This window comes from Trichosurus vulpecula, chromosome 4 (assembly GCF_011100635.1).
Source record: "Trichosurus vulpecula isolate mTriVul1 chromosome 4, mTriVul1.pri, whole genome shotgun sequence".
Classification (NCBI taxonomy): domain Eukaryota; kingdom Metazoa; phylum Chordata; class Mammalia; order Diprotodontia; family Phalangeridae; genus Trichosurus; species Trichosurus vulpecula.
In genome coordinates, this window is record NC_050576.1 from 73,731,290 (window position 1) to 73,803,378 (window position 72,089).

A 72,089-nucleotide genomic window follows, 5' to 3' on the forward strand; every position below is an offset into this window, starting at 1 on the left:
GGAACCCAAAAACTTGTGGAATTGAGTGCTGTAAACTAAAAATTAAAAAAAAATTATTAAAAAAAGCAAACAAAACAAAACAAAGTACTGAGGCAATACATATCTTGGAAGTGAATTAGTTTTCACATGCAAATGAACAAATCCTTTACCTGATCCACTCATATCTCAAAGGTACTCACCCTCCACTAAATAAAAATGCAGCCTGGGTGGGATGTTGAATGATCCGCATATATTTGAAATGGGGCTTACACTCTACAGTGAAAATGCCATGGGAGAGAGATGCACCCTTACATCTCATTGTTTCTGTAATTTGCTCCCTTACGATCTGAAAATTTGCTGAAGGCTGAAAGGGGCATATACCTTTACATAACAGCAGTCACCTAAGGAACCTGGGATCTGCTCTAAAGCTCTTTGAGAGAGTAAATAGCTTGAGCTTTTATCTATATGATTGAAAGTAATGCGAAGACCTAGGAGAACTCCTCAGGTTCTTTCAAGGCCTGCGACAGCCCCCTGAATGAGGTCAGGTAGTTAGTCAATAAGCGCCTTCTATGTGCCAGTCACACAGTGAATTCACATCCTTTGTCCCTCTCATAGTTAGGGAGAGGGGAGAGTTTGTTTAAAATAGAGTAGAAACTTTTTTGTCTTTCATTTTTATGGTATTTCAAAATGGGAGACAAAGGGTCAATTAGCCAGCTGTTTGCATATAATACATATATGCTCTGGGTTCATTCAATCCATACTCCACATAGCAGGTTGGGTCCCCAGAGCAAAGTTCCTACTTCTTCCCCTCAGGGAATCTAGGGATAATCTCAAGGACTAGGGGATGTCTTTTTCAAATGTTATCACTTATAAGTCTCCAACTAGTGATTTCCTCAAAAACAGTTAATGTCTACCCAGGATCATTTTGATTAGTACCATCATCCCCAATCTCAACTGACAGTTGATTTCTCCTCCATATCTCCTCACTATTAACTAGTTAATATCACAGCAATTATTGTTCACCCTTTCTTCTCAATGAACCAAGGAAGATTAATTAGCTTTTACAAAGGGATTGAGAAGCTATGGTTGGTTGTTGTCCTCTGTTCTTGAAGAAGACCAAAATGACATCACTATGCTAGAGTCAAGTTTTAATATGTCCCACTGTGGCTGATCAGACCAATACGAGCTTGGAATGTTCTACTAGAGGTTGGCACAAATAGTCTATGTGAACATTTGGGGTGGATGCTCCAAATTTGTTCATCCTGCATTTCCTTTGAGCTGTCTCAATTCTGCAAGCACCTTCTCTGATGTGGGCATGCCATGCTCAGTGGTCCTGTGCCAGTGTCTCCCATGTCACACAATCAATTCCAAAGTTCTTAAAAGAGACCTTGAGAGTGTCCCTGTATCACTTCTGACCACCATGTGAATGCTCATCCTGTGTGAAAAAAAAAGACTAAAAAGAGAAGCTACACTAAGAACCAAAGTACAAAACCTCTGCAACTGAGAACATATTCTCAACTACTGTCTCAGTCCCTGAGGAGAATGGACTAAAATGTCAAGTGGTGGCCACAAACCTTTCTTCCATCAAGTTCACTACCATGAAGTAGACGTAGGTAATTCCACTACTGTGTGGCCTGGCAGATGGTAGAGTACCTGCCTTGCTTGGAGAAAATGCTGTTGGTTCCTGTTGCTGAAACTCTGACAATTCTTCCTACTCTTGAAAACTTGCAAGGTTGTGACCTCATCTCTGATAATCGTCTATTTAAAATCAGGAAGAAAAGGCATAAAGAGGGAAAGATAAAGAGACTCCAAATGTTCACAACCACTTGGTGGCCTGAGTGGAGACAGCCTCTACCCAGAAGGCCTCCGCAGTTCTTCCTCTTTCAAAATAGCTAACATTCATATAGCAAAGCCAAATACTACCAAGGAAGAGAGAGGTGTCTGTTTGTTCATTTTTTTGTGCACACACTTAATTCCTGCTCATAAGCCAATTTAAAGGCTTTTCATCACCACTCAGTAAGCCAAGAGGAAACAACCAGAGAATACCCATACAGAGAGATAAAAGCTTCCTTTAGTCTCCTGCTTCCTGAAGCAGGCTCACCTGAGTTTTGTTACCCCAAAGAACATAAATGCATATGCTCTAAGCACTGGACTCTCACTGACTAGTCTCCTGCCCACCCCTCCCCACTTACCCCTACCATTATATATACATTATATATATGTATATTATATATAACATATGATATACAAATATATTATTGTGATATGGCTCATTTTTATATTTTGAAGGATATATAATTTTATCTGTGTATGACTATTCCTTCCACCGAGGCAGATTAATACATACTTTCTCATTCTGTGTTGGGTTTTGTCCATGTTTTTCCATTAACAGTGGATCCACTCAATGCATTAGAAGCCTTCCTCCAGTTACCACTTTAATATCTCAGAGATACCAATACAATACTCGAGCCACCCATTTGTTGTGTCTCCTAAAAATCAGTATGTGCAAAATGTAACTCATTATCTTTTCCCCCAAACCCATTCTCCCTATTTCTGTTGAGGCCGCCAGTATCCTTCCAGTCAAAAAAGGTTTTTGATCTCACTGTTCTCCTTGACTCCATACTCATGCTCACTCTGTATATCCAATCAGTGAGCAAATCTTGTCATTTAATCTCTTCCATACACTCCCTTCTCTCTACTTACATGGCTACCATTCTCTTCAGGTCCTTATCATCTCTCAGATGAACTACTGGAATTGTCTTCTACTTGGTCTCCCTGCCTCAAGGCACTCTGCTTTCCAATGCATCCCCCACAGAGTGCCAATAAGTTTTTTAGAATCTAGTAAAGGTCTGACCAGATCACTCTCCTACTCAGTAAATTCTGCTGCCACACTATTGCTTCCAGGATCAAATACAGATTTCTCTGCCTAGTTTTTAAAGCTTATCCCAACCTGACCCAAATGTACCTCTCCAACTTTATTATACGGTACTCCCTTCCACACACTTAACAATCCAGTCAAACTGGTCTCTTTGCTGTTCCTTCACCTCTCATCTGCCTTTGCACTGGCTGTCTTCCATGCTCAGAATGCTCTCTCTTCTCACCTCTGACTTTTAGTTTCCTTCAGAACTCTGCTCATGCAACATCTCTTCCATAAAGCCTTTCCTAATTTCCACCCCAGGTACTTGTGTCATATCTCTTCCCATCCCAGCTCCCCATTTACCTTGTACTTAATTTACATGTACTTATATGTTTAGAGAATCCAGCCCAAATGTTCACACGGACTATTTGTGCCCGACCTGTTGTAGAGCAGTCTGAGCTTGTATGGGTCTGATCAGCCACAGTCAGACGCATTGTAGATTGACTCGAACATAGAGATGTCATTTTGGTCCTCTTTGAGAAGGAAGGTCAACAACCAACCAACCAACCAGTTTAAATATGCTTACAAACTATGCGTGTTTTCTCCCTGATTGAATATAGGTTCCTCGAGGGCAGGGATTGTTTCATTTTTGTCCCCATAACCCCAGTCAGTGCCCAGCACAGTGCCTGGGACACAGTAGGTGCCCAATGAATATCTGTGGATTGATTGATTCATGCTATGTGGATGACCCCACCTTCTTTTCTGTGCAGATATATCCTCTGCAAAGTTTTCTATGCTTCATTTCCAAGGCATTTCTTCAACCCTACAAAGCTACAGGCAATATGTCAGGTGCTGAGAGATATGGAGATAAGAAAATAGTCCCTTCCCTCAGGAAGCCTCCCTAGCTTCTTTACAAGTAGTCATTGTGAGCCTAAAGAGGCCTTTTTTTCATTCATAGCTGCACTGGAAATGTTGTATTGTGTTGTTGTGTTTGTCCTTCATTCTCGAAGAGGACCATGACATCAGGGAAATGATGACATGAATTGCAGTTGACTTTGATTTGAGTGAGGGAGGACTGTGCAAGGTCACCAAACCTCACTTTCTCCTCCAGAGCCATCTGGGTCCAGTGACTTGATATTCATCAGGAGGACTGGAGATGGCTCAGGATGCACTGGGAAACCCTGGCCTTTTTAGGCTAAGGTCTTTTCAGGTTCTCACTCTGAGTGAGGTAATACCCATTCAGTGAATAGGCCTCTTTAAGAAGTTAATCAAGGGATGGCCCCTTTAATAAAAACTCAAAAAAGGAAAAAAAAAGTCAGACTGGGAGGGGAAAGACCCTCAGTGTTCCTGGCCAAAAGAGAAATAGTTACTATTTACTATTTACATTCACTCTGTGCTAGGAGGGCAGGGACTAACTCTTTGCTCCTTGGGTTATTTGTTATCTTGATTATTCTAGGATTTTGAAAAAGTCAAAATAGTGCCTCACCTCCAGAGGGTTTATCTTCTACCTAAGGAGCTGTGGTTCAGACTAGTATTTTCATTCCTGTAGGGAATGGTGAGGAAACTTCACAAACACAGATCAGTAACTATTTCTCAATTCCCAATTTCCAAAACTGTTTCCCACTGAGAGGCTTTCCTAGGGTCATAGGGCCAGTTTGCATCAACTGATCAACCAAAAAAGTATTTATTAAACACCTGCCATGTGCTAGGCCCCATGCCTAGTACTGGGATTACAAAGAAAAATTGAAAACAGTCCCTGCCCTCATGGAGTTTACATTCTAATGGAGCAGACAACATGTACATTAATCAGTATATACGAGATAAAGAGATAGCAGATATAAAGTGACAACCTTAGAAGGAAAACACCTGCAAGTGGGTGGGGACCAGGAAAGGCGTGCTTTAAAAAGTGACATTTGAGCTGAGTCTTAAAGGAAGCCAGAAATTCTTCAAGTCTGATGTGAGGAGGGAGAAAGTTCTAGGTGTGGAGATCAGACAGCACAAAGTTAGGGTGCCTTAGTTGAGGCACTGGCTGGATTTCAGAGAGCATGGAGGTGAGTGGTGACTGATGTATAAGAAGAATGGAAAGATAGGAGGGGCCGGGTTGTGAAACTTTAAAAGGCAAACAGAAGACTTTATATTTGTTCCTAGAGGAAAGAGGTTTGTTTTTGTTGTTGTTCACATCCTTTCTTCTTGAATAGGACCAGTGACATCACAAGTCTCATCTTGTGATGTCCTGACTTCCATGTGAATTAGATTTAAGTGAGGCAGAGCTGTGCAGTCATCAGCCTCACTCTATCCTCCAGTCATCAAAGTCCAGTGGCAAGACATAAGGCAAGATGACAGGCAATGGCTGGGGATACAGTGAGTGACCTTAGCCTTTCTAAATTAAGGTCTTTCCCAGGCCTCAGTTTGTCAAAGGTAACACCCTTCCAATGACTCAGGGCTAGGTAAGAATTGAGACAAAAGATGGTCTAATGAGTAAGAGGGTGAGTAATTTGGTCAGACCTGGGTTTTAAGAAAAATCACTTTGGCAGCTGCCCTAGTAATATGGAGGATGGGAAGTAGGGAGAGTCTTGGGGGCAGGAGAACCAAATAGGAGGTTATTGCAACAGTCTAGGTGGGAGGTGATGAGAGCCTGCACTAGGTAGTGGCTGTATGAGTGGAGAGAAGGATAATCTATACTAGAAATGTTGTGAAGGTAGAAACAAGATTCAGCATGTACTGGATATGTAGGGTAAGGGAGAGGGAAGAGTTGAGGGTGACACTGAGATGGTGAACCTTCAAAATGGAAAGATCCAAGGCCCTCAACAACAATAGGAAAGAGGCAGGTTTTGAATTCAGGTCTTCCTGATTCCAAAGCCATCCTTCTATCTCTTCTGCCACACAGCCTTATACTGGAGGAGTTGGTTCACAGAAAGAGCTAAGTTAATACAAAGTTATTTGAGGAGAGAGCAGTCACAAGAAAGGTTTCAAGGGCCTGGAACTGCGCCTTTATTCTGAGACATGCAGTGAGGAGGTAATAATTCTAGGGATCCAAAGGGATAGCTTGTGCAAATATATGAGTGGAGCTGGGCGGTGAAATAGTGAATTCTAGTAATATCTGGAATGGCATCTGAACACAGAGCGCGAACATAGAGATGCAATCGGAGGCAAGGCTGGAAAGGCAAGTTGGAGCCAGATTTTTGAGTCTTGAGTGCTAGGCTGAGGCATTTGCATTTTATTCCACAGGCCATAGGAAGCCATTGAAGATTTGGGAGCAGGGGAGTGACTCAGTCAGACCTTTGATTTAGGAAGATTATTTGGGCATCTTTGTGGGAGATGGATTAGAGAATGGAGATACTAGAGGCAGCCAGGAAGTCTTGGTCTCCCCGCCTCCAGAGAGGCTATTCTGCCGGTTCAGGTAGAGATGACTGATTTACAGTCATGTAGCATGCTATGAGGTCATTTATGTTTCAGAGGTAGACTTTTGTGGCACTGAGATATTTAAGAACACTCCAGCACCTAGTAAGTGCTTAATAAATGCTTATTGATGGACAGCTAAAACAATCTACTGTCTCACATCACTATATAATTGGTGATCCCAAATGCCAGCCATTCTGACTTCTAACCTACAGAATTCTGACCTCACCTTATTATTTATTTTCTATATTTCTATATATTATTTACTTATTTTCTATAGTACCTGTCCAAAATCATAGGATCATAGATTCAGACCTGGAAGGGACTGAGAGGTCACCATTTCCAACCTCCTCCTTTTCTACATGAAGAAATCCAGGTCCAGGAAAGTCAAGTTACTTACCCATGGTCCCATAGATGGTAAGTGGCAGAACTGGGATTCAAATCCAAGCCTTCTGAATCTAAATCCAGCCCTTTTCCGACTGTACCACATTACTGTTTCTAAATACCTATATTCATACTGATGAATCAATTTCTTGAGCTCCCTTTCCAACTGCATATCATATTCTGTGCAATGTTCATTTTTCATCTACTTTGTTTTTCCAGTGTGGCTAGTCAGACTAAGCACTTTTGAATTGCTATAGATATCAGTAAGGGAACTTTGTAGAGTTCTTCTCAGTATCATTCATTTTATATCATCCATTGGAAAGAAGAAAACAAGCATTTATGAAGTGCCTAATCTGTACCAGACGCTGCTAAGATTTTTACAAGTATTATCTCCTTTGATCCTTACAACAGCTCTGTAAAGTGGGTGTTATTATTATCCCTGTTTTATAGTTGAGGAAACTGAAGCAGACAGAAGTTAAATGACTTGCTCAAGGCCTCACAGCCACTAAGTATCTGAGGCTGGATTTGAATTCAGGTCTTTTCATCTACAAAAACTTCATAACTATACATAGTAAAACTATTGCTCACGTCACTCATCTTTAGATAGATCTTTGGCATTTAATCATATACTGACCTGTTTTGTAATTACTGTTGAATGTGAGAAGTCTTAGGTTATGATTATATCATTTTCAGGAGCACTTGGATCAGTGAGATCACAGAGCTATTGAAATATTAAAATATGTTCATGTTCTGTTTCTTAACTGTATTTAAGTTTCTTAAAGACAAGGACCCGGTTTCATATAGAATTTTTTAAAAATACCCCTTTAGCACTCAGGTTAATGCTCAGGTAATGCAAGATTAGTGATGTATGGAAAGCCTTTTCTAAATGACAGTGATCACACTCTGTTCTGAAATCTTGGAATACTCTGTACCTTCCTGATCTCTTTACCATAGTCTCATTTACAGAACTGTAATTAGGAATTCTTATACTTGAGGCAAATTCTGGTGGAAGACTGGGGTGATGTGAGTGAAGAGTGGTAGGCAGAGGACAGTCTGACTATAAGTGTAGTTATGTCCTCTAGGGCTTGTGTGAGAGCAGTCCACCTACAAAAAAGGGTGCTACATCAGCATGACCATGGTAGTGGCAGTGTAGGAGCCATTGCTTAGCATGGCAACACAGACCACGGAAAGACTGAGAGGTGAAGTGCAAGATAGATGGCTGCCATGGAGGGAATCAGTTTCTCCCATGTCAACACAGTGGGGAAAAGCCTCATTTACTCCATGACATTTACCACTTTTTTTTTGGTAATAAATATGATTATCAGTGTATTTGGCTCCCAATAAGGGCTTGGTATAGACTGGATGTATATAGTCTGAGTTCCAGACTCCCTAAATCTAGAGGAGTTCTTTGACATATTGGCCACAGAGAGAGAATAAAGTATCAAGTTGGAAAGGGTGGTCAACAGAACTAAACCCTGAAGAGAAGTCTAGAAGTCTTTTCTGTCAAAAGGCCCTAGAACTACTGGCAACTTTGGAATTGTTTCAATTGAAAGATGAGGTTAGGAACCAGATTGCAAAGTCCCAAGAAATTTGTGGGAGGACAGGAAATGGAAAGCAAGAACCCTGGATAGCCTTTTCTAGGAATTCAACTGTGAAAAGGAAGAAGGATATTGGAAAAAATAGCTTGAGATGGATGGATTAATTCAAGGGTTTGTTTTGTTTTATTTTTTAAAAGATGAGGAGATCTAGGAATGCTTGCAGGTAGTGGGCAGGAGCCAATAGCTTGGGAAAGACTAAAAATGTGGGAAGGAGGGAGAGAAAGAGGGAGATGGGGGGAGAGAGAGAGGGAGGGAGAGGGGGGAAGAGAGAGAGAGAAGGGAAGAGAGATAGAAGAGAGAGAGAAAGAGAGATGGGAGAGAAAGGGAGAGAGAGAAAAAGAGAGAGGGAGGAATAGGGAGGGAGAGAAAAAGGAGAGAGAGAGAAAGTGAGCAAGCTCAAACTGTAGGTTTTTCCCTGGGGCAAATTCTCAGAAGAGGCAGAAGAGGATGGGATCAAGTACCCAAGTAGATGGGTTAGCCTTCCTTGGCAAGGAGAAGGGCCACCTGTTCATCACATACTGGAACAAAGGAGAGAATGTGGGATAAGGAAGAAAAGGAAGCTCAGTTAAGTAGATTGCCTCTCATAAATCCTACACAAGTGGTCCACCCAAGGTACTGGAGGCCTTCCTCTTACCCTCTAAACATTTGTTAGGTACCAACAGTACACCCTACATCACCCTGCCCACCTGTTTTTCTGGACCTACATTTATCTGGTAATATTTTTTTTGCTGCTTTTCCTGAAGGAGAGGCAGTTTAGCTAATGGAAAAACCAAGGCCCTTGGAGTCAGGAAGAACTGTGTTCAGATGCTGCTCCTAACACTTGACTGGTTGTCACTTAACTTTTCAGTGCCTCAGACATTTTTCTAAGACTATAAGTTACAGATGAGTCGCTGAACTGCTGAAAACTCACATGTTCCCTTTCTCCCCCTCCCCCCCACCCCTTGACAGTTTCATGCTCACCATATATTTCAATCAATCAATAAACATGTTAATTACCTACTATATAGTGGGTATATTGCTCTTTGAGTAACACACAGTTGTATAGATAGTAGTCTTCACTGACTCCCAATCAGCCTCTACCTTTCCTATATACCCTAGACCCAGGCCAGCCCAGGCTACAGAATGCATGGGAGAAGAAAGAGGCAGTCACACATAGTGGAAAGAGCTCACAAAGTCCTTTAAAAAGTCACAAAGTCATAGGTTGAAATCGCATCTCTAACAAGCTGTGTTACCAGAGGCAGGTTGTGGTACCTTCCTGAGTCTCAAAATGGGGATAACACCTACTATACCCAACCCACAGGGTTGGGAGGCTCAGATGATGGTAGGGCTTCAAAGAACATGAGATCTGCAGAGTGCCCCGTAAATGCTAAGTGTTACTGTGTTATATTACGTTACTGTGATAACGTCAATAATAGAATTTCTTTCTCGCTTTTCCTAAGGCTGCAAAGCTCATGAAATATGGAAAGTGCTCCATAAATGCCAAATGTTACTATTATAATATCAATAGAATTACTAATATAACAATATTATTTTTACAATCACTAAGGCTGCAAAGTGCCCGAAATCTGGAAAGTGCCCCATAAATACCAGGTGTTACTATGATAATGTCAATGATAGAATTACTAATATAACAATATTATTTTTACAATCACTAAGGCTGCAAAGCGCATAAATCTGGAAAGTGCCCCATAAATACCACATGTTACTATGATAATGTCGATAATGAATTATTATTATAATTATATTATTATTGCTACTAAGGTAGAAAGTGGAAGGGCGTGCTAAGGGGCCACTTGGGGATAACGGGAGACCCGAAGGCTGGACTTGGGTTGGGGTGGGGGTCGCAGGTGTTCAGCGCGTTGTCCAACCGGCGCAGGAAAACGTGGCCCTTGCCGCGGGAGAGACTCCCGCGGGGCACAGGTAGCGAAGTAGTGCCACGCAGGGGAAGGCAGGCCCACGAGGACCCCACGGGGGGAGACCGGGCCCGAGAAGGTTAAGCAAGGAGAGGCTCGGAAGGGAAAGGGGTTAATGGTTAATGAGCAGCGGAGGCGGGGCCAGGGAGGCGTGCGGGATCCTGCGGGCCCGCCCACTGGAGGCCTGGGTGGGGAGGGGAGGAGGAAGGAGAAGGGGCGACACAGGAGCTCTCTGATTGGTTCCGAGAGAGGCGTGACGCTAGGACGCTACCACCGCTGGGGCCCGCGGAGGGGGAGGGAGGGACGGTGTGGGGACGGCGGGCGCGGGGACTGGGGGCCGGGGATGGCCCGGCTGGGGCTGAGCGCTAGTGGCGGCCGCTGCCGCGGGCGCAGCGGGCGGTGAGCACGGGCGGCTGGCGAGCGCGGGCGGGCCCTCCCCGAGGAGGCGAGGCCGCGCCGCGCGGGCGGCCATGGAGCGCGACTAGGGCCGGCGGGGCAGGCAGGTGAGCCGGGGCGGGGTGGGAGGGGCCGGCGCGCTGTGCGACCCCTGCGGCCCTGCCCCGGGACGGGACCCAGGCTGGGGGGGGACCCCCCCCCCCGCCCCGAGGCTGCGCGGCAGCTGTCCCGCCTGGGCGCCATCCCGGACCCCCGGGACGCGCAGGGGCAGCCCCCGGCCTTGACCTAGCCGGTGAGTGGGTACCGGCGGTGCCCTGGCCCGAGCATGCCCCTCGCGTCCGTGTGGGGACCCGCGCCGGGGACAGACGCGTGCCGCTGCCTGAGCAGCAGCCACTCTGCTCTGTGAGCGGGAGGGCGTGCTCGGCCCAGCTTGGGGTGCGGGGGTGGGAGGATGTGCCGGGGCTGCCGGGGGTGGGCCGCACCTGAGGACGCTCCCGTGCGCCTGGCGAAGGACGAAGCCGCTCGGTTTATTTTAGGGGGTTCAGGTTTTTTACTCCCCATCGCCCCTAGGGGCTTTCTGCATCCCCCCAGACTCTTCCCCCCCCCCCCCTCCGTAGAGCATCTTACTGTTATTTTCGGTTGAGATTTTTTGGTCCTTGCTCATCCAGCCTGTCTCTGTGCCCCTTTGCTCCTTCTTGCTGTGGGGCATTAGCTGGAAGCACCTAAAGGCCAGTGGTAGGCATTGGTGGTGGGGATTATTTTGCAGTCGCACTCCTTTGGTTTGTTTTTTGTCATGCCAATAGTTTTCAGAGTTGGGCAGAACTTAAGAGAAGGAAGAATATAGAATATGCAAGGGTACATTGCATTTAGGGTGTCATTTCTGGGTGGGATGGGCCAGTCCCTTTTAGAATAAAAGCAAAAGGTTACTGCTGAAGATGAATGTGAGGATCAGTCAAGGCTGGGACTGTCTTTTGCCTTAGCACAGTGCCTGGTACGTAGCAGGTGTTTACTAAGTGCTTTTTTGATTGATCGGTTGACACAAATTGGCCCTGTGTCCCTAAGCCAAACCTCTCAGTGCCCCCCTCAGGGAACTCTTTAAATTATAAATTGGAAAACTGTAGGTTCTTAATAAATGTGTATTGCATTGAATAGTCTAGATATAGTTTGGCACATAAATAAGACTCAGGACAACATGCTTTCTGTTATCTGTGTATTTCAGGACTGGATGACAAAGGGCAGTGTAAAGTCATGAGATTATTTATAAGATAATACCTGCTGTGGGAACCAGCCACATCATTCATTGGATGGGTGAAGAATTTGTAATTTGTGGAGGTTTAAAAAGATTGTTACCATCCTTTTGTAATCCTTAGCTATTGCTCCATAAAGCAGCAGTGACTTCCCTAAGCCCGATGGACTGCAAGTTGGACTTTAAGGCTTGCAAAATACATTGTCTCATTTGATTTTCACTACAACTCTCTGGAGAAGGTGCTATAAGGTGACCTCTCATCTTTTTTGCAGAGAAGGAAAGAGAGTCTTGCCCATGGTCACACATCTAGTAAGTGTGGTAGCTGGAATTTGAATCCCAGTTTCATCTAACCCCAAAGCTAGCACTCAGGAATTTCCATCATAGGAGGCTGCTTCTAAGCAGCAGAATCTTGGAAAATTCATTTAAGCTCTCTTTAGCCTCAGTTCATTTGTCTGACAAGATGAACTAACTGTAAGGCTTTGTCTACCTAAAAAATAATCTTTGAATCTAACCATTTAAGGACAAGGGAGTAATTATCTTTTATTCTGGGGGAAGAATTCTATAGGTAAACATGGCTGGGGCAGTTAAACTGGGTAAGCACTAATCATATAATAAAATAATACCTTGTATTCAAATAGGAACTTGGTTCTAAGTGATTGACTCTAAGCAAATAGACCTGAAAAGCAGTAGTATAATTAACACTGTATAATAAACACTAGGTATAATCAGGACTACTAGGTTCAAGTCTTGAGACACTGTGGCCTCTCTGGCTCAAACCTCAATTTCCTCATTTGTAAAAATGGAAATCATAATGCTTGTGCTTCTTTCCTCACAGGCTTGTTGTAAGGAAAGCACTTGGTACACCTTATTTATTGTATTGAATAAATCTGTGCTTTGTTATTGCCACACTGGTTTATCCTCCCTTTAATCTTAACTTTTTCAGGTACATAAAGAGAAGTATTAGTCACATTTTTTTTTCAGAAATAAACTGAAGCACACAGAGGAGAAATTATCTGCTCAAGCTCCAGTAAGGCCAAGGCAGATTGGAAATAATAGCTCATTTCTGTCTCCTGATGCTTTGCCCACCAGATTAAAATAATGGAGAAAATGAAAACCTGTAGACCTAAGGAAGTTATAGTTAAATGGCAGGATGGCCCATTGGATCTCCTTAAAACGATCTATGAAAGAGTTTGTGGAGTTGGTTCCATCTTGTGTCCAGAGGCAAGAAGAAATACATTTTATGGGTTGCATGGGCATGTTGCCTCACAGTGCTATAGGCTAACACAAAGAAGAGAAGAGGAAAGAAAAGACCTACCAGGGTGGGGAACCTGTGGCCTCAGGGACAGAGATTCAGTCAAAGGGCCACACTTGAGGACCTAGAAGGCCATATGTGGCCTCAAGGCTGAAGGTTCCCCACCCCAGGTAGACCCTCAGAACTGTAGTCAGTCTGCAGTGAGTATATCACCCCCTAGAAAATGCACAATAGTTAAGGAACAGTACAGAGACCCAGGAGAGTGATCCAGACCTTCAGTTTCTGACTCTTAAGTAACACACTGCAACAGTCATCCATAGGAATAAAAAGGCAACCATGAAAAGCACAGCTTTCCCTCTGGCTGGTTAAAATGTGACATTGAATTGTTTGGTCTGATTCTCTAGAACTACTAGTGGAATGGTTTTATCTTGAGTAGGGAAATTAAATGCTGAAAAAAAAATGTCCCCCTTTGTTGGGGAGGTGGAGGGTTTAAGGTGCTTTGGATGGGAGAACAAAAAAAAAACAAAACACCGAAGTGTTACTGCTTTTTCCTTTGGGGCATCTAGTTATTTTATATTGAATTGATTATTCTTGGGCTTAGATTCCATGTGTTTTAACAATTGTAGCTCTCTCACATAGCCTTGAAGTCTGCTTTTTATCTCTGAATTTTGAATCCTTAACTGAAATTCCCTTTGTTTACTTTGCTATTAAAACATAGACTTCCTATACTTGGTGTGGATTTCTTTTCACTGGTATAACCCTGCAGCCAGTCTTCAGATCTTGGACTGAGCTTCCTCTTTTTCTTTCTCCTTAAATAGTTAATTACAATGATTGTCTTATTGATTATTGTCTCAGATTAGAAGCAGGAGAATGCCATTTGTAGCCTAAATAGAACTTTAGGCTACAAATGGCATTCTCCTGCTTCTAGTTGTTAATATCAAAGTGGATAGGTGCTATTGAAGTGGGATACACTGGAAGTCAGATCACCTAGTCTTAGAGCCAAGTAGTTTCAAAGATTGAGGAGAGCAAGGTGTCAAAATGTTGCAATCCTGGATTTTGATACTAGTAAACTTGTATCCTTTTGATAAATTACATAAACCACAGTTTTTTGCCCTGGGATACAGGAAGGCAGTTCCTTCTAGTGGATAAGAGGCTGGGTATGTCTGTCAAAATAAACAAATGGATATATTTTCTATACCTGCCACCAGAAGATTATGGCCAAAGTTTGTGTTTTTAAAGAGTTTTTGATGTGGCTGCTATATCATTGTTAACAAGCCTAGCCTAATAGAGATTTGGGAGCAATCTTGGTAGCACTCCTAAGGTGACTGAATACCTTCTGGTCCTGGGTAGAGTGGGTCCCATCGAACTCTTCCCTGTTTTCACAAAAGATCTCAGTTAAGGGACCCCAGAGGTCATCTAGTCCAATGCAGACAGAAAACTACAAAATATCTGACAATTGATCATTTGAAGACCTTTAATTAGAGTGAAACAGGCTACTTTCTAAGGCAGCGTATTCCACTTTTAGATAGCTCTGATTATTAGGACTTTTCTTTGCATATGAGGCAGTAATAGACTTTTCAGCTTGTACTCACGGCTTCTCCTTCTGCCTCCTGGGGCCTAGTAGGACAAATCTAATCTTGCTTCCACCTTACAGCTCTTAAGATATTTAAATCCAGCTTTCATGACATCTTCCCCACCCCACCCCCAGTCTTCTTTTTTTTCCAGGCTAAAAATCCTCAAATACTTAAACAAAGCCTCTAAGGACATGGGGCATCTTGGTCTCATGCTGGATAGAGCCCAGGCTCCAGAGGCCTGGAGTCAGGAAGACCTGAGGTCAGATTCAGCCTCAGACACTTACTAGTTGTGTGACCTTGGGCAAATTGGTTAACCTCAGTTTGCCTCAGTTTCCTCAACTGTGAAGTGAGGATAATAATAGCATCTACCTCACAGGGTTATTGTGAGGATCAAATGAGGTAATATTTATAAAACATTCAGCACAGTTCCTGGCACAGAGCAAGTAGTATAGAAATGCTAGCTATGATTAGCTGATATTATTGAGACCCTTTGCCCGCCTTTGGTTGTTCTCCAGCTCATGGTCTCCCTCAAGTGTGAGGCCCAGAACTGAACACAATACCTTCAGATGGGGCAAAAATATAGCAGGATCCTCATCTCCCTGGACTTTTAATGCAGCATAAAATTTTCTTTCATTTTCTTCGCCATCAAAATCGCAAAGTCAGCGCCTATCGATCATATTGCCCACTGAAACACCCAGATCTTTTTCAGACAAACTACAATCTAGCTGTGCCTTCCCCATTTTGTACTTGGGAAATTTTATTTTTTGAACCCACATAGGATTATTAATTCCTAATTATCCTTCTACATCATTTCTTCTAGAGAAGCAGTACGATATACTGGAAAAATCACTGGCTTTGGTGTTAGAGGAGGCCTGGGCTCAAATTTAGCCTCTTGACATGAGCACTGCAAGTCTTAAAGCTCTACATAAAAGCTAGCTAACTACTATACACTCCATTAATATTGCCTAAAATCTCATCCACAGTCATATCACACTATTGGTTCATAGGATTTGTTAATTAAAATACCCAGTAAATTATTTTTACACGTGTCTAGGTTTACCTTCCTCATATTATGTGTGTATAATTTATTTGTTTAACCTCAGTTCAGGACTTTAAGTTTATTCCCATTAAATTTCATTTTGTTAGATTTGGCTCATTCTAGCCTGTCAAGATGTTCTTTTTGGTGGGGGGAAGGGGGGCTGATTCTGTCAGCCAATAGATTCTTCTCAAGTTCTTGCACCCACAGACTCTGTTAAGTGTATCTATGTCTTCTTCAGAATCATTGATAAGAGTATAGGATAGAATAAGGCCAAGTTAGTCCTGGCCCTATTAGATCTGAAAGAAACCATAAAAACAGCTTTTCCAAATTCTAAGAGAGCAGCAAGCATCTATCCTTACTCTGGATCTGTTTCCATGATTAATTCTTGATCTACCAAACTAGACAAAGATATTATGAGAAGCTTTGTCAAGTGCCTTGCTGAACACCAAATACATCATGTCTATGTTCCCCTGCTCTACCAGACTTATAATCTTGTCAGAAAAAGAAATAAGGTTCAACTGTCTTGACTTGTTTTTAGAGCACTCAAGCTGGCTTCTAGTGACCATTTCTTTTTCAGAGTGTTCAGAAAATCAGCTATTTAAGAAACCATTGTAGAATTTTATACAGACTTAATGTCAAGTTCTTTGAATTGTAGTTTGCCAAATACCTTTTTCCCAGCCTTTAAAAACTAGTTTTTTTTCTTGTCCCCAGTCTTCTATCATCACTCCTGTTTCCCACAGTTCCTCGAAGATCACCAACAGATATCATCTCAGTTCAATCCAGCGAACATTTTAAAATACCTTCTATGTGTAAGACTCTCTGTTAGGCTCAGGTTCTTTCAACATCCTGGGGTGCAATTCAGCTAGGTCCATATAATTGAACTCATTTAGAGTTGCCATATGTTCTCCTACTTAGTATGGTTTCAACCTACCTTTCCTTCTCTTATATTGCTCTTCCTCATGCACTCTGCATTCCAAAAAACTGGGCTGATCACTCCTCTCTGAACTCGTCCTTCCAATTCCAGCTTCCTCACCTCTGTGTGCACTGTCCTCTTTGGTGTAGTATTTCCCTCTTCTCCCATACACATCTGTACCAAATGAAGTTCTTCTCTTCCTTCAATGCCCTTCTCTGATGCTACATGGTCCATGATTCTGACTATATGTTATCTCGCCCTTAAATCTTTTGTGCCAGACTTCTGTTTTAGTTACATGGTTTTGTCTTCTCCACTTCTCGGTTCTCCCTGGCTATGCTGAGCATTTCTCAAGGACAGGGCCTATACCTTATTTCATTTTGTATCCTCTGTGCCTAGCATTGTACCTTGGGTCTAGTAGGCATTTAAGAAGTTTTTGTTGAATTGATTTCTAGTGAATAGTTCCCTAGGGAAGGCATGTATGGGATGACTCATCCTCAGTGCTGTAAAACAGGTGTAGCCTATAGCTGGTCTAAGGGAGATATGTCAGTTCACCAGAGCCAGTGGCAGTTGTTTTAGTTCCACCAGTGGTTTAGGAGTCAGATGAATCATGGTACAGTGGGAATGATCTTGGATTTTGAGTCAGAGGACTTGGATTTGAATCCTGGCTCTCTGCCACTCACTACCTAAGTCACATTGGGCCTCAGTATCTTCATCTGTAACATGAGGGGGTTGGAATAGCCAGTGAGTCAAAAAACAGTTATTAAATGTCTATTATGTGCTAGCTCTCAAGGAGCTCATGCTAGCCAGCAAAACTTGAAGATAAGGGAGGTAGGTGCTGGGGCCTTAAAAACCTGAACCCTCAGTGAGGACTCATGTGATGGCTCTGCTTCCTTGAATGTTTTCTCTTTTACAGGGCCCAGAAATATTTAAAAACTGAGCCACCGAGTTCAAAAGAAATTCTTGTCCACCTCTCCTCCCTGACTTTGCTAACCCACAGCTGGAACCACACATGTTGAGCCATACACACCTGCCCCCAGGATAATCACTCTCGTGCCTCCCATTTTTGAAGATCACAGAATCACAGAATTGAAAGAGACCTCAGAAACCATCTAATCCAACCCTTCCCTCAAAAAAAAAATGCCTTCAGCAGCATTTACCGGCAGTCATTTAGCTTTTGCTTTAAGATTACTAGTAAGAGGGAGCCCATCCACTACCACTTCTTCCTAAAGTGGCCCATTCCTCTTTGCAATAACTCTAATTGTAAGGGAGGCCCCATCCCCCAGCCCCCAACACTTCCTAATTCCCTAACAGTCTAATTTTCCTTTGTAGCTTCTCACTACTCCTGGTAGGGTCAGATTAAGCTACATGAAGTATAAACATGATCTTTTTTTTTTTTAAACCTGAACTGTGATCTGATAAGGAACTCTCTTTATGAATGGAGATTAAAACCTACTCCAAAAAGGCAGGTTAAGCAGACAGCCAGTATATGTCAGAGAGAGAATTTGAACTCTGATCTTCCTGACTCTGAGGCAGCTAGATGGCTCAGTGGATGGAGCGCTGAGCCTAAAGTCAGAAAAACTTCAAATCTGGCCTAAGACACCAGCTGTGTGACCCTGGGCAAGTCACTTAACCTCTGTTAAGGAGGAGGAAATGGCAAACCACTTAAGTATCTTTGCCAAGAAAACACCATGGACCATATAGTATGGTCCACGGGGTCATGAAGAGTCAGATGTAACTAAACAGCTGAACGACAACAACAGTTTCCCACCTCCAGCCCAGCTCTACTGATTATGTCATCTGTCCCTCAAAGATGATAATATTTGGCTCCAACAGTTAGTAAATTTGGCATTTCCTGTAATTTTACAAATATGAAGTATTGCACTTGTTTATGCACAAAATACCACTTTCGTACCTGTGAGATCAGAAAAGGCTTTGTAATGCTGAGTGTTTTGTAAGTGAAAAGGTCTGTGTTTCCATACTATCCCAGAATGACTTTTAAGAAGAAATGGCTACAGTCTAACAGTAAATGCGTAAAACTTAGAAATCTTCACTGTCTAGCCCATTTAAAGGAGAATGCTTCTTCTGAAGCATGTCCTTCATGAAGCCTTTAAATGATGGAAACCTGTCCACAGTGGCTTTCTCCGAAGACCTGATAGCAATAACAAGTTTTATTCCCACCCCCATTCCCACCCCCAGCCCAGCCCCTGGAAGAAAGCCTTCTTCCTTGATTCCTATCTAGTCTAAAAGTGGATCTACCTGGTCAGGAGAATTGAGCACTTTTAAGAAGAGGATACTCAGAGATTCCTTTATTCTTTTCCTTCTACTTCTACCTGAGGAGCCAGAATATCTTCCATGAGGGCCTCAGTAACCAGTTCTGCTAAACTCTCATAACACTGTGATTATTACCATGTTTCATGGACAGTTCTCTGGAGTTTAATATCCAGGTTCCATTTCTTTCTTACTCCAGAGCTTACAGGCTCAATCTGAGTAAATGTTTAAATGAAGGGGAAGACAGTAAGGAAGGTTTAGCCCTGGGACCAATCTGGGTGGGTACCTGGGAGAATTTGACATTTTGTTCCAATAACTGCAGATGTGGTGTTGTTTCCAAGGCATTTTAAAAAGCTTTACATTAAAAAGCCTATTTACATTATAGTGGGAGAAGGGACATCCAAGCCTGTCATTTAGAATACAGATCAATTCTTTTGAAGACTGTTGAGAGGACTGAGATTTCCACCCATCCACAGAGTAAGCACATGCTTCCCAAGTGCTTCAGGCAATAATATAGGTAAACAGAACTGGACTGGATACAGGAAGGAGGAGCAGGCCAGGCGGGATGTGGCCACAAGACTGTACCTGCTTGGGAGGGGCCCATCCTAAGAATACGTCCTTGGGGTTGTTTGATACTGATTACAGTCTCATTTGCTTATTTATAATCTGTGTTCGGGAAGGGAAAGGAATAAACATTTCTAAAGTGCCTGCTAAGCACTTTACAGATGTTATCGCATTTGATCCTCACAACAGCTGTCTTGAGATAGCTGCTGTTGTTATCACCATTTTACAATTTAGAAAACTGAGGCAGACCGAGGTTGAGTGACCTGCCCAGAGTCACACTGCTAGTAAGTATCTGAGACTACTATGCAGCACAGCATGTCAATTTGTATCATATCAAAAAGGAATTGTTTTTGTTCACATTTCCAGGAAGATATTCTACATATGCATAAATTCAGCTCAGTTATTGATTTTCCCTAGTTAATACGCTGAAGTGCTCAGACTTGGATTGGAGGAATGGTCTAGTGGATTTGTGGGGGCAAGAAACAAAGAAGAACTGCAGGGGGCTTGGACTGGTTGTCTCACTCAGGTGGTAGTGGTTCCCCTCCCTTCTCCACCCCACTTTCCATTGAAGGTTCTAATCTCAAGCCTTTACTTCAGAAATGGTTCAGGGATGGCAAGGGAGTATGTTATAATGGGAGAAGGTAATATGTATATATTGGGGACTGATACAGGGATAAACATTAATGGTATTTGGTGTCATTAACTTGGAAACACAATGGAAACCCACTCTCATACAACTCATAATTCTGACATTTTTTGGTTTTTTGTTGCTGTGAGCATAGAAATTGGACTTTGTGAAATGTCTTTAGTAATGTTGGCGGTGTAATTGGAAGTCCCTTGATGAGACCTGTGGCCCAGGTTGATAATAAAAGTAGATCAAGATTAATGCTCAGCGCTGCTATTGATGATGCTTGGGAGGCATCTGTGGTTGGCAGCCCAGACTCTAGGTGACCAGTAGGACCTCAAGTTACTGCTCTCATGTTGCCTCTGTATATGGATGTCAGCATATCGCTCTTGTGCTCCCCATTCCTTCAAGATGAAGCCCAGCCTCCATATAGACCTATGCTAACTGTACCTGCCTAGCTCTGTCTTGCACTGCTCCATCTAGGGAAACTTCTTTTCTATAGCCCTCATTCACATCCAGCGCTTCTCTCACCTTTGTACTATTTCTCATGCCGAGTGCCCTCCCCTTGACCTGGAACACTCGCCTTGCCTTTTTCCCCTTCTCCTTACACATCTATGTATCCAAATGCTTCCTCCTCTGTGAAAGCTTCCCTTCAGAAACTGGAACCTTTGATCCTAGGATTATGTTTTAGAGCTTGAAGGGACCTCATCACCATTGAGGTTATTCTCTCCTCCTTCCTTCTTCATTTGAAGATGAGAAAACTAAGGCCCAGGAAGAGTTGTAACCAGACCAAGGCTCCCAGGCAGTGACAGGAAGAGGCAGGATTTGAACTTGTGGTCTCTGACTCCAGAGCCAATACTCTTTCCACTGCACTAAGCTGATTCCTGTAATGTTTGGTAACAGTCTATATTTCTTACATTTGTTCTTCTATTTTACTCTTTCAGTTCACTGACACAAGATATCATCTTTCCATCTCCTATTTAACCACATCCAGTTTACCTTGGTTCAGAGATCTTACATTCCAGGTTCCTATGCAATATTATCTTTACAGCAACAGACTTTCCTTTTGTCACCAGAAATGTCCACAGCTGAGCTTCCTTTGGGCTTCGACCCAGCTGATTTATTAGGACTGGAGCTCCTTGTCCTTGTCCTCCACTCTTCCCCAGTAGCACATTGGACACCTTTGGACACAGGGGCTCATCTTGCAATGTCATCTTTTTTTAAAAAATCATTTTAATACTGTCCATGGGGTCTTCTTGGCAAAGATACTAGAAGGGTTTGCCATTTCCTTCTTCAGTGATCGTTTGTCAGAACTCTCCACTATGACCTGTTTATCTTAGGTAACCCTGCACGGCATAGCTCATAGTCAATACTTAAAGAAATTAATCCAGACTATTCACTAGAAAAGGGGTGGGGAACCTGCAGCCTCAAGGCCACATGTGGTCTTCTAGGTGTCTGGATGCGGCCTTTTGACTGAATCCAAGTTTTACAGAACAAATCCTTTTATTAAGGGGATTTTTTTCTGTGAAGTTTGGATTCAGTCAAAGGGCCACACCTGAGGACCTTCTGTTTTAACAACCCAGCTAGCAGCTTCTGTGGGGGCGTAAGATCCCCCCCACAGCCAGCACCCAGGAGGCTGCTGGCACCCATGAGGCTGCCGGGACGCCGGGAAAGCACAGGTTCTTTTTATCTGCTTAAACAAGGAAAGCACGGTGAAGGGGTTGACCAGCTTACTTTAATCCAGCATTCAGTTAGCATACAGACAATATTCATTTAGTTCAGGGGAAAAAAACGCCAGCATTCAGTTAGTTCAGGGGAGCATACGGACAAGCATCAAGAGACATACCAAATACAGATTCATTCACTTACTTCAGGGGAAAAAGCTAGCACCCTGAGGTTCAGAACATTCGTTTAGTTTGGGGGAAATGAACTAGCATCCCAAACCTCAAAACCAAAATACAAACAAATTACAAATACCAACAGACAGACCCAATACATTTCAGTTACCAACATCTGGGCTCGGCCCAAGAGCAAGGGCTGGCCCAGAGTCACGCTTGCCGCTGCTCCCACACCAACCAGAAAACGAAAGAGGGCCCTTCAAGCTGTCCTCTCCCCTCTTATAGAGTTTTTGACATCATCAAGTGCCGCCTGAATGACCAGGGCCGACTGGTTCTTGAGTTGGCCCCTTCCCCTAGGTTAACACCCAATAGGGTGTGGCTCTGGAGTCCACACCTCCCCTCAGCCAGCCCCATGACTCATCACACAGGAGGTTCTCTGCTTCCAGTCATGGTCTCTGGGCTTCCTGCCCTGGAAGAGAAGCCCCAGTACCCCGCAGGGCTCAATGAGGTAAGCTGAGTCATTCAAAGAAAACAAAGGCCATTCTGGTCACACCTTCAGGGACACATGTGGCCTTGAATGCTGCAGATTTCCCTACCCCTGGATTAGAAGGTCAGATACTGAAATTGAAGCTCAAAAACTTTGGCCAACATAATGAGAATACAGGATTCATTGGAAAAGACCCCTGATGTTGGGAAAGATTGAAGGCAAAAAGAGAAGGGGATGGCAGAGGATGAGATGGATAGTGTCACAGAAGAAATGATCATGAGCTTGGACGGACTTTGAAATATAGTGGAGGATAGAAGGGCCTGGCGTGCTGTGGTCTGTTGGTTCACAAAGTCATACACAAGTGAACAACAACAACAGTTTTACTTGTCTTTCAGTTTTTGTCTTGTGTAGTATTGCACATCTCTCCGCCCTATCCCACTACCAAGCTTGAACGCTTAGTGAGGGCAAGGACCAATTGCTATTCTTTGTATTCCCCACAATTCTTTGTGAATGCTTATTAAATGATTGTCCTCAACATTCATATTATAATGGATTGTCTTTGTATTTGTAAAGTTATTAGGTTTTTATAGACCTTAGCAACGAGATTTGTTCCTTCACATTTCCCCGTAAATTTGGACTTGACTCTTAAAAAATGAAAGTCATGCTTACTCATCTCTTTATCTGTAGATTTCATAATTCAAAATTCTCCAGACAGGAGGTTATCATTCTTCACCAAACACTTATGATAGGGTAATTAACAGGACTTTTTAAGGTAGTTAAGGAGTCAGTTAAGTCCTGATGTTCCCTTTAACCACCAATCTGCATTGCTTTGTTACTTTACCACCATAGACTTAGGATTTCAGAAGGAAAAACTGACCACAGGCCCACTTTGCAGAGCTTTAACCCGGGAACAAAAATGCCTTGTTTCCTCCTGTTTCTAAACTTACCATTTGTTCCAACTTTTACATTAAAATGTTTTAATAAAATTGCTTTATCACCTCAAGTCTAGTTTCTCTTTGAGTTGAAACTTTGTCCTGAGTGCCACAAACCTGAAAAGTCATCTAGTAGTCTAGAATATAACTGGCCTGTATTAGACAATTCCAAGAGTTTTTAGAAGGAAGAAGAGAGCCAGTACACTTGGATTCCATTCCCACCTCTGCTGATTACTGCCTGTGTGACCTTGGCAAGCCCATTAGCCTCCCTGGGCCAAAGGAGGGGGCTAGGCTAGCTGGTCACTAAGGTGCCTGCCAGTTCTAGATCTATGGAACTAGAGAGTGGTACATGAAGGACCTAATACAGACTCCTCTGGAAAGAAGGGGATTGGCAACAGTGGCTTCCCTGCATTAGTTTACTTTGAGCCTGATATGAGAGGTGGTGATAAAAGTCATTTCCAGAGTTTATGAAATATTTCTACTCTGAAATAAGAATAAGCAGTGTAGATGGGATGCAGACTCTTATCTCTTACCCCTAAAAGCATCCACAATAGTAAGAAACATGGTGCCTTTGTGTTTATACTAACTAGAACACGCTTTAGAGAATGAAATCAGTCCACAGCTAATGTTCTAAGCTCCTTTATTGGATAGCCCAACAACCTTACTCACTTGGTGAACAAAATTCACTACCACCAATCCGGGTACCATTAGTTCCTTCAAGTATTTTGGCTCACGTTTTTCTCTGAGGTAACAGCTGCTACTCTGCTAGAAGAAAATATCTTCTGGAACTCATGTCTTGTGTTTCCTTCAAAAAGAGATGCTCATCTGATTCCATGCAGCCCATGTAATTATGTACATTGTAAAATGCAGGAAAATGGCAATGTTTAAAATAATATTTGATCAGAGGGTCAGTAGGGAACCACTGAAGTCAATTGAGTAGGGCAGTGATGTGGGCAGACCTGTGTTTTAGGAAAATCACTTTGGCAAGTTGTGTGGAGCAGAGGTGTCAAACGGCACCCCAGTGTGGCACAAACAGCATTAAAATGTAATTGGGAAAAATTCAGTAAAATAAAAAATAACAAAACAGATAATAATTTTAAAGCTGAGTCAACATATGGCCCACAGGGACTCATCCGTATATATTAATGGCCCTTATTTCTCTCTGAGTTTTGAGTTTGGCACCTCTGATGTGGAGGATAGCTTGGAGAGAAGAGGTTTGTGACAGGGAGAAGCAAAGAGGAGGCAGCTGTACTGGTGCAGGTGAGGGGATCCTGGCTCAGGCTGGTGAGATGCCATGTGACCTACGTTAGTGCTGCTGTGGAGGTAGAATTAACATGGTTTAGCACCTGATTAGCTGTGCAGTGAGGAGCCGAGGCTGAGAACCTGGGTACCTCGAAATCTAGTGTCTTCACAATAACAGGGAAGTTCAAAAGCCTCCCGGGCAGAATAACTTGATGAAAGCTGCAATCAGTCATAGCCTTCCATGCCTGCTAATCCCATGAAACTCTGGGTGTCCCAGTGAAAATGCAAAGGGGACAGACAGGCAGGACTCTTAACCTGTCACTGTCCTCAGTCACTAGAGTACAAGGCCTGCTCTGAGGGTTCCTACTACACCAGGAGATGTTCTGGAGGATGTTAAGAGGAGCAGAAATTTCCCAGTGGCACCTCTGCAGTTCCCATGGGTGCTCGTATGATGATTGAAGTTATAACTTCTGGGGGGCCCATCTCCCCTGATAGGCAGAGGCTTGGGTGGAGTGGGGGAAGTTTGGAGGATATGGGGAGGTGTGGTCATGTTGGAGACAAGCCCTACAGTTGTCTCTCATGGAGTGGGTGGGGTATGACCCATTTTCATGCCCTTTGATTGGTTGATCACATCAGGTCATAGTCCCACCTAGGAGGTCACTACTCAGCAGTGTGACCTTGAGCCCTTTTACCATTCTGGTGACACTCACCACTTTGTCATTGGCTGCCCTAAATGGCTGTCTAGAACGGCATAGTAGTCCTCCAGCTGTGGGCTGGTCAGGGTAGCCAGGGAATTGAATCAGACCAGGAATTAAGACCCTGTAGTTACTGTCATTGACCAAGATGGGTTTCAGTACCCAAAAGTGGAGTCTGTGTCTGTCACCTGGCTTTAAACATGCTAAGATTAATAACTAATTAATATGAAAACAACGTTTAATCCTCAGTACTTTGTACTTGCCCTCTCTCCAGCTAAATCCTGAAATGACTAAAACCAACAGTCTTTTAAAATCATGTGATGTGCATTCCTATTGCACTTTACTGGATGTTTACCACATCAAATAGATTGAGCTCATTCATTTGTGAAAGGTCTGATGTATTTTTAAAAACAAGCAAAGATACTATTTAATTCAGTGTTCTTGATTTGTAGCCTTCTAAGAAAATGGCTTTCAGAGACAGTGTAATATATCTTTTCCTATTGCTGCTTTTTGCATCGGAAAGAACCATGTATGTTATAGGTATTTAATTCCTGGAGAATAATATCCTTAAATAGTGTTATTCCCTTTATTTAAAAAGTTAGCCAAACCAAGAGTGTTTTTGTATTAACCATACTTGAAAAAATATTGAAGGATTGATCTAAATATGTTCTTCCTTTCTGCCTTACCCCCACCCCTCATGGAAACAAGGCAGACTTTGCAGGTCCTCTTGTGCCCAGCATGTTACCTATCTTTGTGCCAGAAGTCCCCAGGCCAGATCTAAGAGTGCTCAAGAAACAGTAGCAGCAAGTTGGTTCTGAAGTTTCCAGAGGTGCTTTGTGCTGATGTGGTTTCAAGGGTTGTTTTGCAAATAATTGAACTGTTACAGTTGTTCAAAATGGTGATGGAACTAGCGGAAAAACCTTTCTGAAATCTGGTCTCCATGGCATTGCCTTGATCTTTCTTCTGTCAGTAATCACAGGCAGCTCGTTTTATTGGATTTCACACTAAACTTGTTATAGTCGCAGTCACATTTTAGATGTACTTGAATTGCCTTTGACTGTTTCAGCTAATAGTGTCATATACTTTCCGTGTAATGGTGAAGAAACAAAACAGGTGGCTGGGGATAATTAGAATTGGAATTTAGCTCTCACCTTCAATTCTCCTGACTTAAAAAAAAAGAAAGAGGAAAGGAAGAGTGTGTTAATCACTGAATCACCTGCACAGCTGCCAGCTCACCAGTTATGCTCCTGCTTAGAATTAAGGGAGCAGTCCCAAACTTTGAGCAGGAGTGACTTTATTTGAACAATTTATCACTCTCCTTTGTATGGTGTTCGCTTTCTTTGATGAATGGTCTTAACTGTTAAATGTGCTTGGACAGAGCTTATGGTCTGTGCCCCAGCTCTGCAGCAGAAGCTCTAGCAGATTATAATGCTTTTACACATCCAGTTAGAATGGAAAGAAATTTGACTCTGTTTAGGATGGAATTGATCCATAAGGTTTTGATTCTGTTGTGGGATTTTAAAAATTTAAGAAGTTCAGATAATGAGTCCTGCTCAGATTATTATTTTCAATCCAAAGGAAAAAATTTCCTGATATGACATTTTTTTGTCTGTTATTTTTATTGCCAATTCATACCAATGGCCTGATGGTGCTGTCTTATCAGTTACCATTAGCTTTCTGGTCGTGCTCTGCTAATAGCCAGATGGTGTAGGAATATGTTTTTCCTTCACCTTATTTAACTGGAGTTGATTATCCATCTATTACAGGGGCTTTAATTTTGGAGAATAATTAGTAGAGACTGACTATGGCGATATATAGGAATCTTGTTAAATACATGAGCATCGATCGTGGCATAGGTGGGGTTGATTACAATTTGGATTTGTGGTTTCTTACCCTATTTAATTTTTGTTAGTTTAATAATTTGTTGTAAAAACCAGTATTTGGATGATAGAAGAAACACTAAACTCTTGGCTCTCTGGCATTTAGAAGGCATTTGTAGAATTTTGTTTTACATCTTAATGGTGGAGTTCAAGTCTTGCTTCTCATACATACTTGCTGTGTGACTGGACCACTTAGGCTCTCAGTGACCCAGGAGATACCCTAAAACAAAGTTACAGAGGAATAATCAATCTGCATTAGAGGAGAGAGTTTCTACACCAATGAAATCATACTCCTGGTTCCTATCCCCTCTTAACTCTTCCCCGTCCCCACTCCCGCCAAATGATATTCTTTTGTCTAATAACTTTTTTCTTCCTGCCATTATTTTGATTTTCAACTTTGTTATGTATTTGTAGATCAATGACTGGATTATATGTATATGTAATATTACAAATACTGAACTATTCATTTTTTAAAATAAATCCTCTGACTATACATAAAAAGTTAAGGACTAGAATTTTTACTAATTAGAACCATTTAAACCAAATACTTAACCAGTGAGACAAATTCATTTAAGATAATCAACTTTGTGAACATTGGAGTAAACAGTTTGCCTGGAATTGTACCAGAGATAGATGCAGGTCTGCCAATTAACTTTAACCAAAGGTTTTGTATTTTGACTTGCAGGAATCCTAGGAGATGCTTCAGTGATGGGATGGACTAGTTCAAATGTTAATCATGAACTCCTCACATTAGCTGCCACTTGCTCACCCTGACCAAAGAGAGAGCCAGGGCTGAGGGAGAAGGGAAGGCGGCCGCCATGAAGCTGAAACAGCGGGCTGTCCTACTGGTCATCCTCATCATCATCTTTATCTTTACAAAAGTTTTCCTTATAGACAACTTGGACACTTCAGCTGCCAATCGTGAGGACCAGCGGGCCTTTCACCGAATGATGGCCAGCCTGCGGGTGGAGCTGGATCCCCGCCTGGAGCATACATTGCAGTCTCCTTGGGAGATTGCTGCTCAGTGGGTAGTTCCCCGGGAAGTGTACCCAGAAGAGACCCCAGAGCTGGGGGCCATCATGCATGCCATGGCCACCAAGAAGATCATTAAGGCTGATGTGGGTTACAAGGGGACTCAGCTTAAAGCCTTATTGATACTTGAAGGGGGGCAAAAAGTTGTCTTCAAACCTAAGCGGTGAGTCTCCTTCAAGGCAACACGAGGAACCCAGGCGTACCTTATGTAAGCCATGCATCTGCGAATGTAGCAAGCTCTCTTTACCTCACTTTATTCATTTCTAAAAGGAGAGCTTTGGACTAGGTGACCTAAGAACCCTTTTAAGCTTTTAACACTCTGGGGTCCCAGGGTTTTATCTCCCATTTGAAGGAAAAAGCTAAGCCATGCAGCTAGCCATATCGGATAAAACTAAGATAAATTAAAAAAACATAAATAATAAATATGACAATATAAATATTAAATATAAAACTAAGATAAAAATTGAAATGTAGAAAGGTTGACAGTGACACCTTCTGGCTCGTTTTGGGAACAACAAGAATGATTTCCAAGCATGTTTATGGCTTTATTAGCCAGAGCTTATGGCCTTGCCATAAAATAGCATATAGTGAAAAGGGACATGTATGTCAGTGTGTGTGAACTTGAACTATGGCTAGTTCCTAATTGGTGTGAATCAGGAACCTTATGAAGTGGTCTCATGTATTTGAATTTGCACAAGTCAAAGATAATGATGTAAAATATGGTCATTGGTTCCAACCCAGTGGAAAGTTACAGTTCAAATAATGGGATTACTGTAGGGAATTCATTATTCACAGTAATGGACCTAGCTGTAGTATGGCATGCTGGGGTATGTATATGCTCTTTTACCAGTAATACCAACGAAGTCCCTCAAAATCTGTGGGATCCTCAAAGTGCTTTCAAATATTGAGGACACTTTCCGATTCCATGGTGCTAGCTCTTGAGAGACGTATGATGGATATTTCTTTGTATTCTGCAGTTTGAAAGGACAAGATATAGGAGCAAAGGAACATAGGAGTATTAAATCTGATTCCTCTGGCAGGTAGACACAATGCAGCTGAAGAGAATGATGGAGCTGAGGCAAAGGAAGGACAAAGCTGGGGAGTGCAGAATATAATAAGGAAATAACTGAGAGGTGAAGGAATGTTAGCCGGCATTTAAAGTTTTGTTTGGCAGGTAGTAAGAATAAAGGATGCTTCTGTGAAAATGACACAGAATTAAGGAACTTTGGAGTTGGAAGGAAGTTTAGAGATTATCTGATAAAATACTCCTGTTTTATAGATGAGGGAACCAAGACCCAGAGAAACCCAGTTAGTTCCTTTTCCACTCAACTATGCAGGAAACATATCTGTTAAATTTGTTTTTCTCTCTAATCAGTGTAGGAACTCCTCCAAAGTCACTAAGCAGGTACTTTGCAAAGCCAATGGGAATTGTATAGAATCAGATCTACTCCCTGACTTAGGGGAGCTTTTAGTCTGAGAGACTGTGCTGAAGGAGGGTCTACAAAAAGGGAAATCATCCTTTGGAGGAAAGGAAACAAGTGGATCGCATACATTCAGACAAGAGGGTCTGGCCAAACGGAAGGCTTTGTGAAGACAGAATTTGAAAGTAAGATTCAGTATGAGTGAAGACTTGGAAGTAAGCTCACAATAATTAGATAGGAATTTATCTGGGAGGAGAGGAAAGAACAGATTAGTGATTAGGAGAGATAGCAGTAGGTTTAACATGCACTGGTGGGCCAAACCCAAAGACTGGCAGAGATCCTGCCTTCTTGTGATTTTTTAAATGCCCAAGTCAAGACCCATAGCATACTTCCTTTAGACCCTAACCACAGCAGCACTCCTATTTCAACTATTCCTTCCTACAAGTTACAGTCAAATTAATCCTCCCCAAACACAAACTAATCTCTCTACTGCCCCTACTCAGAAAACTTCAGTGACTCAGAGCCTCTAGGTGGTGTAGCAGATAGAGCACTGGGCCTGCAGTCAGGAAGACCTGAATTCAAATCCAGCCTCGGAAACTTAGTAGTTGTTTGAACGTGGGCAAGTCACTTAACCTCTGTTTGCCTAAGTTTCCTCATCTGTAAACTGGAAATAATAGTACCTACTCTCACGATTGTCGTGAGGATCAAATGAGATCATATTTGTTAATTGCTTAGCACAGAGCCTGGTATCTATTAGGCATTATATACATGCTAGTTGTTACTCATTTCAGAACAGACTACAGTCTAGCCCCACCTCACCCAACCTTTATTTTTGCCCCTGAACAGAGTGGGCCCACTCCCACTTTTAGACCTCTGCCTTCCTACACAGGCAGGATGGCTTGCTCCTAACTTAGATAACTGAGCACCACTTGGCTGTGGATTGGGTGGGTCTCCATTCGTACCAGGCTGCCGTACGGAAGGGGGTTTGGTGAGCTGAGGAAAGTGGAGGCTGGTGTAAGTGCTTACAGACTTTGGTTGCAGTCCTTGAATGGCGAGTAGATCGTTGTTCTGACCCCTAGTGCTTCAGAAACTGGTTCATCCCTGGTGGAAGAGCAGATTAATGGCCTGAATCAGGCTTTGACGTTCTTTCCCAGAAGGATGAGGGTAATGTAGTGGCAGTTATGGGATGAACTCTGCTGTTCTGTCAGTGACTTAAGATGAATAACTCTGTGCTGAGAGGACTGGGGCCCCCAGCACCATCGCACACAGAAGCCTGTCTCTCTAGGTCACGGATGATGTTGGTTTATAACTCTATTTGGAGAGCCAAGCTCTTCATGTCCTGATGTTCCAGCAGTAGAACAGGTTTATACCTGTTTGTGAAAGTATACCTGTTTGTAGTCTGTTTGTGAAAGGCATAACATCAAAACACAGTGCCTTTTTTCCTCATGCATTGCCTCTAATTATAAAGAAGCTTTGGTGAGTCTGAATCCACAGCAGTGAAGTAGTGATTTTCTGCAAGCACCATTGGTGGCTGTGGAAGGTAGTATGGTGTAGTGAGTGGGGAGCTGGAGTGAAAGCAAAAATGTCTGAGTTCAAGTCCTGCTTTTGACACACACTGGCTGAGTGACCCTGAACAAGTCACTTAGTCACAGTCCGTGCTCAAAGCAGTTCTTGAAGAGAAGAAGGTGAGTTTCCTGACCTGAAAGTTTAACCTACCAATGAAATCACAGGCCCAGTCCCAGTTCCTGTCCCATAATTTTAGCCAGACTTTAGAAGGAAGCCAGCTAGAAGGTGGTTCAGAATTGGGGTAAGATCTTGACTCTGGTCCAGTGTCTCTTCCACTAGACAACATTTCCTGGGGTAGGTCTGAAAGAAGGAGAGGGTAAAAGCAAGTTTACTGCAAAGCATTTGATAGTTAAACTGAGCTACATTTACTCCATAAATTTTGTTTTCTTAGAAACCTGGGCAGTGGGGCATCTGTACTACATAGGCCAAGCCTTTGCTTTACCAGTATAATTAGTAATGGCAGTCCCCTGTAGGAAATCAAGGTGTCATTAGCTCTCCAATTAGTAAGTAGCCAAAGGATATGAACAATCTTCAGAAATGTCATAAACTATAAATGATTACAAAAAGATATGCCCCCAGCTCTCTAATAGTAAAAGAAATTCAAATTAATCCAACTCTGAAATTTCATCTCATGCCTTTGCAAGTTGGCAAAGCTGGTAAAAATCAGAAACAGGTTTATGGAGCTCAGGAAAAACAGGCGAACTAATAGATCGGTGGTGGAGCTCTAAATTAGACATTAATTTGGAATTATACAAGAAAAATGCCCTTTGATCTAATAATGCTGCTACTGGGCCAACACCTCCAAGGAAGTCAAAGATGGAAACAAAGGTCTAGCATTTACTAAACTATTAATAGTAGTGCTCTCTATGGGAGCATAAGATTAGAATCAATTGGGAAATGACTGAAAATCTATGCTATGTGAACATACTGTAATACTGTTGTACCAATACTAGGAATTCATAGAGGTATAGGAAGATTTGTCTCAATAGATAGAAAATTAAATAAACAGAGCCAAGAGAACAGTATCAGCAGTCACTGCCAGAGTAGAAATGAAAACATCACAAACAGGAAGCTGAAGTCTGGGTAATCAAGACCCCAGTGAAGGTCCTAAAGAACAGATAATGAAACAGAACTTCCCTCACATGAAAGATGAGGCGAATGACTGGGACAAAATATCGTATTTATTTCCAGTGGGATCACTTGTTTGGATATTTTTCTTTGATTGTTTTTCTTTGTCAAAAGAGAAAGTTCACTAGATGGTTGAGGGGGAGGGTTGAAATGACTGTGATATAAATACTAAGGGCCTCAATAAAATATAACTTAAGAAAAAAGAAATAAGATGCTTATGCTGGGGACTGAGTGGAGGCCTCTCTGCTGCTGCCCTCCTTTAGCTACGTATGAAGATCCTAAATTGTTCCAAGGGTTGACCAGAGTGTAGAGTGGAGACAGACCTGGACTGGATAGGATTCACACCCTGCCTCTCTGCCGGGGCCTGTCTTTTGCAGGTATAGCCGAGACTATGTGGTCGAAGGTGAGCCATATGCTGGTTATGACAGGCACAATGCAGAAGTTGCAGCCTTTCACTTGGACAGGTAAATGACTTAAGTTTTTACATGTGCTTGGGTTTTGTTTTTTTTTTTAATTTTTCTCTCTTAGAAAGGAATTGCTGAAGTTTTCCTGAAACATGTAACTCCAATAATTTTGGCTTAATTCTCAATTCATTCTAAATTAATGGGATCCCATTGATTTTGCACTATTCTCTTCTGCATGACAACGTTGGTTCCCAAATGAATATTCCAACTCACATAAACCAAATCAGTTCCTGGTAAGGCCTCTGTTGATTATCAAGAAATTATCATGTATAGTTGCCAGTTTTATCTATAAGAACTAGATAAAGACCAAGGAAGAGTTTCCTTTCTAAATAGTGGACCGGCAAAGTCAAAAGTCCAAGGTTAAACCAAAATAGCATATCCAAACTAGTCATTAAATGAAAATATAACATTGCAAATTTCTAGCTTGAAGGGCCTGCTTTTTGGTATTGAAACAAGTAATAATGGCTTTGCTTCATGTTTCAAAACATAATTATGACACATTTGTGAGTCTCTGAGATCTCAACAAAAAATCTTAACCTGGATTGAAACTAAGAAGAGCACATTTGCTATTGACAGTCCTGGAAAGAGTAAATTAACAGTCTTCAGACTTCTCAGTGAAAGAGTAAGGGCTCCATTACCATTAGAGGAAAAAAATACCTTTTCAAATATTAGGAGACTCAGTGTGAGTTGTTCTTTGGGGTTATAATTTCAGGCAAACTTACTATAATTTTTGCTTAGCGAAGTAGATCTCACTGGAAGTTTTAGACATGTTTGTGAGTCTAAAAGTGTCCTTCAAAGTACTTTACTAATGGCTTGCTTTTTCTTCTTTCTTTCCTGGTAGAATCTTAGGTTTCCGCCGAGCCCCCTTAGTGGTTGGGAGATTTGTGAATCTTCGAACTGAGATCAAGCCTATTGCTACAGAGCAGCTACTGAGCACGTTCCTAACTCTTGGTAAGGAAATTCAAAGAAATATTTAAATAGGGGAATATTTAACTTAGTGACTAGAAATGGAATAAGCTAGAGCATTCCTCTTATCAATCAAATAGATATTAGTAAGGAGTGGGCCCTCTGTGCTTATCAGACCACATCTGAATGATGACATTCAGAGCATCCTGTCTGAAGAGAGATCAACAAAATAGGCTATGTCCAGATGAGATTGGTGAGGATGGCGATGAATCACAAAAGTTTAGAGTTGGAAGGAATTGCCGTTTAGTTCACAAAAAAGAACCCCCATTCCTCCTACCTGCCAAACAATCATCCAGCCTTTGCTTGAAGACCTCCAGTGAAGTGGGAATTCACTACCTCTCAAGACAGCACATTTTACTTAAGTAGTCTGGACTCTATCATATGAGGAATAGTTAAAGGAGCTGGGTATCCCTGCTTAACCCTGAGAAGAGAAGACTAAGAGTAGATGTGATAGCTATCTTCGGAGGCATGAAGAGCTATGTGTTTTGTTCCAAAAAAAGTAAAACTGGCCAGTAGAATGTGCAAAGAGGCAGTTTCATATCAGCATAAGGGGTTTGTAACAATCAGTGCCATCTGACAGATGTAATGAGCTTCTGTCAGAAGCAGGGAGCTCCTGTTCAGCCCTTGGGATATTCAGGTAAAGTTTAGGTTCCCACATGAGGGAGGAGAGGGAAGGAAGGACCTTCTGTGAGGGATTTGTGCACTGTGTGGGAAGGTGAGCCAGGTCAACTCTAAGCTTCCCTCTAGCTCAAAATTTTATGATTCTCTAACCTTAATTTACTTCTTTCTAAATTTTTTTTATCCAAAAAATCCACCATAGTTCCTTTTAACTGTGTTTTATATTGTCTAGTTGAATCGATCCTCTTGCTGTCCCTCACATCCACAGCTCTCTCCTGCCTCCCAGAGTTTGCCCTGGTAGACACTCACACCTCACCTCTATTTCTTAGATTCCCTTGTTTCTCCCAAAACTATGCTCAAGTGACTTTTACATGAAGCCTATCCTGATTTACCCAGCAGTCAATGCCCTTCTTCTAAAATGTATCTTTTTTTAAAAAAATTTTTTTTTAGTTTACAACACTCAGTTCCACAAGTTTTTGAGTTCCAAATTTTCTCCCATTTCCCCCCAAGATGGCATGTAATCTGATATAGGTTCTACATATACCTTCATATTAAAATTATTTTCCCAATAATCAGTTTATAAAGCAGAATCATAACCAATGAAATGAACCATGAGAAAGATATAACAAAGCCAAAAATAACTAAAATAAAGAAAAGGAGAGAGCAAATAGTTTGCTTTGATCTGTGAGTACTCACTTGTGTACATGGTATCTCCCTAAAATAAGGTACAATCCTTGAAGACAAGGACTATTTCATTTTTATCTTTGTATCTCCATCACCTAAGACAGTGCTTGGCACAGTCAGCACTTACTACTTACTGCTTGATAGTGTGTTCTACATGTAACCAAAAGCACAGTGTCACCTGACTTGTCTCAGACATTTTGTTCTGTTTGTTGGTAATAACAAAATTACTGGCCTCAATGTCAGTATTTCTAATGATTATATAGGAATTAGAGACAGCGTAGTATAACAGGTGAAGGTTTAGACCTGCAGTCAGAAAGATCTGGGTTCAAGTTTTGCCGCAGACATCCAGCTCTGTGACCATGGGAGTTAGTTCACTACAGCAACTCTAATGCTGTAAATTACTGACCTCTCTAACACTTTAAGTTATAGAGGAGTTTCTCATCTGCATCCGTAGGAGGATTTTCCATACCAGGAATTCCCAAAAGTGATGAAGTTACAGTTCTGGACAAAAAATTGCTATGAATAATTCTGCAAAATGGATATTTTAGGGAAATTATAGTTCAAGCTGAGGGCAGAAGGTACTATCTAAGTGTGGTGTCACACAAATATTTTGTTCCCTGAATGGATGGAGCATTGAGTTGATCAGTCTCTCACAGAGATTTACTGTTTTCTCAAGCATCAATAAGTGATCTTGTGTCTTAAAGCTTGGGGTGGGGTAGGGTAGAAGGTTTTATTTCTATAATTCAAACTATTTCTTCTGCTCTTTGGATAATAATGCAGCCCTATGAAAATGTATATATTTTCATAGCACCCTCAGTTTTCTGATTGAAGCATTATTGTAAAGTCTCCTTTGGGGAATTTTTCTTTTTTTTTTTTTGGAAGGGGGAAGGCAGGCAATTGGGGTTAAGTGACTTATCCAAGGTCACACAGCTAGTAAGTGTATCAAGTATCTGAGTTTGAATTTGAACTCAGTTCTTCCTGACTCCAGGGCTGGTGCTCTACTCTCTGCACCACCTAGCTGCCCCATTTGGGGAATTTCTCATTCTTAAATGATGGAACTAATTAATGACCATTGGTAGTTAGTTGATTAAGTCATTTGTTAGAAGGTTTATGCAGAGCACTGAGAGGTGAGAATGAGGGCAAACAAAAACACTGTCTCTGCCTTTGAGGAGCTTTAAATCTAGAGGACAGATATCAGACACCCACTAATAATGACAGGACAAAGTGGTATGTGCTAAAAGTAGAAGCTCACGTTTATGTGGTGCTTTCAGGTTTTCAAAGAGGAGTATGCTGTATGAAAGGGGTCCAGAGGAATAAGAAATCACTTTTAATTCATGGAATTCAAGGAAGGCTTCCTGGAGGAGGTGGCATCTGAACTAAGCCTTGAAACAGAAGTAGGATTTTCCTACTTGGTCATTATAATTATATAACAGTTTCCATTTATTTTTCCTGTTCCACAAGTTGTTCATTTGTTTGGTTTTTTTTTACCCAATCACTAGGCACCCACCCATTTTGCTTTTTAGTTCTTTGCTAAAAGTGTTGCTGTAAATGCTTTGATGTATATGGAAAAGCTATATACTTCCTTTCATTGGCCTCCTTGGTGTGTATGCCTACTAGTGAGATCTTGCTCTGAACATTTTAGTTGCTTTTTTCCTAGTTGAATTCCAAGTTGTTTTATAGAATGGGGAGACCAGTTTCTATCTCCATCAAGAGCGTAGTGTGTATCAGTTCATTCACTGCTTCTCAACCACCGACAAGCATAGGTCCATCTTTTGGCTCTTTGCCAGTTTGCTAGGTGTGAGGGAAAACCTCAAAGTTGTTTTGATATTATTTTTCTTCTTCATATTGGTTTGGAATAATCTTCAATACTAATCATTAACAGTTTGCGAGTATCCTTTTGAGAATAATTTGTTCATAACTTTTTATCTCTTGTCCATTGAGGAGTAGCAACCAATGTTATTTGGCATGAAATTCCCACTGGCAAATCATTCTAAAGAGGAGAGGAAATTCTACAGGACAAGAAACTCTTTATTTTTCATCTTGTTCTTGAAAGATCTCTTCTCTTCCCGTGGTTTCAGCTATTGCCTTTGTATAGGTCACACCCAAATCTCTGCCTTTATCAGTCCTACATATTTATGCTTGCACGTCCATTTGATATTTCATACTCAGTGTACCTAAAATCAAATTTATCTTCCCCACTGAATATCAACTCCTTTTCCTGAATAACCTGTTTCTGTTAATTTCACATTACTTTCTACATAGTTGGCCTTGAAAACCTTGCTCTCATCTCTATCTTCTCCCTCTGCCTATCTTCACATTCTATGGATAGCTCAGTCATGACAGCTGATAGTAATTGCCTGTCTCCCTTCCTTAAGGGCCTCTTAATGTAGGTCCTTTGAAAAAAGGCCCTTTCCTCTTCTTATTCTTTCATTTTTAGTGTCCAAAGTAGGAAATGGCTTGAAGTAGAGTTTTCTCTCTTATTCCTTCCCTTTCTTTCCTCCCCTTCCTTTCCCCTTTCCTTCCCTCTTTCCTTACTTCTTCCTTTCTTCCCTTCCCTTCTTTCCTTTCTTCTCTCCTTTCCTTTTCCCCTCCATCTCCCTCCTCTCATTGGTGAGAAGTAGTGTTGTACGATGAAAAGAACATTAAGCTGGACATCTGGAGAAAGACATTTCCCTCTCTCTCTCCTATCTCTTCTTCCCTGGCTAGTTTTGTTCCCCAAACTTACTGTCACCTGTAATATGGTTTCACCTAACCTGTTTGTTTGTTTGTTTTGTGAAGTCAATTGACAGATGGTATATATTTGTATTTTATAATACGTGATGGTTAAGTAAGCCTTTGAAGTACATTTTCAACAAACATTTAACTCCTGTGTGCATGGCAGTGGGTTTGATATTTGACCTATTTGGCAGTCATGTGTCATGAAAAAGGACAAAGTTTATTTGTCTTTAGACCAAATGAAAGTAGTTCCAGACCTCTGTTCTTGTTATGGAGCTGTCTTATGATTTTTTTTGTGGGGTGGCTTTGAGGTTTTACATTTCTCCCACATTATATTTGGCCTCTTTCTCTCTCTAAGGTAACAACACTTGCTTTTACGGGAAGTGTTATTATTGCCGAGAAACAGAGCCCGCCTGTGCGGATGGAGACCTAATGGAGGGCTCTGTTACCCTGTGGCTTCCAGATGTCTGGCCTCTGCAGAAGCACCGACACCCATGGGGCAGGACTTACAGGGAGGGGAAGCTTGCCAGGTAAAATGACTAGAGCTTGGGGGCAGGCTGTTAATTCATTCCATCTTGGGGCTTGGTCTGGTACCCTGCTGCCTTGTAACCTTCTGGTGTTGAGAGGCTCAGAAGGGCTGTGGCAGCCAGGTGTGAGCCTGCCGGGCAGGGACTCTGGCTTCTCTTTGTTTTGAACAGTGCCAAGCACAGTGTTGACGCTCAGTAAATAACCCCCGTGATGCTGCCTGCCTCCAGGTGGGAGTACGATGATAGCTACTGTGATGCTGTGAAGAAGACATCTCCCTATGACTCTGGTCCCCGGCTCCTGGATATTGTGGACACTGCTGTCTTTGATTATCTGATCGGCAACGCTGACCGTCATCATTACGAGAGCTTTCAGGATGATGAGGGCGCTAGCATGCTTATTCTCTTGGATAATGCCAAAAGGTACGTATGGGTCATGGCACTGTGTTTATCAGAGAGTGGCTCATGTGTGCCCAAGAAAGGAACCTAGACCAGAAAGGTCAAACACATGGCAGTAAAATGTTACTGGGAAATGTTTAACAAAATAAATAAAAATACAATAGAACATACTTGTGGTTTTCTAAGTCATTTTGCAGCCCGCAAGGATCCTTATGTATGATTTAGTGGCTCTCATATTTCTTTGAGATTGGCACCACTGCCCTAGAGTGCTCTTGGTTTTTCTCTGTCTCATAGCAATATAATCGTCTTAATGTTGTTTGAGTTAGGGCAGTCAGAGAAGATAGAAACAAGTGAGGTCTCCTTGGGGTACTAGGTAGAAGGGGGCAGCAAAACCAGGAAAACCTGGTGGGTTTTTATAAGTTCTTCTCTGGGTCAAACAGGATCAGACACGGGAGGACAGAGCAGGGGACCTAGACTTGGTACACAGGTCATTGTTTAGGGACTGGTGCTGATTCATGCTGGGGGGGACTCCTGAGGAGCTGATGATATTCAAACTCCCTGCCAGCAGGAAAAGGGGATTTTGACCATTACCACAAGCCTCACTTTGGCCAGGTCACTGAGGGTCTTTGAGCTTCTTCTGGCTATTCTGTTTAATGGGACAGAGAGACTGCTGAGGTCCTTATAGCAATGGAATGCTTTGAGCAATATAGAGTTCCTTCTCATCCTTGGAGATACTTAAGGGGAGGAGTTCGCTATACATCAAGTCCAAAAATCTCTGAACAGTAGATTGGATTACTGGAAGATCTCAAGACTTTCCCTAATAGAATCTCCCCAGGTCTTAGGTAGACGTTGTGGTGGATAGAGCACCGGGCCCGGAGTTAGGAAATTCTGAGTTCAAATGTAACCTCAGATACTTACTAGTTGTATAACCCTGAGAAGTCATTTAATCTCTTTCTGCCTCAGCTTCCATGGCTGTAAAATGTTGATAATAAGAGCATCTACCTGCCAGGGTTGTTGTGGGGATCAAGTGAGACAGTATTTGTAAAGTACTTAGCACAGCCCTGGAGCATAATAGGGACTTAATAAATCTTCCCTTCCTCCCCTCTTTTCTCCTTTTCTCCCTCCCTCCCTTCCTTCTTTCCTCCCTCCCTTCCTTCCTCTTTTCCTTCCAAAGGAGAGAGTTGACCTACATGCAGGCCCCTTTCAGCTCTACACCTGTGATCTAGTCCTCTCTAAGCTGTTGGCTACTGCCCTATTCCTTCAGCCACCCCTCTCTGTGGCAGGGAAAGTTCAATTGGCAGAATGTTCCCCATTTCACCACTGCTTAGAAACTTCTCTGCCAGCACCCCTTCCTTCTTCCTGCTCACAGTCAGAAATGGTGTGCCATCTTTTCAGTGATATGTCCAGTGTCTCTTCCAAAGGTTGAGGGGCCTGCTTCTTCTCTCGACAGTGGGACTAGGGCCAGGCCAGGGAGGCTAGACATGATTGCAAAACTGAAGGTGCAGTGGACACTGACACTTCTTGAACCTCAGATTTTATTTGTCCAGAGGTACAAATAATTTTAACATCTGATTTAGTAGATCTAGTCATTCTCCATTTGGCTCTTATTGTGGCCTTCTAAACATAGGAGGAGAAGGAAGATTGCGCCGTGCGTGATTATTTAACAGAAAAGCTGTTTCCATCTCTTTCTTTGGCTAGGAGATCTTTGGAGATAAAGAGAAGCTTGTTCTTACTCTTTTTTGTTAAGATTTGGAAGCAGAACTGAGCCATCTCTCCCATGGTTTTGAGGGCAGGGCCTCACACTTGGTGATGGCAGCAATGAGATGTTTGACTGGTGCTCAGACAGGAGCAGGTGCTATATCACTGCTGCTGCTGGGAATACACCAAAGCTGCTTCTGAAGAACGAATGCATAACATTTGCCCAAAGTGCCGCCATCTTGTATAGAACACCAGGTGCCCAGCGCTCTGTGAAAGATGGTGGCAGCAACATAGAGAGGGGCCCGCCAGCATTGCATAGTCAAGCCAGGCCAGAGTGGCCTCGTCCCTTGAAGTTTCCTGCTGCTTGCTTGGACCCTAATTATTTATAGCAGAATTTCACCTTGGAATCATCGCTGTAGCTATTTTGTCATTTTAAGATGCAGATTGTTCTGAACACTGTTACAGTGTGACCAGGGTCTGTTCCATTTCCAGAGTGGAGTGTGGAGAATGTCTCTAATGTGGTCACTCATTTCTGTCTCTAAATTACCTGCCAAAACCATTTTAATACAAATGCATAATAGGCAGCGAATCAGGGTCTCCTGCGCCTCTGAAACAGGGAGAACGCCAGTTTGGGAGAGGGAATATGCTGGCAAGCAACAGGATGAGCCTCTCCCACTTGTCATTTTGGTGGATGGTGAGGCAATCCTTTTTTTTTCCACTCAGTAATATTTTATTTTTTCCCATTACATGCAAAGATAGTTTTCAGTGTTCGCTTTTACAAGATTTTGAGTTCCAAATTTTTTTTTCTCCCCCTTCCCCAAGACAGCATGAAATCTGATATAGGCTATCCACATAAAATCATGTTAAACAGATTTCTACATTAGTCATGTTGTGAAAGAAGAATCAGAACAAAAGGGAAAAACCGAGGCAGTCCTTTTGAAACATGCTTGATTGTGGAAGAGTTTGTAGGGAGCCTTTACTTCCCTTCCGTTTCCTTGTAATTCCTTCAGGCAATTGAAATTGAACCCCTCCCCACCTTTTTTTACCCTCACCGCTGTTTTGGAGTTCTATGATTTGATTACCGTACATTGGTGCCTGAGCATCTTGGGAGATCTTGACAGGATAAAGGAGCCTAGAAAGGGATTGTCATTTTTATTTGTCAGATGCTCCAGAACTGACCGTTGGGGATCATGTCTGATTGGTCATGCCCTGTTTGTGTTTTAATTTAAGTGATTGGACCTGGTGTAGCATGAAATTATCTGGGACTGGTTTGGGGATACTTCACAGAACTTGCTAAGGTTGGGAGGAGCGCTGGCTCTTCTGAAGCTAATTCACTGGGTTCTAATTTATTTTTCAGCTTTGGAAACCCTACGCTGGATGAGAGAAGCATCCTCGCCCCTCTCTACCAGTGTTGCATGTGAGTTAACCATCCCCGAGATGAGGACTGGCATTTCACGCCTCTGGCACAGTGACCCAGGCAGGGCATGAGCCTCCTGAGCCACACTTCTGTGACAGTTGCAGAAGCTTTAAGGCAAAGCCAAAGGCAATTTTACTTTCCTAGTTTTCATGTTTGATGTTTTTTTAAAAGGATGTTCATATTAGGCTCTAAAGTATAGGAAGAAAACAGGATGCAGGCTGTGAAGCCTTTTCCTAATTTGAATATTCAGGAGCATCTAGTAAGATTCACTCCATAGAGAATAATCATAATGGTGTAGCTAACATTCCCATAGCAATTTAAGGTTTGCAGAACAATGTGTGTTATCGAATTTGATCCTAACAAAACCTTGGAGGCAGGCGCGCTTATTATACCCAGTTTTCAGATGAAGAAACTAAACGTGAGAGAGGTTCAGTGTCTTGTCCCGGGTCTCAGCTGGCTAGGACACGTCTGAGGCAGGATTGAGAGGCAGTTCTTCCTGACTATACATCCCACGTCCTCTCTATTGTACCCCCTTGTTTGCCTCCCAGGGTAAACCCAGGAGTGTTACTGATGGTCAGCATACTCCCTAAAATTCCCACGATGCACAGGACTGGACATAGTAAGCAAGAAATCTCATTTTTCATTTTTTGGGGGTTATTTTTGTTTTTTTGGATGGGGGAAGACAAGGCAATTGGGGTGACTTGCCCAAGGTCACACAGGTAGTAGGTGTCAAGTGTCTGAGGCTGGATTTGAATTCAGATCCTCTTGACTCCAGGGCTGGCAGTGTATTCACTGTGCCCCCTAACTGCCCCAGAAATCTCATTTTACTCCTTTAAGAGCATTAGATTCATTAGCAGCTGATAGTTGGAGTGTAGTTGGCTTTGGGCTTTCTGCAGATGGACAAAAAGCAGAGACATAGACTAGCCCTAAATTTATATTTGACTTTAGCAAAATGTTTCTCTACTTACTATTCAAGTATGTTCTTTCACACAATGTGGGAAGGCCCAGCACACTTAGTGCCTCGCCCATGTATGAGTGATTGAAAAGAGATGCCTCAGCTGGGTGGCCTGGGGACCACAAGGACTGTAGCTCCCTCACTAATTCTGTCACTTAAGGTTTAGAGTTCCAGCCTGGCTCACAAATGCATTTTTGGAGCACACCCCATTTATAAATTGAAGACTCCCTGTATGTTGACTAGAACCATACCATAAGTGTTTTGCTTTAGCTCAGTCAGTCAGCAAACATTCATTAAGCACCTGCGTGTTAGGCCCTGTGCTACGCTGAGGATACAAAGACAGAAGTGACATATAGTCTCTGCCCTCAAGGAACGTACCTCCTTTCATCGGGGCTGAGGTGTCAGGGCTAGGGAGAGGGATAGAGTAGATGGATGGATGGATAGATAGATAGATAGATAGATAGATAGATAGATGGATAGATGGATAGATAGATAGAGATAGGGATAAGGATATACAGAATAAATATAAGGTACTTTGTGGGGGAAAGAAGGTCTTAGCAGCTGGGGTTCTGGAAAGGCTTTGGGGCAGTGCTTGAGAGCCCTCAGAAGGCAGAGATGAGGTGGAGCTGCCACCAGGCGTGGGGTTTAGCCCGTGCAGAGGCACACACCAGCATGGGAGGTGGAGGTCACATGTGAGGAGAAGCAAGGAAGCCATTTTCCTTGGCTATAGTGTGTGGGAGGCAACTGGCTAAGGGCTGTAAGTAACAAACGGGAGAGGTTGGAGGCAGTGAGGCCCCTAGAACTCCTTTCCTAGCCCTGGGCTCCATACTCCCCAGGTGACCCCCGAGACTAATAGACAGGACTGTCCTTAAGTAGTGCCACACTTTTCCTTCAAATTTGGCTTAATTTTGGCCTAAAAGACCTGTCTTCTTTCTGGTCTTAGATTAGATAAAAGATCTTCTTAGTAACTAAGCATTTATCAATTATCAAGCAATTATTTGGCCCCGTTATGGGCCAGAAGAAAAGCAAAAGTATGTACCTGCCCTCAAGGGGCTTATCTTCTAATGGGAACTTCTTTGTGTCAGTGAAACAATAAGAAAGGCAACGGGACAGTTAAAATGGAAAAGCAAGCTTTGTCTTAATGAAGAGCTTAAAGGAAAGCAGAAGCAGCTGTTTAGAAACTTATGTAGTCCAAGCAGGCCGGTAAGTCTCATTGGCCACTGAGAGTTCCTAGTGACCTGTGCTCATCTATGTTTTCCAGAATTCGAGTCTCCACCTGGAACAGGCTAAACTACCTAAAGAATGGTGTGCTGAAGTCTGCCTTAAAATCGGCTATGGCTCACGACCCCATCTCCCCTGTGCTCTCGGACTCCCACCTGGACGCTATGGACCAGCGGCTCCTCAGTATCCTGGCCACCGTAAAGCAGTGCACCGACCAGTTTGGGACAGATACTGTGCTGGTGGAGGACAGGATGACTCTCTCCCACTTGTAACTTTGGTGGAAAACAATACAAACTTCTTTTTACAAATGATAGAGAAACAGCACAATTGATTCCAAATGGATTCATGGGAAAAGACTGAAAACAGCAAGCAGAGCTCTCTGGTTGTAGGGAATGGGCTGCCTTTGGGTATCTGGTATTTTTCCCTATGAGAAGCTAAAGCACTGACCAAAAGCTTTAGACCATTGAGAGTCCCTGCACAGCTTCCTGCCATCTTTGGCACTGTTCTTTTTTGATGTGCCCATTTCTAGTCATGGGCATCACACTGGGAAAAGCTTGATGTCCAGTTGCAGAGGATTATTGAAGCATGGAATTTGAATGTGAATACCAGAATGGCTCTGGAGTGTGTGCGTGCGTGTGCGTGTGTTTCAGTTGAACCTTATGGTCCTTCTTCCATCCTTTGCCCTCTGTGCCCGCTCTACCCCCTACTTATCATCTAAAGAGACTTAAACCAATTTCAGGTGCAGTTTATGCAGCTTCGTTCTCATTGGAGAAGGTACTTTCCACCTCTTGAAGAGGTGGTAGTGGTGGTAAGTAAAACCATCACTAAGCAAAAATAGCATATACCTTCGGAGGATTTATCTCTGGAGGGTCTCACTCTGCCCTTTAAAAAACAGGAGCAGCAGCAAACCCTGTGGAGTTGCAAGGAAGGGCTAGAGTGAATCTGCCCTCAGAGTAGAAGCAGGAAGTGTGCCCTCCTTTATAGGCAGGTTAGGTTCCTATGTATTCATGATTCCTGGGAGAAACATTCCATTGAATATTGCAAGAAGTGTAAAAGTATCTAACCCCAGGATAAAATTGGTCTCTGAAGCAAACCTTCTTGGACTTTCTAATGCATCCTGAGCATAGACTTAACTTTGCTCCAAGCAGGCAAATGTCTTCCTGGTGAGCAGGGCTGAGTACACAAAAGCCCTGGAGAGAAAAGAGTAGGGTGGGCTGGGGCCCTTGTGTCATGTTGTCTCTGAATCTGAAAGAGAACAGTCATGTTGTGTTGTAGGAGGGGGACTGCCATTGAGGAATGGCTTGGATCAGAGGTCCTCAGAAAGTCTGGGATTCCTCCGCCTTCTCCTGGGCTCCTCTTTACCTCTGCCTTTAAGGCTTTGCACCACGAAGGATCCAGAATTATTTAGGCTTCTGGGTGCTTCAGGGGAGAGCACTCCAGAGGCTGCCTCGTTGGTGAGAAAAAACTAGCTCTCTTCTAGAAATGGTGGTGATTACTTTTCTGACAACTGGACTTTGCAGATGATTTGTGATTGGGGCCCATATAAGAGACTAGGAAGAATTTGCGATGGCTTTCTGAGCCTTTAAATTGGATTTAGTATTGCCACATGTAGCTTTTAAGCCTTGCTCATTTCATATTTCCACCTCACCCTTTCTTCTCTTCTTATGTCCTGAACCTACATTGTAATATTCTGGCTATGTTTCCATAGCTCCAGATTCTGTGGCACTTAAGATTGTTGTAACCAAGGTCTGTGTTTGCATTCTGAAAAAAATGCCCTGGATGTGTGCGGTAAGCAGGTCTGATGGACTCTCACCCCACAAATAAGCTTGGTGCCAACTTGTCTGGGTATGTGTGTGTATCACTCATATTTCATCTGCTTCTAGTCCTTATTCCTTTTCTAGGTTTATACTTCCCTTGTTTAGAGACTACTATTTATATGATATAATTGAACATGTTTGATCCCAGCCATTGGGAGTCAGGTTAAAGCAGTCAGAGTCTTGAAACCGATTTAGGAGATCTGAGGCCCAGTTTTCTGGATTTGAGAAATAATATTGAGTAACCCTTTGGTAATATCATGGGCACGAGGCATTTTTTTTAATAGCTTGTACGCATCATCTGAGACCAGGATGAGAATGGGCTGTTAAGAAAAAGGGATCTTGACATGCGAAGAGAAGGAAAATGCTTGCACAAAATGCTATCATTGTGTCAAAGGGAGAAGACGCCTATTCCAGTTTCAAGATTGTTTACTCTGTGTATCCAGGAACATTCTCACTTAGGCTGAGAGTCACTTGGATAGCACCTATCCTAAAATCTCTGGGAGATAGCTGCAGAGATATAGTTGAATCTCAAGACTATTAGCTTTGCTCTCTGTGACAAATGCTACTTTCATGCTATACAGACACAAATGAATAAAAGAAGATTATGTGGTCACATCCTTCCAGAAATCCCTCTTGCGTTTATGAGGTCAAACTGAAAAGAGTGAAAACTTCTGAAAACTTGGGAATTTCATTCTGGTGGTTGAAAGTAAATTATTCTGTTAAAGGAAGAAGATAGAAAATAGAAGTGGCTTGGTTAAAATGGGCCTTTTTTTTTCTTCAAACATCAATTCGTTTCCTCATTACAACAAATTTATTGTTTCATTTTCTGTTTCTCACCAAGCACAAATCCATGGACCTTGAGACTCAGAACCAGAATAGTCGTTGAAGTTAGAGCTTTATTGCTAGAATTAGGTTTATCTACCATTGGTGTGCAGAATATGGCCTCTGTTAGGATTGAATGGAATTGGGGAAGGGTTTAGAAGATTCTAAATGAGAATCTTCTAAATAAGGCAGTGATTCTAAATGTCACACACGCCAAATTCACCTTAAAGTATGAGATACCTACTTAATAGTAATATTAAAATGCCTTTGGGCTCTGGACTGTTTCATTAGGATTCTGAGCTCCTTATAATCAGGGTGTATTTAATTCAGCCATCAGATGGTCCTTAGTGTCAGGGTTGCTGATGGCAGCCCAAGCGTGCATTTGAAATAAGAATCCAAAGCTAAGTGGACCTTGAAGTATTTAGAGTAGACCCATTCTATTTTGACCACACAAAGTAAGGTCTTAGGTTTAAAAGATTGTTTCCTGATTCTTGCTTGTCGAAACCTCAAATTTTAAGTTTAGGGAAGTGTGTTTGCAGGTTTTATTCTAAACCTGCTTGTTAATATGAAGTGTTGCTTACATTGTGAGGAGAAAAAAGTAAATAAGTTGCCACCCAAAGGAGATTATGGGATAGGATTTTATTTGCTCACAGATTGTTTCCTCCCAGTGAGTCATTCTCCTGTCTTCACACTTGAAGTTAACATGTTGCATGTCAAGAATTGAAAATGAAGAAGGGAATGGAAGAACTGGGGACTGGACTGCTGATTATCTGGAGGCCAATGCACAGTACATTCCCCCTCCGTTTTTCCCCATCTCCCATATTCTCCCATATACCACCATGCTTTTGTCCACTAGTGCTTTAGAAACACTACTGAGTTACAGTACCCAAATAAGAGAGCATCTCCTGTGATTTTAAGGTTTCGGAAAGTTGATTATGTTGGAGACGGGGACCTGGGTTAGAAATTCAGAGGATCAAGCTACTGGGTGACCTTTGGGAAGTCACCTTTACTTCTGTGGTATGGATATAAGTTTCCTCATATGTAAAATGAGAGGATTGACTCAGGTCCCTAAATTCCAATTTTAAGTTTCAGAGTATAGGCACCAGAAAATCCCTGCATGTCCCAGGCATAGTCATAGTCAACAGAACACACTTAACTTTGGCATGGTCCATGTTCCTGGAAGAACTGAAACTGAAGCGGGTAAAAGATCCTTTCCAAGTCCCTGCGAATAAGAACTAGGGGTATGGATACCTGACTTTTCTCTCCGATCCTGACAGAGAACAGGGGTTAGGAGGGAAAGGAAAGAGGGCCTGCCAGTCAACTCTGCCAGAGACTGAGTGAACTGAGGCATCATTCATTCAAACAAATAGGGGTAAGGTGGAGTGGAGTGGGGTAGAGGATAATTTATTGAGAAGGTAACTTTTTCACGAATGGCAGCTTGAAAGAGAGGGCAAGAAGTCTGCTTTGAGCTCCCTGGAAGCTGTAGCTGCACAACTAATGGTCATTCTTGGTTTAAAAAAAAAAGAGAGAGATGCGTGATAGATCCAGAAAAATGAACCTCTCAATTTCTACATGTGTTCTGTTGGTTCAAGTTCTGAATCAAGAAACGTGAAGTGAATAAAGATTTTAATAAATGCTGGTGTATCCTCTTTCTCCCTGGAATCCCTTTTTCCTTCAGGATGTTTCCAGGGACCTGTGTCCCTTTTTCCTACCTGTTTCATGAGGGAGTAAGAAAGGCAGTGGGTTTCTTCTCTTGCACCATTTTCAACACTTTACTTCCATAGTGGATGAGACTGTAAAGTAATCCGTTACCAAGAAATCAATATGAGAGTGCACCAGTGCCCAGGTGTACACTGCAGCATGAATGTGTGTGTGCTTTTGTGTATTCTTTAGTTGGCACTTTTTCCAAAGGTAAAGAATTGTGATCAGCTACCAACCGAGGTGATGCCTATAGGCTCTTGGGAGAGACACTTATGGAGGGAAGTCATAGTTAGATCGTAACTGAGGGCACCTGAACATCTCACTCAACAACTAAGCCAAGGGTCTCTTCCCCTTGTTACATCCTCTCAAAACAAAAAAGGATTAGTGGGGAAAAGTGGAAAACAACTAGGATTTGGGGCTTTCATGAAGCCTCCATCAGTATTATACATGCTGAGTTGGGTGTTATTTGTACTTGAAATGTGTGGGAAAATTGAGTCCTTGGGTTTACTGTGGTGAGGTCAGCGTAAGCCCTTTATCAAGGTCTAGACTTCAGTCATCTATCATCTCTCAGTCACAGCTCCTGAATGTAGGAGAGCTAGTGGTTAAAAAGGTAGGTAATGTGGCAAGAAGGGAGGGGCTCTCTTTTATTCATAATGACTCGCAAGGAGCAACTAATCTTACCTGCTTCTGAATATTGTAGGCTAGGGGATCATCTTTAACACTAGAGAACTGATACGGTTTAAACCTGAGCCAGTACCTGAACATTAGGGTACTACAGAAATTCTAGGGCAAGGTAGTTTTAAGTAGAAGTTCATAATCATAACATTTATAAAGGGCTCAAAGATTTTCAAAGTGCTTTACACATATTTTAACCTCACAACCATCCTAGGAAGTAGGTACTATTATAATCCACATTTTTGTAGAGGAGGGAACTGAGGCAGACAGGTTAAGTGATTTGCCTACACAGCTGAATAAGGTCTAAGGCTCAGTTCTTCCTGACTCCAAGCCCAGCACTCTATCTGCCATGCCCCCTAACTGCCTTTGTAAGTACAGCATTTGTACTTTTAAACAATTACTGAAGACCTACTATGTAGTGGTGGGCTGTGTGGGAGATTCAAAATAGCTGGTATTTACTCCTTCAAGGCTTACAAGGTACTTTTTATGCACTAGGTCACAGATCCAGCTAGGGCTTGGAGGGCCCTTGCAGGCCTTTGAACTGGCTGCTCCTAAACTTTGGAGACTTAGGGTCCCTTTACATGCTTAAAAATGATTAAGGACCCCTTTTGTTTAGGTGGATGTGGCTATCCGTATTTTGCTGCATGAGAAAATAAAACTGATAAAGATTTTTAAAATATTTTAGTTAAATCCATTATATGTTAACATTTTAATGAAAGAATAACTTCTCCCAAGGGGGAAAAATGTGAGTAGTGTCGTGTTACATATTTCTCGTTAATCTCTAATGTTTGGCTAAATAGAAGACTGGAGATCTCATATCTGTTTCTGCATTCATTCTGTTGCAGATGTGTTGTTTTGGTTGAAGTATATGAAGAAAATCTGACCTAAATATAGTTGGTTTAAAAAATATTTTAATAAGTGAATATTGTGAAACCTGAGGGGCCCCCAGACCACACTTTGAGAACTGATCTAGACCAGTCCTCTTGTTTTACAAATGTGGAAACTGAGGCCCAAAGAGGATCAGTGACATGCCTGAGATCCTAGCTGCTGAGTGAGAGAAGCATGTTTTGAACTCGGAGGATCAAACTCCAGAGCAAGCCTTTCTTTGGTCCCCGACACTGCTGTTTCATTATCATCTTGTTTGAGCCTCACCCTACCCCTGTGAGGCCGGCACCTCAGGCACAGTAACACCCATTTTGTAGCAGGGGAAGTGGAGGTGACTTGCCTACAGTCACATAGGCGGGAAGGCAAAAATAAAGAACATGGTGCTAGTTCTTAAGGAGCTAGCCATGTAGTAGAGAAGATAAGATGTTCACACCTTAACTATAGCATGTCGTGTATGGGACAGGTTTGGTGCAGTGGAAATGGCATTGCATGGAGAAAGAACCTGGGTTTTTGTAGTGACTGATGATACGTGAATTCTATGCGCCTCAGTTCCATCATTTTAGTATTTATGATATATATGTATATAATTTTAGTATTTTATGTGTATATATATATATATATATACGTATAGGGCTTTGTTAAATCGAGTCCTACTCAGTGACCCTGTGGAGCATAGCACACCAATACTGGCCATGGGTTTTCTTGGCAAAGATACCAGAGTGGTTTATCATTTCCTTCTCCAGTAGATTAAGACAAATGGCTTAAGTGACTTACCCAGTCACACAGTTACTAAGCATCTGAGGCTGTATTTGAATTCAGGTCCTCCTCAGTCCAGGACCAGTGCTCTATCCACTGAGCCATCTAGCTGCCTCACCTATAGAGCTTTTGAGTAAAATTCTTTGTAAACATTAAGGTATTATAGAAATAGAAGATGATTGGCATCAGAAACCCAGACTCACACCACCTAACCCTCAGTATAAATCCTCCGACTTGTCCCTAATATCCACTCTGCTCCCAAATGCTGTACAGCGGGGAACCATTAGTTCGTGGGTTGTAAGTCACTAAAACTTTATTTTAGTGTAATTCTGTCAAGACTTGTTTTCCCACAAGAGAGGGCGTCCTTTGACGGTCTCAAGAAAGACATCTGATTTCACCTAAAAATTATTTTCATGTCAGAGTTAACTGTCTAGGGAGATGCTCAAAGTTCCCCCTTGAAAGACTTCAAGCTCAAAGTATTAGGTCCTCATTGAAAGAAGATTAAAAACTTGACCCTTTGTGATTCCGAGTCCTAATTCTCCAGCTCGCTCAAGAAATCATGTAATGTCCATAACAACCTGTAGATGGCCTAAGAGACTCAGGGATTTCTGAGATTCAGTCAAAAACAGCTTAAAGTGAGCCCTGTAAGTCCCGATGCTTTTAGAAAAACTAGCCAAAATGAAACTGTTACTTTTAAATGATGCCAAATGAGAAGAGAAGATTGAAAATAAATGTGTGAGAGAGTAGGCTCACACCTGAAGACTTGGGTGTGACGAGTGCACATTTAAAATGCCCACACCAACGTGCAAGTTGCTTTATTATGGAGCAGTAAACAAGTAGGTTTAAGGTGGGCCGTCCTTGTAACACATTCACATGCGTGCAGTGAAAGACTGAACTGGGGGAGCGGCTCACCAAAGTACACTGACTGATGTAGTCAAAAGGCCTGCTCCCCATCGGCATCCGTGTTTCTACTGGTAACTCTTTAGTGTAAACAATTTCCTTCTCCTTAAAATCCTAGGATTTGTTCACAACTCTCAGAGGAGGGCCCACCCTCCTCCTACCTGGGTAAATCCAAGTGGAAAAATCACAGAAATAAGCAGTTGGAAAGCACCCTGGGAGTGTGGAGTTCCATCCGTGGAGTGGTGCCCCTTGACACAGAATTCCAAAGATTGGGTTTTAAGAAAAAGCTTTACGATGATGTACTTTCCCAAGTAATTTATGTCTTTTGGACAAGTTCTTTGAAGCCATGAACTCACTAATACTGTCCACTATACCTTCAGGGAGTGGGATTCATTTTGCAAAAGGAAAAATGTGTACCAGGCCCCAGAGCATGCGTTATCTCCCTATTTTGTAGTATTTAAACTCCAAAGTAAGTATGACCCTGCCCCCATTTAATCATCAACCGCTCTCCAAAGCTAACTGCAGACAGAGCTACACCATGGCCATTCCAGACATACATTCCCTGCCCTTAAGGAGCTTTCTGTATATTTCAGTACAGCGGAACTGAGGCAGCATTAAGGTTTTAAGTTCCATTGACTTTTTAAAAATTGTAGATGGATTAGAGGGGCCATTGGTGGGATGGTAAGTAGAGGGGGAGTTGAGGAGCATGACCTGGAGGAGGCACCACCATTACTTTTCCAACTAGGAAAGCTTTGCTGTAAGGGTTCAGAGCTCAGTGACTGAGTCAAAGGGAAAAGAATTTTGGCATAATGTTTTGGAGGTGTAATTCCAGACATAGGGTAGGGCCTAGATGAAGACATAGGCAAGAAAGAGATGACTAAGTGGATGCATTGAGTACATTTGCCTGGGACATTTATGTGGTTTGATGCTAGAATAAGCCTTGTTTCCTGGAGGCTCCAAACCCAACAAGGCAAAAATCTACTCCTCGTGTTGGTCTCAGTAGCTACGTCATCCTCCTGAGGCCATCTCACCCAAAGTATGATGAGAAATAGATCTGGAAGAAGAAGATGTGGGAATCAGAATCTCCGCTCTGACACCCGCCATGTGATCTGGGCTTGGAATCTGGATCTCTGAGTCAGAGGGAACCTCAGGGTCATCCAGGCCAACCCTTACTGGAGCTCCACAATATCCCTGACAGGTGCCCCACCAGGATCTGCTTGAAGATCTTATTCTACACCTGCTTGTAGTCCAGCATTTCTCTATCACCAGCTGTGTGGTTTGTTTTTTCCAGTCCTCTGGAGCCCAGATTGGCCATAGCTTTGGCCTGGGTTTTGATGTCTCAGAGTTGTTTTTCTTTCTGTTATTGTAGTTGGTTTTCTTCACCAAAGTCCTTTTTTTTTTTTTTACATTAACTACTGTCGAGCCATGCCGCATCCTGACCTCTTTATCCTTGAGCCCAAGTATAACATTTAACTATTAAATTTCACCCTATTAGGCATGGCGTGTTTTAGTTCTATGATCATAGATTTAGAGGTGAAAGGCACCTTGAAGATTGTTTTCTGCAACTCCCTCATCCATGGAAACAGGCTCAGGGAGCCTTAAATGACTTACTCAAAGTCGCACAGGTGATGAGTGAGAGAGGTGGGATTTGAACCCTGGCCCTCTGACTCTAAATTCATTGCTCCTTTCACTATGCCATGCTGCTTATAGCCTGTCAAGATGGTTTTTAGATTCTTCAGCATTCTTCCCAGTTTTGTGCCATCTGCCTGTTTGATCGGTATGTTTTCTATTCCTTCAAATTATTACCAAAAATGCTGATGGGCAAAGGACCAAAAGGAGACCCATTAGAGACTTTCCAGTGGGTTGTCATCGAGTCATTCATGATTATTTTTACCTCTGGTCATTCAACCAATTCTAAATCTAACTTGGTATCCAGATTACTCCTCGGCCTCCTACTCACAAAAATATCCAAGTGCCTGTATTTGTACAAACATTATCTCATTTGGTCATAAGACTTAGAAGCCTAGCTGAACTCCAGATATATACCAGGCCAGTGGCATTCTCCTGACCCACCACTCCAGCAACCCTGTCAAAAAAGGAAATGAGCTTAGTCTGTCACATCCTGTTCTTGATGAACTCATGGTGGTTCTTGGTAACCAGGACTTCCTTTTTTAATATGCTCACACAGCATCCTTCAAAAATACACTCTAGAATTTTGCCGGGAACACAAGTCAGCCGAGAGTTTCCAATCTCCCTTCCCCTTCTTCCTCCTTTCAGAAATTGAGTTGCTTCCCCATCTTCTGTCTAGTGGCACCTCTTCTTTTTTCATTTTTTTTATCTAAAGACCCCTGACAATTTACCAGTCTTACACATTTTTTTTCTTTTGACTTCTCAAATGTGGTTTGTCTAGACCTGGTGACTTGAACTAATTAAAGGCTTCTAGGACGCTACCTTCACATCTCCACACTTACCCTGGATTTCACCCCCTCCTAAACATTTTTGGTTCATTTCTTCCTGGTCTCTGTATTCATTCTCCTTGGTAGAGAAAACAGAAATGGAATAAGAGTTGAATGGCTGTGCTGCCCATCAGCATCATCCCATCCTACAAGTTTTGTCTCCTCTTTGACCTTCCTCAACCTCCAACTTAGCTCAAAGAGTTTTTTTGTGTTGTCTCTAGCCACCCCAGCTGGTTCTGAGGTTTGGTAGAACTGATGATGTCCTTTTAACAGGGAATTGTGGAATCACAGGATGTTAAAACTGGCTAGGGCCTTGGAGACTTTGACTGAGTCCAAGTTTTACAGAACAAATCCTTTTATTAAGGGCAAGTTTGTTCTGTGAAGTTACTAGATTCTAGTCCAATGCCTTCATTTTACACATAAAGAAACAGCCCTTGGTTAAGTCCTGCAGCCCTAAGGAATGAAGTCAGTGAGTGACAGAGCGAAAATTGGAACCCAAGTCTTCAGAACCAGAAGTTCAGTACTCTTTCCACTATCGATATATTTCTTTCTATTATGTATATTTCCAGTACTCTTTTCTGCACATTTATATTCATTCCCAATTCTCTAGCCTTGTGTTCATCTTCTTTGTTGTTGTTGTTCAGTCATGTCCAACTCTGTGATCCCACGGACAGTATCCATGGGGTTTTCTTGGCAAAGATGCTAGAATTGTTTGCTATTTCCTTCTCCAGTGGATTAAGGAGGAGTTAAGTGACTTGTCCAGGGTCACACAGCTAGTAAGTGTCTGAGGCCAGATTTGAACTCAGATCTTCCCAACTCCAGGCTCAACCCTCTATCCACTGAGCTACCTCGCTGCCTGCAAGGCAAGCAGAGGTTAAGTGACTTGCCCAGGGTCACACAACTATTAAGTGGCTGAGACTGCATTTGAACTCAGGTCTTCCTAATTCCAGTCCCAGCGCTCAATCCACTGAGCCATCTAACTGCCTTCATCATCTTCTTTACATGTCTAGCGTTTTTTTTCTTTCCTTCATCAGACTCTTCGGTTATGTTTGTGTTACCAGAATTTTGTTCTTCGGCCTACCCTATATCTCTTGAGCAGAATTATTTTCTGATATTTTTATTGCGAGCTTAGTAATCACCAACAAACAAAAACATTTCACAAAACTGAGAACGGTAAGGAGGACTCCAAATGAAACTAGACTTTGGTTGGTAACACTGGTGGTTGGCAATGTGGAAGGTGCTCAGTTCCACTCTGGACTGGAAGAGCTGAATGTCACCTAGGCTTTATTTATCGCCCCTAAGTATCACACCTGTTTCCAACCTGCCCCTTTTTCTTACTTTGGAAATTGGAGAACTAATTATCAGCATTCTTTTACAATAGCTAGCTCATTTTTAGCCCGGGGCATCAGTTCTCAAACTTGTTGGTCTCAGGACCTCTTTAAATTCTTAAAAATTATTGAGGACCTCCCAAAAACCTTTTATGTGGATTATATCTATTGGTATCTAGTGTATTTGAAATGGGGCTCTTTGACTGAATCCAAACTTCACAGAACAAATCTCTTTAGTAAAAGGATTTGTTCTACAAAACTTGGACGCAGGCAAAAGGCTGCACCCAAGGACCTGGAGGGCCACATGTGGCCTCGAGGCCACAAGTTCCCCACCCAGATCTAGGCTAAAGAAGTCGGCAGAGTATAGTACAGAGTCTGTGGCTGGATAGGCATGGAGAGGGGGAGCTTGGGAAAGAAGCAGCCCTGTGGGCGCCTTTTTCCTTACTCCTTGAATGGTGAACACAACTAATAGCTTCAATCCACGTGGTCTGTTCCCAGGTGCTTGCAGGGCTCCAATAACCACCCACCTCCAGCTCTCCCTTTTCCGTCACCACCATTTAAATTGTTTCTTGGCAATTTCTCCTTTTGATTATTAAGTGCTAGGAGGGAGAGGCTCTGGCAGTCCCCTCTCCTTCCTTCCAGTCTCTCTTACAGACACAGAGTGTGTCCTACAGGAATTCCTCAGGATGAATCAAGTCTTCCTTCTGGTTCAAAGACTGTGATAGTGCCAAATGCCTCTCAGGGCTCAGAGGCTGTGCTTGTCCCTCAGAATCACAGATCTCACCATCCGAGTCTGTTCTTACCCCAATTACACACCGTTTTTAAAAGAAGTATATTAAGTTTAACCACATAGTGACAACACTACTCTATTTGTGTCCCCTTCTATGCCTTTTTTTTTCTTTTATGCATTTTAAAAATGTTTTATTGTTGCTCTTTTTTTCCCCACACTCATCACTGCCCACCTCCTTGACCCTGGGCTCTAATTGACAAGCATTCACAAGATCTTGCTTGGTTTTAGGCCTGCCATGCTACTTTCCGGCCTTCTTCATGTCACCGCACCTCCCCTCCCCCGCAACACTTCCCTCCCCACCCCCACCCCTACTCACTATTGAGCAGCAGTTTCGAGCATAGAAACTAAATCAGCACCATTTTTCCAGCAAAGAACACGTCAATAATTTGCCAATGACTCCATCACCATTTCCTGATTTTTCTGTCCACTGCTCCTGTCATGTTTTGTCTTCACCTATAAAAATGAAAGCTATCTGAAGGCAGGGACTGCTTGTATTTTGTGTCCCTGGTGCTTAGGCCAGTGCCTGGTACATGATAGGTACTTAATAATTCATTAATCATTCATTCATTCATGCCCACATCCCACCTACACCCCCCATCCCAGAATGGAAGCCTTATTTATATATATATATATATATATATATATATATATATATATATATATATATGTTATGTATGTATGCATGTATATATGCATAGTATAGCAAAACATATCAATACCACATTGGCCATGACTGAGGATGCGTGTCTGATTCTGTACTTTGTATACATCACTTCTCTGCCAAAAGTCAGGATGTGGGCTTTATCATCAATCTTTTAAGGTCATGGTTAGTCACAGATAAGGAGAATTTGCAGCTATGAGATGCTTCCAGTACTACTCCTGAATGCTTGGAAATCTGCTTTTCCAAGGGCAGGCGTGTTTCCTTCTGTTCCCAAGTTTTCTGCCTTTTATCATTCCTGTAACACTAACTTGAGGAATGCCTCTCTGCCAGCCCTCTAGGTTATCAGGGACAATGAAATGTTCCTTAAAAACAGAGAGAGAGACAGACAGAGAGACAGACAGAGAGAGAGACAGACAGAGACACACACAGAGAGAGAGAGAGAGAGAGAGAGAGAGAGAGAGAGAGAGAGAGAAGGTGATTTAAAGTGGCAGGAAGAAACATTGACCTTTTTCAGGAGGTCAGAAAGTCAAATGTCACCCAGTGGGGAAAAGGAAAGGAAAAGGAATATTGTATTTGGGTCTATTAAAAACCCATTGGAGGCTCTTCTTAAAAAGAGATCTCAATGCCCTGAGAAAGAAGCAGCTGCTTCTCCTCTGAGGAATGATAAACTAGAGCCACAGAACCTCTCAAGAGACAGAGTATCAGCAAAAAAGGGCCAACTTCCTGCTCCTGCTCTGCCCCCCACTACTCACCATGCCTTCTTCATGCCATCTCTCTTTTTAAATTTTTTTTTATTTTTAAAAAATTATTTTTAGTTAACAACATTCAGTTCCACAAGCTTTTGAGTTTTCAGTTTTCTCCTCCTTCCTCTTTTCTCCCTCCCCAAGACAGTGTGTAATCTGATATAGGCTCACCATATACATTCTTATTAAACATATTTTCATATTAGTCATATTGTAAAGAAGTATTAGAACCAATGGGAGGAACCACGAGAAAGAAGAAACAAAACAAAACAACAAAAGAAAAAGAGAGCAAATAGTATGTTTTGCTCTGCACTCAGACTCCATAATTCTTCCTCTGGATGTGGATGGCATTTTCCATCATGAGCCTTTTGGAGTTGTCTTAGGTCCTTGCACTGCTGAGAAGAGCTGTCTATCAAAGTCATTCATCTGACAATGTGGCTCTTACTGTGTACAATGTCCTCCTGATTCTGCTCACTTCACTCAGCATCAGTTCATCTAAGTCTTTCCAGGTTTTCCTGGTCTGTCTGCTCATCATTTTTTATAGCACAGTAGTATTCCATTGTTCAGCCATTCCCCAAGTGGTGGGCATCACTTCAGTTTCCAATTCTTGGCCATCACAAAAAGAGCTTCTATAAATAATTTTGTACATGTGGATCCTTTTCTCATTTTTATGATCTCTTTGGGATAAAGACCTAGAAGTGGTATTGTTGGGTCAAAGGTTATGCAGTTTTATAGACCTTTGGGCATGGTTCCAAATTGCTTTCCAGGATGAATGGTTGGATCAGTTCACTACTCCACCAACAATGCATTAGTGTTCCAATTTTCCCACATCTTTTCAACATTTATCATTTTCCTGTTTTGTCATGTTAGCCAATTTGATAGGTGTGACGTGGTACCTTACCATTTTTCTTTAATGGCAGTGTGATGCCATCTAGATGCTGCTGGTGGATGAGAGCCAGACCTTCATGGAGGACGTAGCAAATGAAGAGATAGGGATACAGGGGCATCTTAAAGCCAGCTGTCTCCATGGGCAGCTCACTCCTTCAGTTCATAGACGGAGACTTTACTTTGTACCAGAGCAATGCCATCCTGAGATACTTGGACCACAAGCACAGGCTTTAAGGAAAAACATTTGAGAAGCTACGCTGGAAGACATAGCAAATAATGAGATTAAGGCCCTTTGACTGCATTGACTAGAACTATGAAGAAGGGAAGGAGAAATATGTGAAGGAACTTTCCAACCAGAATCAGGAAGGAAGGCCTACAGATCCTCTAAATCAGACCTTTGACCTGCTGATCCCCCAGTTGCTGGCCTAAGGCTGTCCAGTTGCCTTCCCTTCCTTTCTGCCTACTCAGCCCAGTTCTCTTTGGACCCAGGCTCAAGGCCTCCCCTTACTACATCAGTCTCCCTATCAATGGCAATGATACACATGAGAACCTGGTCCATTTTAATTAATTAATTAATAATTAATTAAAGTTTTACTTTAACTAATACTGACTTCCTGCTCAAGGATACAGAATTATATATTTGTTAACCTGGTAACAATAATAGAAAAGTTTTATTGTCCTCCCCAGGCATCAATCCAAGACATGCTGGAGACCCTCCCAAGACTTGTCTAGACATAACTGCTAACTACTTCTAATGATTCATGTAATTACAAAGGATGCTACCAGAAGGGACCTGGAATATATCACCAAAGATTCCAAAGTCTTAGGTAAGAAACTGAAGACCACAGGATCACGGGTTGTGATATCCTGGTTGCTGCTCATTGTAGGGATAGCTCCTAGCCTTTGCATCCATGCTCTCATCCCCCACTTGCACTGTCAGATCCCAGAGCATGGCTTCTGCTCCCTCCCAGTTCTAGGAGTTTTTTCTCATAGTTGCTCTTGAGCCCCCATTTGGTGTTTCCCCCAATGTCAATCACTAGTTAATGACTCCCCAATTTCATGAAATATTTACTATCAATTAGCTTTTACACAGGGATATTTACTGAGAAGGAACAGCAAGAACCAAAGTGTAATCTCCAGAACAAGGAATATGCTCACTACGACCTTGGTCCCTAAGAAGAGTTGGCTCAAACATAAAGCAATTGCTGTAAAGCATTCCTCCCATTTCAGAAGTTCACTTCTGAGTCTGGTAGAGGCAACGGATGACTCACTCCCTTGACTACAGGATAAGGTGTCTCCGCCGCCAGGTCAATTCACTGCTGGGCTGGGTTAAGCAAGTTGCTGCTGGGGGTGGCTTCTCACAAGATTTATCTACAGCTGCTGCTACCAGTTCCAGTTGCTAAGAGGACTTTTGATGGTTTTGATGGTTGAGCTCACAAGGCCATAACCTGGTCTGTTCCACCTCCAATACTCATCCACCTAAGATCAGGAAGGGGTAAACCCAGCCGAGACAGAAGACAGAGAAGTAGCCATGTGTTCATGAGCACATGGCAGCCTGGTGGAAGGCTGCTCCCACATCTACCTCTCCCCTACTAGGAGACTCACTAGCTCACACCAGAGACAGATTTCATCTATTTGATCATTTTGTAGGCAGGCTCAGCTTTATGTCAGGTGCTAATTAAAAGGCTTTCTGTTACCACACAGTTTGAAGTAGAGAATGAAGAGGTCCTTCCATTACAAATGTCCAGGAGAGGTTTACCAAGCCTCCATGTGGATTTACAACCAGGCGGCCTATTGGATAGAGTGATATGTAGTCTGGAAGGTCTGAGTTCAAATCTTCCCTCAGATACTAGTAGCTGGGTGGCCCTAGAAGAGTCACTTAACCTCTCAGTCACAGTTTCCTCATCTGTAAAATGGGGATAATAATAGCACCTCTCTTGCAGGGTTGTTATGAAGATTAAATGAGATTATATTTGTAAAACACTTTGTAAACCTTGAAGTGCTAAACAAATGCTAGCTGTTGTCAGCAGTGGCAGCTAGGTGGCACGGTAGACAGAGTGCCGGCCCCAGAGTCAGAAAAACCCGTTTTCCTGAGTTCATATGTGGCCTCAGACACTCATCAGCTGTGTGACCCTGAGCCAGTCACTTAACTACTTTGCCTCAGTTTCCTCATCTGTAAAATGAGCTAGAGAAGAAATGGCAAACCACTCTAGTATCTTTGCCAAGAAAACCCTAGATGGGGTCATGAAGAGTCAGATACAACTGCAACTGAACAATATTATTGCCAGCAAGAGCATTTTGTACACGCTCTAAGGACTCAGCCGTTATTGGCCAATCCCTCCATTACAAAGTCAAGGCATGTAGAAGAGAAACATTTGATTTGGCAAGTGAACAGACAGCTAAGAAGATAATATTTTGAAAACTGGATTTGTATTTGTGAATCACGTCTCAAAATATTGGAATGACAGACTTGTCTGGGGATGAATACACCTAACAAGGGCTAGTAAGGACGGATTCTCTGGGTGTTTTGCAAATCTAATCCAAAGGACTTTAAAACAAAAAGAGTTGGGGTCAGGGAGAAAACCACCTATGTTCATCCACCATACTAGATACATATCAAGTGGCTGCAATGAAGGAGCAAGAATGGTAGTCGAGATCCCTAGACATTCACAGGAGACGAAGTCCAAGAGAGGAACCAGCAGTGGAAAACATGGCCTCAAATGTCTATGAGTTTAAGCAATGATCAATTAAAATGAGATCTTGTAGATATCACTGAGAATTGGTTCCTGGCACATAGTAGGCATCTAATAAATGCTTGTCTACTGACTGCATGACCGACTGAAACCTGGAATATAGCTCTGAGTTATGCCTTAAGAAAATATACTCATGAGGAATTCTAGGAAGCAGATTAGGGAAGAATGGTGTGGAGTTTTTGTGTGAAGTATTGTGGGAGAAACAGAAGCAATTTTGTCATTAGAGCACCCTCCAGACTACCCGGACAGAAAAATAAGAAGTTGCTCACAAACCTGGCACAAAGTCGTGGTATGGTAATAAAGACATCTGCTAGAATTCTCCTTCTATCAATGGCAAAGCAGCTAATAACTTGTCTTAATGATAATTTCATTTTTCAAATGGTGAAGAAACTAACAAGACGTCATTTTAATCTGTAGCCAATTCTCATTAACAGGGAAAATTGGTTTCTGAAATAGAAATGATGGGAACCTTGGGGAAAGTGACCACTTCCTTCCTAGAATTCTTAATAAAGAAGAGGAAATCCAGTCATAGTCTGACAGGCACCCTGGATAACAGAAAAGCAGATGTCGAAGGGTTCAAAGGAACAATAAGGAGACTCTTAGGGCTAAAATTCTGTGAGGGAAGTCAGCCCAGGAGGGATGAGAAACTCTCAAGAATTAAATCCCAAAGAGACAAAGGAAAACAATTCTGAGAAGAAGGGGGGAAATGGGAATTTCTGAAGAAAGTGATGTGGATGCACAGAGAAGTCACCCAACCAACTTTGATTTTTTAAAAGTATTTCCATTAGATGGAAGCAAGTCCAGGTAAGAGAAAATGAATATAGGGAGGAAGTATGATGTCAAGAGAGAGAGAGAGAGAGAGAGAGAGAGAGAGAAGTATGATGTCAAGAGAGAGAGAGAGAAGTATGATGTCAAGAGAGAGAGAGAAAAGAAAAAAAGAAAGAAAGAAAGAAAGAAAGAAAGAAAGAAAGAAAGAAAGAAAGAAAGGAAGGAAGGAAGGAAGAAACAAAGAAACAAAGACAGAAAGAAAGAAAGAAAGAAAGAAAGAAAGAAAGAAAGAAAGAAAGAAAGAAAGAGGAAAAGGTGTCACAAGTGCTAATGCTTGGCTTGAGCTGAATTTGGCAAGAAGATGAAAAACTGAAGAGAAAGGGGTTTTTTGTTTGTAACATGGGAGGGGCGGGGCGGGGAGAGGACAATCAAAGAAAGGATAGAACCAGGGAAAGTCTTGGGGCATGGAAGGAAGGGATGGATGGTAAATGACAACAGAGAGAAGGCTGAGTCGTTCACTGTATTTTGCTTCTGTTTTCTCTGACAATGAGAATGACCTCGGCCCTGGAAACGACAGAATAAAAGTGGCTTATACATTTGGTCCCCAAGATAAGTAAGGAGACAGTAGAACCTCAAACCACCCTTGACGAATTCAAAGCCCTTGGCCCAGATGAACTTAGGGACCGAAAAGCTAGAAGATATTGCTGTTGAGCTGGACGATATCGATAATATATGAAAGCTGGTAGAAAAGGGAGAGCATATACAGGACCAGAGAAGGGCAAATGTCACAATTTTCAGAAAGGGGAAGAAAATAGAGTCTGCAAATTGGACAGCAGTAAGCTTACTCTTCAAGTCGAGGCAAGATGACAACGTGTCACGAGTGTTATGATGGGGCTTCTTTTTCAGGTATGAGTTTGACTAGAGGGCCACCAAGGTCCCCCCAACTCTAAGGGACTGAACAACTATTTCCTCCCAAAGTTTCCATCATTCCTACTTTGGCAACCATTTCCTCCTTGTTGGTGGGAGTCAGGTCTAGAATATAGAGTTGTACTCAGCATGGGACGCCGGGCGAGGCGGGGAGTCTGCTCCATCCCCCAAGGCACTAACATTGAGGCGATCCACTTCTCCTAAGTGATCCCTCCAGACAGTGAAGGGCCAGTGGGGAGCTGCGAGGGAAATAGCTTTCCTTCTCCATGTCAGCAGCATAGGGATGGGGGTGAGAAGGGGAAGAAAGTGAACCTGCCCAAACACGTCATCCCCAACTCCACGAGGGTCAAGTCACAGTCGCACCCCTTCTCCCATCAGCAAGCTGGACCTAGATGACTTGCACTCCTTCCGGAATGCCTATTCTGGGTACCTGCGCCATGCAACATACCCAGGATCAATAATGATGGCAGCAGATGCTGGGCTCCAGGGATCCCCCGGTTCTCTGCCCCGCCCCCCTTTCTCCCAACTGAGTTGCCTCAAGTGCCCGAATTCCCAGTGACCGTCTTGTTAGCATTTTCCTTTGTTACTTCCCAGCCAAGTTCTTCCATGCTCTTCTACCAGGAGTCATGGATCCCCCTCGTCATCTGAGCTTGCTTCACAAGCTCTTCCATACCCCAGTGAGAGAAAGTGCAGCTTTCCTCCAGCAGATGGTGCAGGTTTCCTTCTCTTCAGCTCCAAGTCTCAGTTTGCTGGTCTGTGGCTCGGTTAGGGAGCCTTGCGGCAATTCTATACCTTTGAGGCATGAGTAGTAACCACGCATTTAAACCTGCTGCTCCTTACACTCGGTTCTGGTTGCCCTATCCTTTTGTAAGCAGCCTGCTCCAAGACGGAGAAGACCCCAGCCACTGAGCGGGCTGTCCCCCTAAACTGATTAAGATCACTAGGATTCCCGGGATTTTTTTAGGTTCAGGTCATAATGTGCCTGCAAGGCTAATCCTTACAAAATAATGACACCATTTTGCTTAAGAAAAAGATAGATTTACTGGTGACTGAGAAGCACCGAATGTAGGAAAATTCTTGGAGAATTCTTAGCTTACTAATCGACATGCCAATCGAAGTTGAACCAGCACGCACATGGACTTTCAGAGGACCTACTAATCCAACTACAAACATCCTGCTTTGTTGAAAGTGCTTCTGTATAGAATAGAACCTTCAACCATAACCCTAAGCATGTAGAAAATGCACAATTATTAATATACAGAAATTCTTCCTCAGCTAAACGGGGGGCTGCCTAAACATGAATTGATGTGGCCTTCCAGCATGGAGAGAGGGGGGAACTATTTCTGATCACTCTTCCACCTGCCAGAAGGGTAGTCTGGGCTGGTCATTTAACCTCTCCAAGCCTCAATTTTGTGATCTGCAAAATGGGGATATTAGTAGTACTTACCTCCCAGGGTTGCCACGAAGCTCAAATGTAAAGCTCTTTGCTAACTTTGAAGTGTTATATAAATGTGAGCTGGAGTTGTTAATGACAACAAAAATACGGATGATGATGATGGTGGTGGTGGTGGTGGTGATCATGATGATGGTCGTGATGAAAATATCCAAAAGGGAGGGGTGGATCTGGCAACTCCTAATGGCCAGTCTTCACACAAGTACTTTTGACTCAGAGAAAAGGGGCAGGGAGCTAACGCTTTTCTCGGTATGTATTGAACTATGTTGAAACTTGGTGTCTCTAACCTAGTCACTTATTTCCTGTGATGAAGGAAAGAGGGGACACACTGGACGAGTCAAACCATCTGCAGTCTGTTCTTGTTGTCATTGGGCAGTCAGAACTCCACTGGTAGTCAGGAGGACTCATACATCAGAAGTCTAAAGGATGTGTCTACTGTCCTTTGAGTTGTTAAATTTAAAAACACATAAACATAAATCTAGCTTGTCTATAGGAAATGTAGCACCTGAAGGTGTCTCACCCTATTAGACTGTAAACTCCCTGAGGTCAGGGATTGTCTTTTGCCTTTCTTTGTATCCCCAGCACTTAATACAGTGCCCAGCAAATAGGAGGCACCTGATAAATAAAATAAATAATAATTAAATGCTTGTTGGCTGTGGTTGTTCATCCTTCAGTTTTCAAAGAGCACCAATGACATCATAATGTTGGGGTAAAATAGTGGATGATGGGTGATGTCTTCACTTTTATGTAAATTGGATCTAAGTGAGGCAGAGTTGTGAAAAGTCATCAGCCTCACCCTCTCCTCCAGAATCATCAAAGTCCAGTGGCAAGACAAAAGTCAAAACGACTGGTGATGGCCCAGGACCCCGACCAATCTCTGAGTACTCCACAGCTGCCTTCATGGCCATTGGGACAGATTGTTCTCATCCACCCCTTCTACCAGGGGAAATCTTCAAATGCTTGCGATAGACATCCCCCTAACTCACTGATGGGTTTGAGGCCTGCTGGTGACCCTGAACCTGGTTTAGCCTGTTTATTGAGACAGTTTACCAGGGTGGGGTCACTGCTCATGTTATAGCTTCTTGGAGCCACTGGGAAGACCCATTAACATAGAAGCAAACATTTACATTCCAGATTAGCTAGCCCTCTTATCAGGACTGGCCCTCAGAATATGACACAAGGCAGGGAGGTTTTAGTGGTGGAACAGGGGACTCAAGGGAAGCCTCAGTGAAGGAGGTCCTGGGACATGTGTTTATATGATGTGTGTGTTGGTATGAAGGAGTAGCAAGAGAGAAGAGGCAGCAGAGGACAGAAGACAAAGCTGGGTCTTGGGCCAGTTTTGGAGCTATGAAGAGAGAGTATGACTAATAAATGCTGAAGGAAATAAAGAGACATCTCAGAGGTCATACCAACTCTATCCAAACCAGGAATCTCCCACAACATCCCTCACAGGTGTTCAGCCAGGACCTACTCGAACACTTCCAATGATGGAGCAGCCCATTCCACTTTGATACGGCTCTAATTTTTAGGAAGTTTGTTGTTATATTGAGTCCAAATTTACCTCTTTGTAACTTTCACCCTTTGTGTTTTGTGCTTTCTTTCAGTTTTGGGGGGCACTAGCTCTCCCTGCGGCAGCTAGGTGGCACAGTGGTCAGAATGCCAGGTTCAGTGTCAAGAAGACTCTTCCTGAGTTTAAATCTGACCTCAGATACTTCCTAGCTGTGTGACCCTGGACAAGTCACTTAAACTCTGTCTATCTTGGTTTTCTCATCTGCAAAATGAGCTGGAAATAGCAAACTACTCCATTATCTGCCAAGAAAAGCTCAAATGGGGTCGCAATGAGTTGGGTACAACTGAATGAAAACAAGATCTCCATATCTCACTCAGCCTAGAGTCCAGTATCCATTCATTGCCCTATTCCAATGCTGATTGGAACAGAAATTAGATGATTTGTCCATTCTTAGGCCATTGGTGTTGGACTTAGTGTGGATGGCCAATCAGTTTAAGCCCCCTTGCAGCTCACAAGTCCCGGGCTCATGTGATCCACCAGCCTGAGTCTCCCCAGAAGCAGGGGATTTATGAAGCCCTTGCCATGGGGACTCCTACTGACTGAACCTACCCTCAACTTGCACATGAGTTCCTTAGACAAAGTTACTCTTGGTTCAAGGCAGTTTGTGATTCCACAGCTATTAAAAACCATAACTCACAAACCCCCACCAGTGTGTCTACCTTTACCGGTCAGCCAAAGGACATAATTATTTCTTCTATATGAAAGCCCTTCAAATTCTTGAAGACACTTAGCACATACTCCCTAAGTCTTCTCTTCTATAGTGTAAATACCCCCAATTCCTTCCACCAACCCATATATGGTATAGTTTCCACTCTGCTCACCATCCTGGTTACTCTCCTTTGGATATTCTCCAGCTTATCAATATCCCTCCTAATCATAATAATATTTTACGTTATATAGCACTTTAAGGTTGCAAAGTGTTTTCCATATATGATTCCATTTGATCCTACAAGGTGACTCCCAGAACAGAACTTGATAATGTGGCAGGGGAGATCTGGTCAGGTGAGAATGCATTATGCCTGTTACCGCTGTAATTCTGGACACTGTACCTCTCAATGTAGCTTAAAATCCAGTTAGCCATTTTGACTACTGTCACACTGTTGACTTGTATTGAACTTGCAATATACTAAAATCCCCACATACTGACGGGTTCATACTGATAGCTGTATGTCCCTGCCTGCTCCCTAGTACACTTGTTCAGCTGCTTTTTGGGGGGCAGGGCTTGGCAGGGCAATTGGGGTTAAGTGACTTGCCCAAGGTCATACAGCTAGTACACGTGTCAAGTGTCTGAGGCCGGATTTGAGCTCAGATCCCCCTGACTCCAGGGCCGGTGCTCTACTTACTCACTGCTCCACCTAGCTGCCTCGATTCAGCTGATTTTTTTTGAACTAATGTTAAGATTTTACATTTACCCGCCCTTTCCGGTGTTGGCGGCCCAAGCGGAGAAGCAGAAATGGCACCTCGCAAGGGGAAGGAAAAGAAGGAAGAGCAGGTCATCAGCCTTGGACCTCAAGCTGCAGAAGGAGAGAATGTGTTTGGTGTCTGCCATATCTTTGCTTCCTTCAACGACACCTTTGTCCATGTGACTGATCTCTCTGGCAAAGAAACCATCTGCCGGGTGACTGGTGGAATGAAGGTCAAGGCTGTCAGAGACGAATCTTCTCCCTATGCTGCTATATGTTGGCCGCTCAGGATGTTGCCCAGAGATGTAAAGAACTAGGCATCACTGCCCTTCACATCAAACTTCGGGCCACAGGGCGAAATAGGACTAAGACCCCTGGCCCTGGTGCACAGGCAGCCCCGAGAGCTCTGGCACGTTCTGGAATGAAGATTGGGCATATTGAGAATGTCACTCCAATCCCCTCTAACAGCACTCGCAGAAAGGGTGGTCGCCGTGGTCGCCGTCTGTGAATATCGCTGGCTGGGTTATTTTTGTCAATAAAAGTGTCACAATGGAAAAAAAAAAAGATTTTACATTTACCCTTACCAAATTTTATCTTATTAAATCCAGCCCATCATTCTAGCTCAGCAGCTCTCGAATGTTTGAGTCTTTTACACTCTTAAAAATTACAATTAATTAAATGAAATTGTTAAATTATATATAAATTTATACATGAATTAAATTATTAAGTTAAAATTTTACACTCTTAAAAATTATTGACAACGCCATCCCCCCCACAAGCTTTTGTTATATGGACCGTGTCTATCTATATGTACTGTATTAGAAATTAAATATCTCGGTTTTTTTATGAAAATAGTTTTGACTACAAGAACCACCTGAAAGGGTCTCAGAGATCACTTAGGGATCCCTAGATCTCACTTAAAGAGCTGCTGTTCTAGCTTACTGAAATCCTTCTGATAATGACTTTCTTATCTAACGTGTTAGTCATTTTCCCCAGTTCTGTGTCATCTGAAAATTTGCATGGCCACAAAAGCCTCCATCTACATTATTGATGAAAAATGTTGAATAATGTAAAACCATAAAGAGGGAAATTCATGACAGACCTCTTCTCCAGGTTGACATAAATCTAGATTACTCTACCAATACTGAATTGAACCATTCATCCAACTATGCCTTGCTGAAATCTTCAAGCATGAAATCTAAAAGTGGTTCTAAGGTTGAGAGGTCAAGCCTGGAGATAAGGCTTTATGAGTCATCAGCCTGTTAGTAATAGTTGAAGCAGCTCAGGTAAGTTAAATTGCCAGGGGAGAGAGAAGAGGAAAAAGGCTGAGATGAGGAGCTTGAGAAAAGCAATGTTGTTTTGGAAGCGATCCTGTTAGGGAGACAGAGCAGAGGCCATTTGAGAGATAAAAAAATGAACCTGGAGACTATGGTTTCTTTTAATTCATAGGAGGCAAAAGAATTGAAAAAGAAGGAAGGAAACAAGCATTTATTAAGCACCTACTATATGCCAGGCACTGTACTAAGTACTTTACAAATATTATCTCATTCGAGCCTTACAACGACCTTGGGAGATAAGTGCTATTGTTATCCTCACTTTACAGTTGAGGAAGCTGAGATAGACAGAGGATAAATAATTTGCCCAGAGTCACACAACTTGTAAGTATCTGAGGCTAGATTTGAATTCAGGTCTTCCTAACTCCAGAAGAGGTAGGTTTTTTTTTTACGTTAAGAAATGCCACTGAGGGGCAGCTAGGTGGCACTGTGAGTAGAGCACTGACCCTGGAGTCAGGAGGACCCGAGTTCAAATCCGGCCTCAGACACTTGACACATGTACTAGCTGTGTGACCTTGGACAAGTCACTTAACCCCAATTGCCCTCCCTTCCCCCCTCCAAAACAAAAAAAAGAAATGCCACTGAGAAGGAAAAGATGATGGGAACTAAAATAAGGCCATTGGATTAGATGATAGGAAATAACTGGTGACCTAAGAGACAGCAGTTTGGGTCTAGTGAGTGGAATGTAAGTGAGATTGGGAAGCACTGAAGAGAGAAGGTGAGGGAATGGACACATGAACTGTAGACAACTTTTTCAAGAAGTCTGGCAAAGGGAAAAAGGAGCCAAGATGGAAGCCGGATGAAGCAGAACATGCACTGATTAAGCGCCTGCTGTGTGCTAGGCACTGAGCTAGGTGTTGGTAATACAAAGACAAAAGCTAAACAGTCCTGAAGTACTTGGAAGACTGAAGAGACATGAGCATTTTTCTAGGCTAAATAGAGAGGGAGAGAGACTAAAGATGCATTGAAGAGAAAGAGTAAGAGAGGTAGAGAGACAGACAGAGAATATGATTGCTGGAACAAGGCCCTGGAGAAGGCAGAAGCATTCAGGATCAAGGGCACAGCTTGGAGGATTAGCCTCCAAACTAGAGCAAAGGCCTTTCTCCTCTATTACTCATGGAACTTTTATTGGCTTCCCAGCTTGGGGGACCATCCATTGGTTCTATGCCACTAAGATGCTTTGCCCACATGTGTGGAGGTAATCCAGGCTACAGTGGACTAATACTGAAGTTCTTAACCTGTTTTGTGTCATAGACCCCTTTGGAAGACCAATGAGACCCCTTATCAGAATGTTTTTATTTTTATTTTTTACTTCTTGGCAGGGCAATTGGGGTTAAGTGACTTGCCCAAGGTCACACAGCTAGTACATGTGTCAAGTGTCTGAGGCTGGATTTGAACTCAGGTCCTCCTGACTCCTGGGCTGGTGCTCTACTCACTGTGCCACCTAGCTGCCCACAGAAATGTATAAAATTAAATACATAGGATTACGAAGGAAATGGAAGATTAGTGAAAGTGAAGATGAGATTTTTTTTCCTATCCCATCCTTCTGAAATCTATCCACAATCCCCTTGAGGGTCCACTGACAGCAGGTTAAAAAATTCTGCCTAGGAGAAGTCAGATTACTTATACCTGATTCCCTGCTATCCCAGAGGTCAAGAAACTACAGGCCAAGGGCCAAATCTGGTCTGTTTTTCTACCATTCACCTAAGAATGGTGGGTGGGATTTTTTTGGACATTTTAATGTAGAATAAAATTTATTTAGGAGAACTTAAATATGATAAAAAAAAAATCCTAGCTAGGGGCCTGGCTCTGAGGCTGTAGTTTGCTGACCCCTGTTCTAGACCATCATCTCTATAAGCTAGTCAGGGATGATTAATGCAGGGAAAAGTGCATTGAATAAAAATGTAACTGTATTAGAAATTATACAACAGACTTTGTTTTCCTTCTTCCTTTCCCCCAGGCTGACTTAAGAGAATGGTAGCAGCAGTTATGCTCACCTCTAGGTCTCTCTCCCATTATCAGGAGCTGGGGATCTCAATAGTCATGTTCCCTAAACCTGCTCAGCTCCAATGACCTCCTCCCACCTCCTGCAGCTATACACCTTAAACCTGATCACCTTTAACTCTAGCCTCCTAACCTTGCTCCTCTTCCATTCACTTTCTCATTTTACTAAGCCTATTGTTCACCATTCCTGTCATCTCTGGTCCACTGGTCCCTAGGATTCCCCTAGTCCATCTCTGCCTCTCTGGCTTCCATACCCAGCCTCAGCCCCATAGTCATCCAGTTTAATGTTTCACTAACCAACATCCTGGAATCTCTAACTTGAGGCCTGACTTAAAATCATTTTTTACCCATTTAGCCTGGAACTCTGGGCAAAGTCCATCATCCAACTGCTCCACGTCAGCGCTCAGGCTGCTAAACACTGTCAAAAGAAGTCATGAAATCCAGTTGATTCACCTACTATAAATTTATGTTGCATAACCACAGCTGGGTCCTCACTCCTGCTCAATAAACCTCTACTTTACTGGGGGTGTTTGGCATTCTTTATCTTTTACCGAATATCAGATATTTCAAATTGTTTTCTCTTTCTCCTCAAGCTCCTCAACCTCAACAGTAACCACAGATGATTTAATAATAGTTAACAATCATATAGCATTTTACAGATGCGAAGTGCTGTCTCTTTAGGGAACTGCCTGTTAATACAGAGCCACTTAGTTCTGAAAAGAACAGAAAAAGGATTTTTATGTAGAGAAAACAATGAAGTCAACGAGTGAGGGATATAAGATATGACCTCCGTCAACTATGAAAATTTTGATTCCTAAAAGGAGTAGGGAAATAACTTAGGTTTAATAAAAACTACTAAAACTTGTATGAACTGATACAGAATAAAGTGAGCAGAAACCAAATACTTTATTACAATAGCATCAATATCGTAAAGACAAACAATTTTGAAAGACTTAGGAACTCTGATTAGCTCACTGTCCAACCCTGATTCTAGAGTATTCAGTGTGAAACATGCTACCCATCTTCAGGTAGCGAGATGATGGACTCAGAGTAAAGACAGAAGCATGTTTGTTTGGTTTTGATATGGCCAACGTGAAAATTTGTTTTTCATTATTGCTTCATAAATGGTTATGTTTAAGATCTAATGGTATCATTATTGTAAGAGGCTGGTTTGTGTAAATGGAAATGCATTGGTAGGAGCTCAAGAGCTAAAAAGGTGAGAAGTTCAAATGTATTCCCCCTCAATAGAGTTACCCGAGAACCCTGAGAGAATCTGAATATAATTTCATTAATGAGGGTCTTCCTCTGGGAACGTACCAGTGTGGGAAGATTGGCGTGAATAAGGCAACCCAAAGAATAAGGAGACATCCACATGCTTAGAACATGAAGCGCCATAGTGCAGTTATGGGTGACACAATAGCACTGGCCAGTATACAACACTAATAGTAATAAAAATAATAAACATTATTTATATAATGCTTTAAAGTTTTCAAAGCATTCTACAAATATCTAATTCGACCCTCACAAAGACTCTGAGAGTTATGTGCTATTGTTATCCTTTTTTAC

General features: G+C 42.5%; 1 protein-coding gene and 1 pseudogene across 1 annotated transcript; both read left to right on the forward strand.

The window, feature by feature from the left end:
* Positions 1 to 10,534: 10,534 nt before the first annotated feature.
* FAM20B (FAM20B glycosaminoglycan xylosylkinase) lies at positions 10,535 to 48,163 on the forward strand. Its single transcript, XM_036755115.1, has 8 exons — positions 10,535 to 10,633; positions 27,767 to 28,276; positions 32,606 to 32,692; positions 33,534 to 33,643; positions 38,034 to 38,205; positions 38,431 to 38,622; positions 41,654 to 41,713; positions 43,930 to 48,163. The coding sequence occupies exons 2-8, from the start codon at positions 27,900 to 27,902 to the stop codon at positions 44,159 to 44,161; spliced, it is 1,230 nt and encodes a 409-aa protein (XP_036611010.1). The 5' UTR covers positions 10,535 to 10,633; positions 27,767 to 27,899; the 3' UTR covers positions 44,162 to 48,163.
* Positions 48,164 to 67,209: 19,046 nt separating this feature from the next.
* On the forward strand, positions 67,210 to 67,693 carry LOC118848753 (annotated as a pseudogene).
* Positions 67,694 to 72,089: the final 4,396 nt, after the last annotated feature.

Coding starts and splice junctions, on each gene's coding strand:
- FAM20B (XM_036755115.1), top strand. CDS start 27,900: ATGAAGCTGAAACAGCGGGCTGTCCTACTGGTCATCCTCATCATCATC. Junction 28,277..32,605: donor GTTGTCTTCAAACCTAAGCG/GTGAGTCTCCTT, acceptor TGTCTTTTGCAG/GTATAGCCGAGACTATGTGG. Junction 41,714..43,929: donor CCTCTCTACCAGTGTTGCAT/GTGAGTTAACCA, acceptor TATGTTTTCCAG/AATTCGAGTCTCCACCTGGA.